The following is a 52,184-nucleotide window of genomic DNA, read 5'->3' as shown; positions in this document are numbered from 1 at the left end:
GGTGGAAATCGGAACAGGCGACCCGTCGTCCAGTTCCAGACCAGCCTGCTGTCTCGACACCCCACTGCGTCAGTCCCTCCCCCAAAGTCTTACACGTTGGTTGGAGAAGGTGGGCCGAACTTGTAGAAAATCCAGAGCACGTCGTTGAGCTGGCCATGCGTGTCGCCGACAAGCTGCAAAACCAAGAATTGCACACCAGTTAGGAGACACACAGAAGGACCCGCGGGATCCAGAGGCTTTTCAGAAGGGTCCGAAACGAAGCGGAAACAGTCCCGGGAGGAACGGGAGACCCGAGCGTCCGAGACGCGAGGAGAAAGTTTTCGACCGTGCACAGGCAGACAGCTGGAGTTGAAAATCTTTCGTCAGCCAGGAGACGCCGCACGCAAATCGGAAGAAAAACGGAGACGCTTCGTCTCTCTCTCTCTCTCTCTCTCTCGAGAGAGAGAGAGAGCCAGGGCGGCCACCCCGCTGCGTCTCGGCTGCACAGGCGAGGAGCCTCACCACAAGTCGAGAGCCGCTCTTTTTGGGAATTTCCACTTCGACGACAGCGCCCTTCATCGTTTCCCGGTAGTGGTCGGCAACGGCCATGATCAACTCGAGGGCGTACTTTCGAGGCAGCGGGACCTAGAAGCACACACGAGACAAGAGCGAAGGCGGTGACACCCGCACGAAAACGCGCGATAAAAAGTTGGCAGTCGCTTTGGCTGTCAAAACACCGGCAAGATGCACCAGGAAACGACAAGTCTCCCAGTCAAAAGTCTCGCGACTCTCCCTCGCGATCCGTGTGCGCTGCTGGCCACAGTGTACGCGTTTGCCTTTGCTCAAAACCCGGCACTCTCCTCTGTACCGTCAGCTGTCCAAAGGGCAAACAAAGGCAGATCAGGAGCGCGAGATACAGAAACGAGCACCAGCAAGGGGACAACTCGCACGTGACGAGCGGGGAAGGGCCAGAACGCCAAAGAACGCTTCCGTTTGAAGAGTTTCAGCCTGCCTTATCCGTTCTTTCCGGTCGTGGACACACAGCTCACATCTGGATTGTCTCTGTAGTGATCGATGAGGTCGAGACAGAACTCCCGGGTGATTGGCCATTTAACGCGCGGACCCGTGTAGTCATCGGGGATATTTTCCGCAGAAATCGACGAGGCATCTACGCTGTTCCGGCCGACGCTTCGCTGCACACGAAAGAAAGGAGACAGCGAGAAGCTAGAAAACCTTCCAGTTTTGAGTCGCAGCTCTTGTTCTCCGTCGCCTCAGCAAACACACGACGGGGCACGCTTGTGTTTGTCTGCATGAGACGGGAAAGTGGGGATGCCCTCAAAAACAGACGCAAACGTCTCCGAAGGCAGGGTACTTCCCGTGTGAAAAGATTCCGTTTTCACCACACAGTTCCCCTGGACACGATTCTTTCTGAAACGTGCAGTCAGTGCGAGGTCCCGCGACGTCTCGACCACGCACGTTACACACACCGGACATCCTCGGAGTGCGTGTACAGCCCAACGCCGCCTTCACACCGTGCGGCGCTGGCACCATTGAGGTAACGAGCGCCCGCAACGCGCCGGCTCGATACGATGCCGACTGTCTAAAGAGCTACATGTTTACCTAATGCGGCCAAGATGCTCGACCGAGCGACACACAAAGGCGCCCTGACACCTGAAGGAAGAATGCATGTGCGTAGCTGCCTACCCACCCCGTTCGACAATGCAGGTAAATATACAGGACCACACCTGCAAAATAAGGTATGCTCGTGCGGAGATGGGAAGAAAGCACAGCCGCCATTCCCCCAGACTTGGGCAAAAGAGGAGTTTTGGTCCTCTGGAACAGATTCTTTTCGCGCGCGGCGTCTTCTCACCCGCGTGGAAGACCGCCGTCGTCCTCGAGGTGGGGCAAAGCCTCTGCTCCCGTCCGCTCCGGGAACTGCAAGGTGAGACGAAGACACTCGCTCAGGGCCCGTTTCCTCGAAGGCATCGACCATGTTCTGTTCGTGGATTTGTTTTTTGATGGTGTTCAGAGTCGGCGTACCGACGTCTCTGTACACAGCACCGCAGCCGGACCACGTTCAAAGCATCTGTTTCCGCGTGGCCGGTCCGGGCCCGCTGCTAGGGAGCCCGCGGTCTGTCCCCACTGCCTCTTTTTACCTCGTGTGTTCCCGGTTCATTCAGATCTCTGTGTGTGTTTCCCGTTCCGCAGCAGCTGCTCTCGGCATGACACTACTCTTTCGAGATTGCATGCAACCGGAAATCTCGCATCTGCACGCGAAGCTGGTCGTAGCACAACCCGCTTGTTGAACGTTTCAGTCGGGCAAAAAAGACGGAATCTTGTTCCGGCGGAATGGAACGACTCTCCAGGCACAAAAGTTCTGCATTTCTGAGCTGCATGCGCGTGTTCAGCTTCTTCGCATGAGAAAAAGCCCCTGCGTGCTGCCTCTTTCCCGACACTAGGTGAATGTGGAGGCACGGGACACCAGAGAGCGTCGTTCCTTGTGGAAGGTGTCAGACGGAACAGCGTGTACGTACAGAACAACCCCCGGCCACAACGCGTAGGCGTATATTCGCTGTCAAACGCGTGGAGGGCACACGCACCTGTTGTTTACGAGAGCATCTTTTTCTTCAAAGGCATCTAGCTCGTTCCAAAAGTTGAAGGCAGCTGCATCCTGGAAGGCCTGACGAGCTCGGTAGCTGCGCCACGCCGCTTGGAGTTGAGTTGCTGAGCACTCCTTTACTGAACAGAAGGCAAACGCACGAAATCGCCGGATGGAAAACAGAAACTGCGCGAACCGCAACGACAGACACGCCGGTGGGACAGGCTTCTAGAAGAAACACCCCATAGTTCAATCTGGCCAGCTGAGTCCACACTCCAAACACGAAGCATCAGTTCTCAATCGTTCCCCAGCCTTTCACGCGTCTAAGTGTCTGCTTCCTTCTTGTTGCTGAGAACGACGTTGGACACGTTTACAAACGAAGGCTTTCGGAGTATGACCACGTTATGAAGGCTAGTGCTGCTACTACTACGGGGGCGTCACGAACGGGAGACCATGACAGAGAACGGTGCTCGAAACCATGACAATGCATTGTTTGAGGAGGTAACCATGGAATCTGGGGGAATCGAGAAGAATAGGTGGGAAGGGCGGGGGTGAAGGGCGTGAAAGTGGATCAAACTGGAGCTTACCATCGTAGGCTTGAGCGCGGTTCTCTTTTACGAACAAGCCCATGCCTGGTTTACAGTTAAAATATCGCTTGCCGTCCACAGAGCCATCGTTTTCTCCAAGTTTTCGACTCGAGAACTCAACACCGAAACCTGTTTGACTGGCATTGTGCTTCTTATTGAAGGGATTGGGCGGCAGCTGTCCAATATACCGGATATGGGCTTTGCGGCCATACACGGCCACAATATCTCCAATTGAGAACCCCATCGCGAAGCAACAATATTCCGTCGGGAAGCTTAGATGAAGAGGTGTGGAAAGGGCGGAAGACCTAAAGAGGGAGAAGGAAAAAGAGTGCTTTTTCAGAGTTTCACATGAGCAAAACCGCCGTGAAGTCGCCCAGCATGCGCCGGTGCATAACTGGACTCGATGGGTGGATCTGACAATGCGGAAAGCAAGTTTACCATGAAAGTCAACGAAACTAGGCCTTCAGCGGCACGGCAGAAAAAAAAAGAATTCAATGTGGGCTCAAAGCAACGCGAAGTCCCCCGCCACGGGAGCCCGTTTTTTTGTCACAGAAAACATGCTGCGACAGCATGGTGAATGCGGATCGAAACGGAGATTCCGCATACAGTATACTAAACAATTAGCAAACCTCCGTCACAGAAACTCAAACATTCCAGTTGTACCGGAGCGTGGGTCCGCACCGCGCAAGCTTCGGCGAAACGCACAGGAAATGAGAACGAAAAATCGGCAAGTCCAAGCAGCGCGTGGCAAAGAGATCTGCGGAACAGCTCCACTCGTAAATCAGGCTAGCTACCCTGCGAGTTCCAGTTCGTGAAGATGGACGGTACGACAAGTCCTCTAAGCAGCTGCCTCCCACATGCGGCAAAAGGGACGTTCCTGAGGCTTACTAGAGATGAGGGACAAGCCAAAAAAGAAATTTACAAACATCGGGTAGTTTTCTCCCTCGACGTGCCTGCGCTTCCGGCCGTATATAGGGGGGCTGTTACACCTCCACCGAGAGCCCCCCGCGCAGCCGCCTGCGAGTATGTTCCGCAAAGCCTCAACGCGGTATCTCATGCGAGATGGCAACGCCAACAATTTCTCTTTTTCAAACGCGCCGTTCCACTTTAATCCGGAAGAAACGGGTTTCCCTTCCGGCGTCTCTTCGGAGCAAAAAACAGTGAACATCCGCAACGGTGTCGAGGTTTTTTCCGCTGGGCTGTTGCAGTCGTGCGCCTGATTGCTCGGCCGTGCCAGGACCCGCGAACGGAAAGAGCAGCCCGTTGCGCTCCTGGGAAGACAAATAACGTTTCCTTCAAGTTGTTCAGGTGCTTGCCACTTCGTTTAAGGAAAGACGTTCCCTGCGCATCAAACGCTGTCGACTGTTTGCGGTCTGTACAATCAAATGAAGCACTTCCCTTTCGAATGCCAGTTTTGACCTGTTGACTGCAATCGCACGAACCTTGAAGCAGTCCGCTGGGGTATAGCTGTGTTGCTCGTGGGGGGTGGGGGGTTTTACAGCAGTTTCTTTCATTCCTTCATGGACAAACGTAGTCTGTCAGCCACAGTTGAAATACGAAAGTGCGCGCGCTGGCAGAGCATTCCTTTATCCCTCAAACATGACGCACGCCACACACCACTCTCCATCGGACTGAGCCTGGGAAGCTTTAAGGTCAGCGTGCGAACGGCTTTAGTAGTTTGACGGGTAACTATCCGTGAGTCAATAGTCTCCCAGAAAATAACTACGCTAGTAAGGGAACGTGCAGATCCAGGGCATGGGGATTCGCCCGCGAACGGGCAGCAGCGGCAACTTGCTGGGGGCTCTCGTCCGCGTAGACTCTGAGCTGCCTTGGAATAGCACACGGGAGTTTCTATCCCATCAACAGCCGCGCGGTGTCCGTGTACAGTTAGTGGATTTGGTTCCTCGCGCGGGGTATGACACGCGCGGAAAGTTCCGCAAGAGGTTGGACGAGTGTGTTTTCAAGTGCCGGGTAGATCGCTGTAGTTCTCCGGCATGCGTGAGACGAACACAGTTGCTACGAAAAGGTACAGGGGCTCTGCCCACAACAGCCGAGTTCTTGATCCGCCATGTGAAAAACACGGAATACAACAGAAAATACCTGTGTGTGATCTGCTCCACCAGAGTACATTCGCCACGCCTGTGCCGCAACATGAAGAGCAGGGAAGGCAAGTCAAACACAGTCCTTTGCATCATCTCTCCTTAAAAGAAACCACCGTAAGAGTCGGGAGCAATACGGTTTCCCTAGTCTATCTGTTCTACAGCTGGTTGGGACGGGCAAGACAGCCAGCGTTTTTAAAACTACACCTGCATGGGTGAGCAGAAAGGTCAAGTTCGTTAAACAATCTTTTCAATGAAAAGGAGAAACACTGACAAAGTGTCACGATAACTGCGGTGGGGAAAGACCCCCATGCTTCTTTACTCCCGCGATGCATCCGCGCGCTCCGCCGCAGCAGCGGAACCCGCGGTGTAATCCGCCGAATCTGTCGAGTCTATCGAACCCTTCCGCCTCCCCTGTTGCGTGAGGAGATCCTTCATCTGCAACTGGAAGTTCGGATCGCGAAACGTCGCATCCGCAAATCGCACGTAGCCTTCCTGGCCACCGGTAAAGCCACTGGATCTCCGTCGCTGCTCACGTAAATCGATTTCTGGCTTCATCAGCAGTTTCGACGCCAACGAGTCGTCGACCGCACCTAACGCGCCTGGCGGCGAGCCGGCTGTTAGAGCATGCGAGGGAGCAGCGAGTCCCGCAAGGACGGGTTCTGGAAAGACAACATGCCATCAGCAGAAGCTCTGTGAGGTGTTAAGCTTTCAAAGTCCCTGCCTCGGCCATTTCCCTCGCGGCCGACACCAGCTCTACCCACTCTTTCGCGGCGTCCGCCAATGCTACCGCCCCTGGCACACCGAATGGCAGTGGCACACTGCGTCCATACACGTGTTGAGAAAAATGGATCTAAAACAAAGAGAATGGGCGCGGCCCATGTTAAAGTCAAAACGTGTGTGTCAATACAACGGAGGACATATCAAGAATGCGACAGCAGATACAGTCCACCTGCAATCGCGCACTCCTCGCTCCGCCCAAAGGGTTTTTGACTGCGTTCACCGCGACCTGCCACCTGGGCAGCAGTATACAGCCTCCATGATCGGGAAACGCATAGAACCATTAGAGACCATTAGAGCACGGAGAATGGTTAAGGGAAGAAGAGAGTATGCTGACCAGTGGGGGCGCACTCATACTGGGTGTATAAGGTATCATGTCAGCGACGGGATTCTGCTGGCGTCGCCGCTACTTTTGAGGACAAGGAACGTGCGAGTGCCGAAGTGCATACACACCCGAAACTTGAAGGGATTTTCCAGTGTCAAAACGCGTGGGAGTCACGACCCACAATCTTGCTAATCCACACTGACCGTAACCCCACACGACACGAAAGCATTTTCCGCAACTCGCTACTCCCGGGCTTCGAGAAGGACTCTATCACTGAAGTTGTCTGAAAGACAGAAGGCCAAAGGCCACGCTCACTGGAACGGCTCATCCGATGGCTTTGGTAGCAAGAACAGATTCGCTAGCGAGGATCGGAAAAAACTCAGAAAGCCAACGCTACTTGGAATATACACAGCTCGAACCGGCACGGGTCACCCTCCATATGCTCCAGTCGCAACTCCTGTCACGGAACGCTTTACACTGTTCTAGCACAACGCCTTTAAATGCGCTTGCGTCCCCGTCTCCACCTAGCGTCACAAGGCAGCTTCGCTTCTTACCGTCTTCATCTTCGTGTGCCGGTTTCTCCCGAAGACGATCGACGAGGTCAGAAAAGCGCTTGATTTTCTCGGCTGGCTTTGGCGCCGCGCCAGAGGCCATTCGAGCAGCGTCGAGCCACCGTCGCTGCGCGCGAACGTGCGATTGTGAGGCAAGCTGTCTCGCTCTCCGTTTGATCTCTTCTTGTCGGTAATCTTCTGTGCCCGGCACCAATCCCCCTGATAAAATCGCCCATATAACAGCAGAAACAAGAGAGATGGCACACCGAGTCAGAAGTCGCCGAGAGCCTCAGAAAACTTCGATGACCTGAAGACACTCCACAGAGCTATTCTCTCACAAAGGAAAAAGAATGGTAGTTTGATTGGCATGGCAATGCGCCACGCAGCCATTGTATTGCCATAGTGGAACAGCGATGCCGTCTAACAAATACTTCACCATGCGTGCAGATGCGCAGATGCGTCCCACGACTTCCACGATGGCCTCGACTACCATATCTGCATATCGGGGCGTAATTGCCTCGCGATGGTAAAGTGTCACGTACACGTATCCGCTTGATCGGACACAGCAAGAGGCAGGCATTATCTGTTTTGGCGAGAGAGAAGGCCAGCGCAAGTTGCCTCTCATCTGAAGAGAAGGCATTGCTCCCTTTATAAATGTCCGCTCTCTGCCTCAAAAAAGCAGCACCAGGTGCCTCGCATCACCCACGAGAACCCTTCGAAAGCGTCAGTCGTTGATACCTGCTTCTTCGATCAGGGACTTGCGTTGTGCAGCCACCGCTTTCAAGCATCCTGCGAGACCACCTTTGTCTTTGAAGGTCAGCATTCTCGTGCTGCGTCGAACGATAGGGTCATGCACGATCTCCGGTATTTCCTCGTCTTCGCTGTCTCTGTCATCGTCCGCATTTGACGCATCTACTCCGTCGCGACCGCTTGCCGGGTTCACACCAGCCCCAGTTTTTCGCCGTGCCATGAAGAAGTCGTGATGGCTAGTGCTTCCCGCGACTGCAATGTTCGTTAGTGCTCTATCCAGAGAAGTGGTACTAGCAAGTCGCGCGAGCATGTCCCGGACGCGATCCGAAGCATCGCTCCGGGCCAGAGAATAGGTTCGTTGTGTGTCATTCTCCGCTTCCTTCTCAGCAGACACTAGAGACGCAACGGTCGCAGCTGATTCATCTTTGTCACCGCTGTTACTTTCGACAACATTCTGCCCGTCTCCTTCGGCGTCTGCGCGCTTTGCGCCCCCTTCATGCTCTGCAACTCTAGAGGAACAAGACTCACTCCTCACCGAGGTGCACGCGGCCTTGAGCTTGTCCGTGGCTTGGGACGATGGTGAGTTGCCTTTGGCTATCTTCTCCGTTGGTGTGTGTGTGACGCCCTCTTCGCCCTGGCCTCTGTCAGACGAACTGGAGTTGTCGGCACTTTCGGTCGGTGCCTCCCCACTATGGCTGATGCTTTCAGTTTGTGTGTCCTCGGTAGGACTGGAAGTCTGCACTGCGCCGCCCGAGGATGTGGCTTCTCCCTCAGCATTTTCCGGCGTCTCCTCCCACGGCGACCAGCCCTGCTTGGCAGTATCGAAGTACCACCACTTATCAGCAGACGAATCATAGTAGTATTGAACGTTTTCCTCCATCTTCCCTTTAAAGTTTCAAGAGAGCCATGGAAAGTCAAAGAAACGCGAGGTTAGTTGTTCCTCTGATTCACGTTCGCACTGGGTTCAGCATGGTGCACCAGGAATGCGACACAGTTGAATGATGAGTTGTATTGGTAGTTTGGACCTTGAAAAGAGACGCTCTCGTGCACGCTCGGAATGTGTCTGATTGGCGGTACTGTTCCCCAAGTTGGGCAAAATTCCTTCGACGATAAACGGCGTGATCGTTCTTGCCACAAAAGTGGCTTGTAAAAGCGTTTCCGCTGCTGGCTTACTGGGCCCGATTTCGGGCGGGAGGGTCAGCGGTTGGCTTGGACTGTACTATGCTAACAGTGAACACGGAGGGGCGTCTTGTATGGGCATTTGCTAGAGCTACAGCCTTATCCACGTAGGCAAAATGAAAATTCGAATAAAACTTTTTCCTGTGCGACACGCATGCCATGGACCTCCACTACCAGGCCTCCAGGCGTCCCAGGACCAGCGCATCACACTGTCCGTGAGCAATTAAAGAAGTATCATGAAGGGAAGGGTAATAAATGTATCCTTAAAAGAAAGATATCTCTGGATGAATTATGGAGGTACATCAGTGAACGTGCCACCTAAGCTTGCGAACCGCAGGGTGCAGTTCTCTCTGGCCCACTTGCCAAATCAGTCGAACCGCACTGGGGAAGAGATGGCGTTGGATACGAGTATCTTCGCAAAACATCTCACGGATTCCACACCAACCATTGAACTGGCTATCGGGTTAGGCAGAATACCTTATAATAAACGGCAAAACGTCTCTCAGGGCATAAAATATCCACAGCACACGCATTCGACCGCAGCATGGAACGCAAAACGGGCCGGAGTTTGGTGGTGGCTAGACACGCTGCATGTGGAGTTTCTCTCTTCATTTGGACTGAAAAGGAACTACAACGCCAACGAAGACAAGATTTTACAGAACTATCGGCATTGTTTAGGACTCCGGTGATATAGATCTCATGGAACCACTCTTTTTTTTCGTCGCGTGCAAGCAACGGCGCAGGCACGCGTGTAGTGCGAGCGCCGCGGGGGGTAGCGCAAAAGCTGGCACTTTTAGCTGAGCGTATTACAGTGGAAAACTCCAAATCCGATACATGGACAGAATGCATTATTCAGTAAGTGTTTCGCACCACCAAATCGATTGGCGTGACACCAGGAAGGTAGACTGTTGCTTTCTCCTCTTGCAAATGACGAACTCAGAGAAGGCAAAGTGCTTTGACCTCAGGTTCTTCAACAGTACAAAGCGCTACGTGGATTGCCTCTCGTGATGTATGGGTGTCTTCTTACCGAATCCTCATTCACTGGATAGTGTTAAGCTCTCCCTCCTAGGTTAACACTTGAAGATGACACAGTTCCCTAGCTCTTCTTTTCCAGGACACACACTGGGACAACAGGTCGTTTGTCCTTGTAGCTGGCCGGATGGTGTGTAGCTGAATGAATCTTCAGGTGTCGTGCAGAACATCCAGCAGATCAAGTAGGCGAATGCACAAAGAAACGCGACTGCACACCAAATGTTCTTTCGCCCCTTTACTTTAAGCACCGCTGGCATGGGATGTGGGGAGATTAGTGGGATGCAGCTACGGCAGCTCATTTGGCAGTGTGTCACTTTTTGGCTTCTTTCGCATGTCACGCTACTCCAGTTTAAACACTTGCCAATTAGTGTGGTCCACGTGTTTGTTATCACTGCTGCAAACAAATTGGTGAACCTTCAGATTTTTTCACGTGGGAATTCATTCCATCCACGTCGCCCGGCTCCCCGGCAGTCACCGTTGGATACATGCCGGTAACAGCTGGTTGTACTTCTCACCACTGTGTCCTTTGCTTTCAACTAGGAAGAATGCTAAGGTGGAGACGCATCCTGCTGCATCATTTTCTTCTGTATCTTGGCAGCCTCTTCTACCTTAGAACCTTGCTGTGCTCTACCCAGTACCCCTTCGACGACTTAGAATACTACCCAACGGTAAAGCCGTTTGAGGCGGGGAAGTTTCAAAACTTTATTCCCTATGTTTCTTCACCCTTAGTTGGCAGCTCGCAGAAGAGTAACCAGCTGGATTTCGCAAAAACTCCCCCATATTCTGGAACATTTTCATCCGCGAACCATGAAGTTGTCGGAGTGCTACAGGCCAGGTGGAACAGAACGGAGATTAGCGCCAACCTCACTACGAAGACATCTTCTGTCAAACCAGACGGAGGTGTTACCGTCCAGTATTGGTTACCAGGCAATCCTTTTGGATCCTCACCGTCGCAAGATGTTCGGGACAAGGAATCGGAAACACGATTCGTATCATCCGACACTGGGGAAGCAACAACTGTCGGTTCTCGACTCCGACAAAACGGAAGGTCTGTTTCCTCTTCAGAAGATCGATCAAACGTTATCCATGGTGCGCCAAGCTCTTCTACAACAGCGAGTGCATGGGGGAAAATCAAGGCGCAGTTCCTGCCGGATCAATACGACATGCCCGTTGACCAAGGCAACGATCCGCTGGTCCATCTCAGGAAAAATGGGACAGCGACTCGGGAGGCACACCGGGGCAGTTACTTCCCACTTGCGGAACATATCTCAAAGACGAACGACTTAGTCAGACTCTACGGGCCAGACTCCCCCGGTTAGCCTCCTCCATTGCATGTTACGAAAGAGACAGGATCACCATTGTGGAGTAGGCTGTTGATGCAGACTCGACATTCTTCACGATGCTAAAATCCGATATCAGCGTCGCTATTAATGCCATGGTATGATCGGCACCGTAGTGCTGAGTTCCATCCCTCTCGCCTTCCTTCTGACCATGCTTTACTCTTCCCCGTTCGTCACTATGACGATCCGACGATGGCAAGCGAGTCCTGAGCAATATGCTTCTGCAGCATTGACGGTTCCTAGCGGACGCAGCACTTCTCTTTCGTTTACTCCCAGTATCAAATAATCCGTGTGTGACTAGCTTCGTTTTTCGTTCACTTCAAGGGGGAACAACAATGAAAGTCGTCTCCAGGAACCCAAGTGTCAGGCTACGAAGCTTGTGGTAGTAGGCATGTTTCTATGTGTACGTTTTTGGTGTACGTTTTCGCTGCAACGGTTTGATCTCTAGGAGAGAAATGGCGCTTCGTTGGAGACTCGTTCATTCGGAAAAAAGAACGGAATGAGACACGTTCCAGGTGGTATTTCCAACGCGTAGGGCAAGAGCAAAAAGATCTCAATTGTTTGCCGTATAGCCTTAGCACATCGACATTTACACAGATCAACACTGCACCATGAGGCTTACAGAATTAATGTTATGTAAGATATTTTGTTCAGCTGATCTAAACTCGTTACGTCGTCGTTCAAGTAAATTTAGTGGCATGAATGCGACGTTGTTCCGATTCCACAGAGCTGCAGGAAACGGCGCAGTCCGTTCTCCAGGTCCTCCGCCAGACAGGAAATGACACAGATATTTATAACGCAGTGTCAACACTTCCACCCGACATCATCATCAAACTGGTCATGAACAGTACTGACGCATACAGCCTTGTTCGCTGTCGGAAAGGTTACCAAGCTGTATCTACGTCTCTCTGCGCCTCTCCACTGGGGGAAGAAGTCCCAATTCAGGGATCCTGTGTCGGTGCGGGATCCTACGACACGGACATGGGACGCTGCTTTACCGTCTCGGAGGTAGGCTGTTCAAAATGGTCCTGCTTCAGCCTGTAGCAACTTCATGTATGGTCCTTCTGTCCCGTGAGTCATGGTCATATCCCTGTCACCCCACAGAAATTACTGGCGTACATGCGACTGCATGAATATATGCATAAATCAGAATACCCTCCCGCAGGAAAGGAAACAGCCAACCGGTGGCCAACAAAAACAGAGCAACGCGGTGCGCCGAGAAGAGCGTCAGGTTCTTAACTCGGGACGTATGCTGAATGCGTTCTGCTAACAACAAACGGTGTTCTGTGGTCATGCACGTTGAACATGTTGTATCACAGTGTTGTACTGACCCTCTATACGTATACTTGAGACTTCCTCGCTTGACCGAAGAGGTGCGGGAGAACAGGGAGTCATTCACCATGGATCCGTGCATTGTTTTGGTTCCATGTCTTCCTTCTTTGCTGGGGCACTGGTGCTCCCTCCTTTGTTTCAAAAAGAGCGTCGAGTTTCCTGTTATATTTCAGTCCCCTCAAACCGTCTGTTTCACTTCAGATTGAACCGATCTCGACCTGCCCCATTGGCTACCGGATAGCACGTACTCCGCTCGATTACCGTTATGGGCCGTGTAGACCAATCGAGCGTCTCCCTGCTCTTCCCAGTTGTGACCCTCCTTATGTGTTAGATCCGCCTATGGCCAAGTGCTTGTATAACAGCACCCATCCGGGCTATATCGGCTGTCCTCCGGGTGCCAAGACTCTCAATGAAACGACGTGCGCCGTCTCCACTCAAGTTGTTAGAATTCCTCAGTGTCCACCAGGATACAAGAGCACCCTCCTTGTAAGGACCGAACCATAGAGGTCAGACTAGTAGGCAAACGTTCGGTGTCGTTGTGTACGCGCTTTTAACTTTAGTTTTTGCTCAGCACTTGCTTGGAAAATTCCCGAACTGTACAGAAGGATTCATCTACGAGCCGACCAGGTGTATGGATGCCGGTCCCAGTATACAATTTCCAATCATGTATGCACGTGTGCGTGGCGCAGCCCGATATTTTCGGAGCAGGTGTTCCTGAGGTGTTCTGCTGTCCTTGGGTGGTATTTGCGCTTTGAGAACTACAGAAAGATGGGAGTGGGGAGTGCAGCAAGACACTCAAGTTTCGCGGCGAATACCTTGCTACGCCACGGTGCAAAGGGGGCGCGAAGGAGTTGGTCAACTACGACCTCTATGACGAAGAAAACCATCCTCTTGTGACCTGCATCGCCGTAAGGAATACGGCTGAGAAGCAACCACCGTCGTCGATTTGCTCAGATAAAACCCTGCAGGGAACCGCCGAAGGAGGGGAAAGCATTGTTTGCGTTTACTGGTGTTGTAGCCGCATAGACGCATAGCAAGCTTGTTGGGAAGAATGGTTCGCTGACGCGCAATTCCTTATGCCTCCGGTATCGTGTTTTCGCAATTGGATGGCATGAATCTGAACGGATGCCTTTACGATTCTGGAGCATGAGATGAAGTATTGCTTATCTTATAGACCTATATTGTATGTGCAGCCATGTGTATCTTCTCCAACTTGATGTTCTCGTATCCCAGGCGAAACTTCGGTTCCTGTTCACTCGGCAAGCAGAGACAAAGTGTGAAGCTGCTGTGTGGCAAGGAAAGAAGTCATTTGTGTACGCGAAAATCGGGTCAGAAGTGCGTTCTACAGACGATCTCCCCAGTCTGCTTTTGGGATGTGTGTCTGCAGACTGAAGTCATCAAAACATTCGCTGCTTGTCCTCCAGAAACTATTCCATACGAAGACTACCTCGAGGCGGGAAATGATCCACCTGTGATATTCGACAGCTCACTCGGACATCCCGCGCGAACATGTGTAAGGACGGAAGAGGGTATCATACGTCCCTCTTGTCACGATATGCTGGGACAAGTTCCATTCATTCTACTCGGAAGAGGAGAAACTGAGCCGTTTGATTACTCGTTAATGATGCCGAACTCTCTTGTGGAAGAAGTCATTCGGCCAGACTGGACGAAATTATCCAGGCGGATAGGTGAGAGTGTGGCAGTTGTGGCACCTGTCTGAGGAAAAGCAGAAAAATGCACGCAGACACGCAAAATTTTCTCGCGAGGAAATTTCTGTCGTCCACGATGGTATTCGATACAGAAAATGGATCATTTAAAAGATTTGCGCGTTTCTCAGTCCGAAAAGCGTCGATGTCCTCGAGACTATATTCCAGATACCACAAAACGACGACCCACATCTCAATTCGGCTTCGTGGACAAGCCAAGAGCCACTCGATTCGAGTACCCCCAAAAAACTTCCTACACGTATGAGTGGAAAAATGCCACGATTCTTGTCGTGGAAACATAGCGGGTTTACAGGCAACCTCAAACTGGCAGTGCGTACGCAGTAGAAAATCAGCAGCGGAAACCGTGGTGGATCATGTTACAAAAGGAGCAAAATGGAGACAAGAGTGGAGCTTTTGAGATGCGAGCTGCACAGATGCAGAGCAGCCACCATTCTTTTAGGACCTGCCACACGTATGGATGTCTTCAGGGGGAAATGGCAACGTGTACTACGAGAGAGAGAACCTCGAGATATCCATCCACTGTCTCTCCTTTCATTATGCACAGCCAGTTTTGCGCTGCCCCGAGGGGACAGTCCAAAATGGCCTGAAGCTTGAAGAATGCAAACGAAAAGCTTTCGTTGATTTCGTCCTGATGTGCCCCCCGGTAAGAGCCGTTGCTTTTCCGTCCGACAACTACATGTACGTGTTCGCATAAATGTGCCACGGGAGCTGTTTCATGCACACGAGGGCATATTGTCAACGTACACCATTAGGTATATAGAGACTCATTTCCACGGGCGCATAAATATGTCTATTTGTACTTCCTAAAGCATATATATATATATATATATATGTAGGTACGCGTGCATGTAAACAAAATATGTGTCTTCACAATTGTTTGGATAGATAGATCAATTTAGGCACAGTGCACGTTTGCGCCTATAGAGCGCTCGTGGCGACCAGCTGCTGGCGAAATGTTTGCCCAGACAAAAACCTTTCGGCGTTGGCGCGCCGAAGTCTCGAGCAGAGTTTCCAGATGGCCGTTTGCCTCGGAAAAAAGAGAAGATGGCTGTTTCCGGGCAGGCTACCATAGTATGTTCACGACATTGGTTTGACTCTATAAACGTGCTTCAGGGATACACTCTTAATGAAGCTGGTCTCGTCTTCGGTCCATACAATGCACCCAAACCCAAGTGCATTGGCAAGCTGCGTGCTGCCACCCAATACTACTGTCCGGAGGTATGTGTTGGAACAAACTCCACGAGATGCGGCAAGGAAGTAGCAAACAGTCTTACAACGTGATGGGCAGGTCCGCATAGTTTGATACGTAGACATCTACAAAGAGTCTGACGCGCAGTGACGGGTAGACACGTCAATGAAAAGCGGGTAGAAAAACATAGATGTGACTGGATAGATAGACAGAAAACAGAGATTGATGGTCTGAAGGTCGCAGATACAGAATGGTGAGATACCTAAAGAGTTTTTATAGCGATGTAGGTACATACTTATTCTTCGGATATGAAGATGCTGCAGCGAATGTGTTTTCTCATTCCTCTCTTCTTTTCAGATACATGAAAAGACGAATTTAAGAAAGAAAGGGCCAAAAATCATGTACATCAAAGACGTCCAGAATTTGCGATGTGTCAAGGCTCTGGTTACTAAGCCGGCATGGGTTCCGCCGCGAGAGACAATCGAAGCAATTTTTCCGGGTTAGTTCGCAAGACCAGGACAGCTCAGACTCTTCCCCGCTTGTTTAGAGAATGAGGAGCGAACTTACTATTATAACTACAACTCTGTCAATTGGATCTGTGCTGGAAACCCTTAAGGAGGGCAACAGCCCTTTCTCCCCCAGCCGATGACTGTGATTGTGACAGAACCAGCCTCCCCGGTGAAAAGGCTTTGTACGCGAACTGACATCGCATTCAGACGTGCAAACAAAACTGACTGTATAAGTAGAAGCTTGCTTGTGGTCTGCTATTTTCAGGTCTCGTACAGATGGAGGAGAAGTCAAACTCTCCACACTTGGGAGCCGCCCGGTTGTACGCACGGCCGGAGGTGGAAGATTCTACCACTGCATCGGCAGGGGAGCTGCGGCAATGATCTATCTCTGGGAAAAGGGCTGTGCTTGAAAACGGTATCCCTTTTCGCTCTTTCAACTTTCTGTAGACTTCGTGCCTCTGCTAAGAAAAGTCTTGAAAAATTCAACGCGCTGTATTTTTGACTACAGTCTCGCCGGCGGCTTCGAGCACTGGGTGTATGTGTCTGTCCATTGTACAGCAAACCAGTGCGGCACCGGTGTACTGGCTCTCACCACAATGACTCATCTGTACCCATGGCTCAGAACTGCCAAGCCACCCACATGCTTTTCTGTATCTAATAATCCACTGCCTATCCGTGTATGCCTATCCCTCCGCATATTTCGAACAATGGATGCAGTCGCCGGAGTGCACGTGTCTACCGTCCTGCCCGTAGCATATCTGCGTAGTCTGAGAGCCTGCGTAGCACGCGCCTATATCACCAATGGCTTCGCACCGTGACAGCTTTCGTCAACTATAGAATTTGATATCATTTGTACAGCCTGACACACCTGGCTCCACAGGCTTGAACAGTGATGTCGTTTGATGGAGGGATGAGACGCCCGTGACTCATCTCGGCAGTCTCTAAATGGCCGTGCAAATGAATATACACGAAGAATAAAGACATACAGTTGTTGCTTGCGGCGGGAAGGCAGGTGCTAACGGAGTTCAAACAACAAGCTGCCATGTAGTACTTGGACGGCGGGTTCCCCGGTGCCACTTCGCCACCGGCACCAGTTGCATTTTTGCGGAGCTAACGAAGAATCGTTGCTATCAGGCGTATTCATTGCTCCGCTTCATCTGTACGACTTGATTGTGGTGCTAGAAATGGCGGGCAGCAGCGTTTTTTTCCCGAGAACAGGTTTCTCATTTTTGACACCTTACGCCGTACCTAGTCTGTGCCAGTCTCCCTCAGTGTCTTTCCGTATGTGTCCCCCGACACATCCATTCCTGCAACAGACGCATGGGAAACTACATGGCAATAATCTTGCGGAGATGGGTACAGATTAAGAATCCCTTTAAGTGGTACGGCGTTGGGTACCCCTCCTTGAAGACCACTTGTAGGTTGATTCGCAGCACCAGAAGGTTCCTATTCAGCTCGAGTTGCACGACTCTTTTCACGGCATAGCTAATTCCTGAACCATTTCTATTCTCTGGGAAACAAATGATTTCCTCATAACCTCTCACTGTCACGGAGTTTTAATTTCAGTGCCCCAAATTTAAAGCCGTACGGTGGGTAGTATCCGTAGAATCAGGCAACTCCGCGAACTGAAGCATCGCGGTGGTGCCGGTGCGTTTGATGTTGCGTCAGCACCTTCCTGAAGAGAGTTCGTGTCAAATGAAGATTGACTATGTTTATGAAATGCACTCTCGTAGCTCGTGAAGTTAAAAATGGAAGCATGTTGGAATGGCAATAGGAGACACCGGAGCTTCAATGCGTTTCGAACTGCCCCCCTCACTGACCCTCACTGTCGATCCTGGCAGCGTTACAACGGGAAACAGCGAGGAGGTTGAACGGGGGCAAAGCAAGGTGAAGGGTTTTGTCTCCCGGCGACATGCATCTGGAGAAGCCTCAGGTGTTCTTTTTATAGGGCGTCGTTTCGATGGTCGGGGGGCGGCGGGTCTTCTTCACTACGCCATCTTCCCTCCTTTCCGTTTTCTTCGTGCTTGCCTGCAGAGTTTCACGACTTGTTTTCCCCCCCCCCACACGTTTTGCTCCAAGGGGGAGTCCGAGGTGTCGTCTGTGTTGTTTGTTTTGTGTTTTCATTTTTTTCCTGCATCGTTGACTGTTTTTCACGTTTTTTGTTTTTTTCTGTGCAATCAAAAGTGTCAAAATGAGTGACGCCGAGGATGTCACCTTCGAAACCGCGGACGCCGGTGCGTCCCACACGTATCCCATGCAGGCGGGAGCGATCAAGAAGAACGGTTTCGTCATGCTGAAGGGTAACCCATGCAAAGTTGTTGATTATTCTACTTCCAAAACCGGAAAGCACGGCCACGCCAAGGCTCACATTGTCGGTTTGGATATCTTCACCGGCAAGAAATACGAAGATGTTTGCCCGACCTCTCATAACATGGAAGTGCCCAATGTGAAGAGATCAGAATTTCAGTTGATTGACTTGTCCGATGATGGTTTCTGCACCTTGCTTCTGGAAAATGGCGAAACAAAGGACGATCTGATGCTTCCTAAGGACTCTGAAGGAAACTTGGACGATGTTGCCCAGCAAGTCAAGAACCTCTTCACGGACGGCAAGTCGGTTCTTGTTACTGTTCTGCAAGCATGCGGAAAGGAGAAAATCATTGCTTCGAAGGAACTGTAAACGCCTTCATTTTTTTTCGTCACCTAAATCTGTTAATCGTTGTCTGGCAAAGAAGGAAACACCCAGGGAATGGGTCAAAAGAGCAACTTGTTCGGAACCGGTTGTTACATTTCCGATATCGTCTCCCTCGGCACACTTCCGGTATCGTCTCCCTAAGCGCAAGAATGCTACAGACTGCGATGCTGGGGCGTACAGACATTTTATGTGTGTGCGTCTTGTAGAAAATGTTGGTCTCTTGACGCTCGCCCCCGTGACGGAAAAAGTAGTTTCTGCTCAAGTGGTCCGCGACTGTCGGGGTGTGGACTCGAACTTCAAGACTGTCCGGGTTTTCCCGCCCGCCTGGTATAAACGCTCTTCCTTGTACCATCTGGAAACTGGAAGTTTGTGTGGAAAACCCGTCACACCCGGATGGCGGGTGTTCTCCGTGGAGACCAAGTGTCGATCTCCGGCTGGAGTGGACCCAATCAATCATCACGAGTGCTTCGCCATGCTGCCAGCATGTTTCGCCCACAGCCCTAGCAGTTTCTTTCCATCACATGATCGCTTGTGGATGCGAGAATTCAGGCCCACTATTTTCAATGTTAACATATTCCATTTCTGCAGAGAGAGTACATCCCACGTGCCCTGCCGTATAAGCAAGTTACACACACCGACTTGATCGTTGATCCGTTGCCTACTGTCCCAGCAGTGTACGGCGTTCAGTGTCGCAAACCAGTATCAGCACACGGTCCACTGGTTGGAAATCGGCAACGAAACATTTGAGCACAGTGAATTCCAGCTGAAGGCTTGCCTGCATCTATCTGTACCTGTATCACTTGGTGGACTCTGGAGTCCAAGCCGAGGTGCTCAGAGGGGAGCTCTGCACCTGCCTAAAGTGCGTCCGTCATACTGGCAAGTAAGGGTAAGCCTCTACGGGGGTACAAACGGCGACTGGGCAGGCTCTACCTCTCGGGTGTTCCCTTTTCTCTGTCCGAATCTTTTTTTGACTCGTAGAACTGGGCTGCGATTGAGTTAACATGCGGGCCAATTCGAATTTGGAATCGGAAAGTGTCCCTAAAGAAGGACGCATATAGGTCTGCTTTTTTCGCCCCAGCTACTCTAATGTCGAGTTCTGGCTGGCGTCACGCACGCCACGCGCAACCACAGTTTGCGAACTTGCGATTTTGACAATCTTCGTGTATTGCGTGTGTGTACACGCACAGAAGGCATGATCATAGCAGGACTTCAAGCGTCTTATTGGGATAAACCTATCAGGGGCAGCTACGCAGCAAGGTGGGCAGCCCCTGTAGACACTGCGGCACAATGGGGCTCCATTAAGCTCGCGCTTTGTGCGAAAAGAACAAGGCAATTTCTGTCATGTTCATCCGGGGGAGCACGGAGGCATGAGTATGGACGGGGAAAGCGAAAGAAAAGATCGGAAGTGTTAAGCCTTGGAAGAGAGATCGAGGAGGGTCACAGAGCAAAAGATGATGATGCCTCCAGCCCCGCCGAACCTCGCACCTGCTAGTCAGTCACCGCATTGTGGGTTTGTGCATCCTGCACTTTGTACGCACTCCTTTTATGGCCTACGCCGAACATTAGTTTACCCCCTAAGTTATCAAGAGCTTACCGACATGACTTGTTTAACCCCAGGTCAGAGCCCATTGCGGTCTTCCTTTTATTTAAGTCTAACACACACGATGTTACAGAGCAATGGCCAGAACACTAGGAGCACAGTTTTTGTTGCATTTAGTGTGCAATATTCACACTCTTCCCCGAGAAATTACCGCTAAGAACTGTTTTTATGATGAACCTCAGTGCAAGTTAAACTTTCTTGAATGGCAACAAATACAGATTCGGCATACGAACAGTGTGCAAAGCAGCAGCCGGAGATTCGTGCCGGCTGGGGAGGACCACTTTCTTGCAGGCACATTTTATTACTTGCCCAAAGGGTGCAAGGAAGAGCAGGGGCCTGGGGTGATTCCCTGGCCTCGGTAGATTCATCTCATCGTCGGAACTCAGAACTGTACGCTGATGAGAGAGCTGAGAGTGTAATTCCTTTTATCAGTTTCGACGGTTTATCCTATGGTCTGCATCTCACAAGCGCTACAGCTTGCACTTCATTGCGGCAATCGTACAGACACAAGAGCCCCCGCGATGCTGGCGAGGCTCGCATGTTGGGTGAAAATGCATCAATGTGGAAACTGGCCTCATGGCAGTTATTATGCGCAAGCGTGAGCGAGGGCAGTGCGGGCGGTGTCCGGTCATACTATTGCTCGTTCATTAACGACAGAGAGGCATTGCGTCCCGACGCATACTTTTTTCGGCTCGACACTCGTTCCGTACTCCAGCAGTGCCACATTTGCTTTTTGCGTGCCAGAACCCATGATCTACTTTTCAGAGTGTGCAGCTTGGTCACAACGAAGAGACCTGCGACTACGCATCCTCTTGCACCCTCATTCTAGCGCCGAAGCCACGTCGTGCTTGCAGAAGTGGATGACTGACGTGGTGATGATTGCCCCAATCAGGACCAGTAGAGCAAAATGACACCGCGTGGCTGTTGGTTTCGTCTGAGACCTTTCGTTCCAGATGGTCATTCGCTGAGTCGGAGAGGAACACTATTCCGTCTCCCTGTATCTTCACATTGACCTCATCTTCTTGCTGTATAACGTGAATGGAAAAGTATGGTTGTCGGTGAATTCTGACTGCTGCTCGTCCCAGGTTCCTCTTTGTGTCAAAAATCATCGTCACCCGGTCTCCTGGTACATAGAGTCGCAGAAGCTCCAGTCGACAAGAATACACTTCGGAAGAAGATCATGCCGATCGAGCCAAACTGGAGAATCTGGAAACGAGAGAGACGATAGTGAGGAGCCGCTTGTGCTGACATCTTCAACATAACAAGAAAGCAGAAATCCCGAAGGCGGTACTGCCCTGAAGAGTTGCCGAGGATCTGTGGTCGTCGCCGACTGTGCAGATACATGCATCCTGCGCAGGCTTTGCTAGTAAACATATCCGTGATACCTCCTGTTAATTCTGGTTTTGGTCCGCCTGTATATCCCGAGGCTGTGTGTGTCTGTGTCTGTCGTCGTCCGGTTCATGGCGACTCACACACTCGTGACGAAGCGTTGTGTGTTGCATTTGCATTTCAGATAACTGGGCCTTTCAGGCGGTGTGATGTGTAGTCGTCGACGGATGCTACTTTAGCATGGCGTTTACAATGCAGCAATACCCGTTTTCGACGTTCCTGCCATGACCGTTGGGTTCGCGTTTTGCATGCATGCATGCCAGTCTCTCAGGGCTACAGAAACGCGAAGTCACGGACATCGTCCACTTCACATCTCCCGTCAAGCATGTGATAGAGAAATTCCACTCTTTTTTTCTCTAGATATTGTGCGACGTGTGTAACGAAGCGGGTCTGTAATCCGTGTTCGTCCTTTCGCGTTTGAAGGATAAGAGTTTCCCTACCAAAATCCTCTACGAAGCATCGACCAGTCGGGCATGTGCTCGCAAACTCGTGGACAGTGAAGGGAACTTGCGAACTCATTCCAGCGATGAGAAGTGACTCCTGGCTGATTTCCTTTTATTTGCTGTGTCCGGGTACCTTTTGCTGGAAAGCATCTTTTTTGACTAGGGGACGACCTCTTTCTCCGGAGGTCTTCGGCGCGCGTCCTCGCTAGAACGCAGTCTCTGTCGGGGTGTGATCGACGCCGTTTCCGTTGTTCCTCATGCTTTCGTCTTGACCTTTTACACCCGATTCTTTTGCGTACCCACGTGCTTCGCCGAAGAGCGGCGTCATCAGAGATGTGTCAGTTGGCGTCGTTCCTGCTTTGTTCTGAATTCATCTCTCGAGCCAGCATTTCGTCTAACTGGTCCAAAACTGCCTCTACGATCCCACGAGGCCCAGCCTCCGCTGCGGGGGCTGCCGCGCCTGCAGGAACCCTTTTTTTTCTGGACGCTTGCGATTCTCAGAAGGGCACACGAAGGCACCGCCGGCCGACATGGGGACGCGGAGCGTGCCCAAACGTCTCAAGGTACTACGGGGCGGTTTTGCAGGGGAAGCTGGGTACACATTCTGCGACCAAGACCCCAGTCTTCAATGTTGAAGGGCTCTCGAGGGCAGGAAAGCCGAGAAGCGCTTTTTTTTTCGACATCTATTCGGACTCCGGTCTTTACCTCAGAGAACTCCAGACATCAAACCTCCTTGGGTGGCAATTGGAAACGTGCAGCTGGTGCAGCTACTTCCTGGAACCCGGCGTATGTCCAGGGCACGGCCGGTTCAGCAATTCCAAGAAGCTTTCAGCGTCCGTCGAAGAAAACGGCACTGGAGAGAGGCCGGTAACCCGGGTCCATTCTTTCTTGGCGGCACATGATCCTCTCTGTGACGCAGTGCATGGACAGAGAGTGATGAAGGAACATCTTCCCGAAGGAATTGAACGGGCGGCGAGACGACCAAAAAAGGAAGGTACTGCACGCTGTACACTGCTACATGTGTGGAGCAGGGAGAGGACGGCGGCCAGTCTCCGACCCCAAGGGGCCGAAGTGTGCCGTCTTCAACACAATAGGGGTTCTTCACACACGTTTGATCGGTTCAGCGGTCGCCAAAGAGCTACTCAGTACTCGCGTTCTTCCACCGCACCTAACTGTTTATATGGACGGTTACATTTGGTACCTCGACACAACGCCCGATCCGTCCTGCGTTCTGTGAGGCTGCCAAAACGTTTGTGTCCAGCAGCTGCTTTTACCAACGACGGCACAACCGAATGTTTCTCCCCGTTTTTTTCGCAGGTGCTTCGACCCCGCTTTCTTCTCAGTTCTGTGCCCGTGTGGCGGCTTCCTCAGCGGGCGCCCCTTCTCACGTAAGTGCCCACCGACGCGTGGTGGCGTCAAGGCCGGAAGTGGACTCTTCGCGGTTGTCTCCTGCCGCAACAGGTTCCAAAGACTTGCCGAGGAATTCCCGGCTTCACGTGAACGAGGTAGATGCGCCGTCTCGCTGCATGCTGGGAACGGTCGTGGGCAGACGCGCCGAAAGAACCAAGGCACGAAGGGAACAGCAAATCCATCTTCTGCAGCTGGAGGCTGTTCTGCGCATGCGGACCGGACCCTTTCCTGCTTTTATTCAGCCTGTTCCTCTCGCTGACGTCTGTCGGATGCTCTCCGATATATGGAGCGAAGCAGAAGACTAGAGAGGCAAACACACTGAGTGCACAGAAACCATCCCAGAGACGAGTTTTGTTTCTCGCGGTTTCAGACTCACCGTTCTGACGAGCAGCCGCGTGTGGCGGCCGCTCTAGACACTTTACCAGAAAAACTGTTTCAAAACCCATCAGACAACAACTGAAGCCAGACTCCCTCTTACACATTATCAAATGGGATTCCTCGGTTTATACAAACTACCTGTTTCAAATCTCAACGGTTTCGTAGGCGTGCTTCCCGCGCTGAAGCGTGGATATGCAAGTGCTGTTCACTGAGGTAATACCTATTGCGTCGTTGCCGCTGCCAGACCGTGGGCTGATGTGAAATAGTTTTTCCGTTGTGTGAAGGGGGTGGGTACATGCGCGAGTGCCGCCTGGACCTTTTCCAAAAAAAGTGGGGAAGTCGTAGGCTCACGTTCGGGCCCAGGGTGGTGATGCACGCTCCAGAAGTGTTTTTCCGTGGGATTTGCCCGCGCGTGCTCGACATAGAGCAATTTCCGCTCCTTTCTGAACATCCTTCGACCGCTGGTGCAGTGTAGATACACCGCAAACACTGCACGAAATGGCCACGCACACGCCACGGTTGAGTCAGGAGGCAAAAAGGATGGCTGGTCTGGTGACTCTGTGCTTGCTGACAAGCTGCAGACAGTGTCAGAATAGGTGTGATGTCATGGAGTCCTTTTCCAGAGCTGAGGACTTTGAAGTCTTGCGAGCAATTGAAAAGACAATGTCCCAACACAAAAACTGGACAGATGCCAGGCACCGGACATGTGGTTTGCATGTCCAACAAAGTGTACGCACGTGGCAGTTCAAATGCTTCGCACTGTGACGGTAGCTTAATTGGTCGCCTACGCTTTTGAAAGCCGCCCCTCCCGTGCGCAGCCCCGGGAAGAGCTCCCGCTTCTAGATCGGGGTAGATCACGATCTTACCGAAATGCAAAGCGAACCGAGTCGCACACGAGAGGGCCTCAGTCCGCCAGGACTCGAAGACTCAATTGAACGGGGTCCATACAGAAGAGAGAAGAGCCCGAGTCCCATCCGTTCTACAGTTCCCCGGTTTGCCACGTGCGAGTAGGCTGCTGGAGAGGCGCGTTCCCTCCCACGAAACGCGTTAAACTTTGCGTGACTTTTTGGCGAAAAAAGAGGCTCTCCGTTGAACGTTACAGTTCCGTCCCTCGAGTTACCTCATGCAGCAAACAGCCGGTTGCACTTGAAACACTGGTGTCGAGTTTTGTAATTATCGGCCCCGCAGCTCCAGCACTGCCAGAAAAGGTGGGGGTGAGTCTTGCTGGTCCTTTTCTCAAAGCGTCTCGGTCGTTCGGTCCCTTTCACTTCAACCAGAGACCCATGGAGCAGCGACGCTGCCGCTCCGGCTGCGACTGCAGCTTCCAGGGGTCGTCTGTCTTCCTCGCGCCGGGAGTCGGAGAGAGGAAAGGACTCCTCTTCACCAACAAACGCGTAGCCACCTACATCTAAACCGAATGCTTTGTGGTAGGTTTTGAGTTCGTACGAGGACGCTGCGAGTGCCGAACTGTCTTCTATTCCTGGCCGGTCAGGTTTGCCAAGACTCTTGTCTCCCGAGAAGCCGTCACGGACTCCAACGTGCGCCTTCCTTCTATTCTCAGAGCTGCCGTGAGCAAGGCGTTCGGAAGGAATCAGTTGCTCGGGAGCCCCTCTCTCTTCGCGGGTAGCTGGTGAACGATTCTTCAGAGTCGCCGCCGCCACCTTAGCGACGACGGAAGAACTGCGTAGAGTTCGCGTGTGGTCCGCCTCCGCTGCTTCTGAACTCGCGGCGTCTACAGTCGGCCGGCTGTATGTGAAACTGACGACCTCGTTTTCGCAGGAGGACCGCCGGCGTGTTCGACGTCGACTTCGGTCGTCCAAGGCGTACGCACAGTTTGCGCGCGCATCTCGACCGTACGACCGGGGAGATGGGGGAAAGACGCGAGGCGGCGGTGAAATCTCGCGTTGAGTAGTCGACGCAGATGAATCGGGCTTCCTCCCTCGTATCTTTTTCCGAACAGGCGAGCGAGACAGAGAAGCGGAAGAGTCCGAAGACGAAGACGGTCTTCGGTGGCGCCGTTTGTCCTTATGTTTCTCCTGGTGACGGTGTTTCTTTCTGTCTCCGTGAGCTTTCTTCTTTGACTTCATTTCCGTGAAAAATCGCTCTGTTCAGTCCGTCTGATGCGGGGCCTCATGCTGTTGACAACTGGAGAGGGAGACACGGAGAAAGACACAGTCCTGCCGGTGCCCTATGAATGGCCAATACACCCCGGAAGGAAGACGCTTTCTCAACACCCCTGGTGTCGCGAGTGTGCGACCGACACTCGCCTGGTACCGAACGGAAAGGAAACAAGTCTTCGTGTCTTCAAAAAACACGCATTGGTGACAGGCCTCGGAGCAGCGGAGAAAGCCCGAACGGTGAAACTGCAAATATCTGCCCGTAGTGAACGGACAGTTCCCAGGAAGCGGGAGAAACACGCGCTCATCTGGAACACGAGAAGAGCGTGCGAAAACGGTCGGCACACGAGCGCTGTTGATGTCAGTGTGGACGGAAAGCTGCTGGCTACGGCGGACTCGCGGGCTTCAAACTTGAATTCGCAGCCAGGCGTCGCCGAAGGCGGTCCGCAAGTGAAGCGTTTTGGCCGCTCTCAGGCAGTGTCTGTCGCCTCCATCCTGCGACTGGCCTCACGCGAGGAAGTCTCGTGTTTTGTGCGAGATTTTCGCGCGAACAGGGACATAAACAAGCTGACCTTTTTGCCCCGTCTCCCGCCGATAGGTACAGGCAGTCTTGTCAGACACGCAGGTATTTGCAAAGGTACACACAAAGACGGGCTGTGAAAGTTAGGTATGCCGATACGTGAAGACCTGCGACCGTTTAAACGTTGGCAGTGCAGACGCTCGCTCGAGAAGTCGCAAACCGCAGAGACTTGCCGCGTTCGGTGCTCTGTAAGGCGTGCGTGTTTCACAGAACACCGCCGGACAAGAGCCGCCGCTCTTTCGCCCATGGAAACGTTCCTCTTTGAGAGCCCAAGCTGAGCAAAGCTTCTCGCTTTCTGGAAGCGGCTGCCAGGGAGAAACCCGAAGGTTGTGTCTCAAAAGCGAGACGGGAAAAGACTCTCGGTCCGCTCTCTGTCTTCCTGGCGTTCCAGTGTAGCCGTGCGCCGCACGTGTGCACGCCTTCCAGAACAAGGTCGATGTGTTAAAACCCCCCCCTGAAGAGAAGGGAAGAAAGAAGAGTACGACCTTGCTTCTGTCTTCTGAAAAAGCATATTCTATCTGGAAGACTGTCCTTTCGCCCGTACTGAGAGAGTCGCGGTTGTGAACGCGAGACGCCAGGAAGGTCTTTTTACTGAGAGTTCAGCCGTGTCTCTACGCTGAAAAAGACAGGCATCGCGTGGAAAGGCAAAGAAAGCGCAGGGTGCCGTCCCGTTGCGCGATTTGTGTTCTGTTTCAAGAAAGGCGGAGCAGTAGCGCGCCAAGAGGCCGAGTTGTCCGCAGGCGCGTCATTGCTGGGCCGATGCAAACGCCTGATTGAGAGCGCTCTGCCCCTGAAGACACCCACGAAAAACAGCGCGCTTTCTCTGCGCAACATCGCGATATAGAGAAAGCACACGCGGGGCCGTGGGGCGGAAAAAGCCGGCGCGTGCGACAGAGAGTTGCATGTGCAGCACGTAGGGCGGTTCAAGGCCACGCCTGACAGTGGGGACGTGCGAGGCGGTGGACCGAGTTCGCCTTCTCGGACGAGACCCGCGGGTTTTTCTTGTTTTTCCCGTGCTTTCGCAGGGGTACGTCTGGGCGTCGGCGCGACCAAGTCGCGAGCTTCATTTTCAAAAGTGAGAGTTTCCGTAGTAAACCTGCGCGTCCTGCGCGTCGTAGTGTGTCTCTCATTCCAGTCAAACACCTTGACCGCCCCCGTCCTCAAACCTTCGCGGTTTGTCCACCTTCGGCACGGTCCGTTTTTTCTCTCAAGCGCACAGGCTTTTCGCCTTCTCTAGCTTTTGGCCTCGAGACCCTCCCGAATCCGGGCAAAATGGCGTCGTTGGCCTCGGGAGCGTCGCTCGCGTATCGAGCCAGCTATTGCTCGGGCGCAAAAACCCGGTCCATCTCGAACTCTCTTTTGGGACGTGCGACGTTTGCAAACAAGCAAATGACAAGTGTCGCTGCGCCTACAGCCTCTCTCCGTCCCTCTGGCTTCTTCTCTGATCTGCTGACTCAAGGCGGAAAAGCCGTCTCGTCCTCCCCCTTCCGAAATCTGAACGGCGGACTCTACCGGAATGCATGCTCCGCCCTGAACTCTGAACGCGCGGGCGTTCTCTCTTCCTTCTCCCGTTACCTCAGGTAGGAACAGAGGGGATTCTCTCCACTTCCAAAAGGCAAAAAGTCTCAGAAAAAATGCGGAAACAGCGAGTCGCGTCTTTCTGCGGGGCGGCCCCACAGAGCGAACACCGTCGCTCGCCGGTGGTTGCGGCCACAGTGAAGAGAAAAACGCTCTCCTTTCCGCATCTCGAGAACGACACTCCTCGAGCTTGTCTCTGCCCTCTAATGTGAGGCAAAAGTGCCGGCCTCCCCAGTGGCTACCCGAGGGTCTGCATGTTTTCGCCACGAAACGGGTGCACATCTTTTTCTCTGTTGTTTTAGCTGTCCCTCTCCTTTTTCCTACTTCCCGTACGTGTGAAGACAAGCGAATGTGCACTGGTCTCATGCACACATCTCTCCAAATGTCTGGCGCCTCCGCATCTGAGCACGTCAAAAACAACGGGTTGTGACTCCGTTTATGAGATGCAAACAACCGAGCCTTTATGACAGCTCACAGTCACCACGTTCCCCGCTCACGCAGCGTGCCGAAATGCCCTCTCGCGGTTCTCTCCTGGTGTGAAGAGCGAGTGTCCGTGGAACTTTCGCTTCTACATTTTCGGTGGAACGTTCACTTTTACCTTTTTTTCTGGCTGCGCGAATGCCTAGACTGCGTCATCTTCTCGCGCTGTCTCTCAGCGCATGTGAAAGATCCGTTTCTTCCCCTTGGTGGATGCCACTCTGACTCTGAAAGTGCTCGTTTTCTGAGGGGTGTCTCTCTCAAGATTTCTGTGGTGCGAATCGGTTGGCGCGTCCTCTGTCGCGAGCTGGTCTTCTCGGCTGTTGTCTTCTCCAGTCGGTTCCATTCCCGCGGAACGAAGCGTGTGACGACGTTGATCTACTGCTTCGGGCGGGTTCCCTCTGCACATACACTTTGTGTCCTCGGTTTTGCGCTGTGTTCAGCACGTCGGCGCCTCGCATGAACAAGGCGCGCGGAGACGTCGTCGGCATCGATCTGGGAACGACGAATTCGTGCGTGGCGGTCATGGAAGGTTCGCAGCCCAAGGTGATTGAGAACTCAGAGGGGATGCGGACGACGCCGTCGATTGTGGCGTTCACGTCTGACGGCCAGAGACTCGTGGGCATCGTGGCGAAGCGCCAGGCCGTGACGAATCCCGAGAACACGGTGTTTGCGACCAAGCGTTTGATTGGCCGCCGCTACGACGAAGAAGCGATCAAGAAGGAGAAACAGATTCTCCCGTACAAGATCGTCCGCGCGAGCAACGGGGACGCCTGGGTGGAGGCGCAAGGCAAGTCTTACTCGCCGAGTCAAATCAGTGCCTTCATTCTCACCAAGATGAAGGAGACCGCCGAGGCGTACATTGGCCGACCGGTCAAACAGGCCGTCATCACTGTCCCCGCGTACTTCAACGACTCGCAGAGACAGGCGACGAAGGACGCGGGAAAAATCGGTGAGTTGCGAGAGCGAAGCCCCCGCACGTTTGACACGCGGGAAGAACAGGCGAGACGCCTGTGTGCCAAGCGGCCAGTCGCCTTCGCGCGGCCGCCCGCCAGATAAAACCACACAGGGGCAAGTTGCCTGGTGCATGCGGTTCTCTGTAGAGGCGCTTTCTTGGAAGCTTTTCTTTGCCTTGTTCTGGACTGCGGGGTTTCGTTTTCGGTCCCAACTGCGCGTGTTCAGCTGGCCTGGAAGTCCTTCGCATCATCAACGAGCCGACGGCCGCGGCGCTCGCGTTCGGCATGGACAAGGACGACGGAAAGACCATCGCCGTGTACGATCTGGGCGGCGGCACCTTCGATATTTCGATCTTGGAGATTCTCGGCGGAGTGTTTGAGGTGAAGGCGACGAACGGGAACACGTCTCTTGGCGGCGAAGACTTTGACCAGAAGATCTTGCAGCACTTGATCGACGAGTTCAAAAAGGCGCAGGGCATCGACCTGACGAAAGACAAACTCGCGCTCCAGCGCCTGCGCGAAGCGGCGGAAACAGCCAAGATCGAGCTGTCCAGCAAAGTGCAGACCGAAGTGAATCTGCCGTTCATCACTGCGGACCAGTCCGGCCCGAAGCACCTGCAAGTGAAGCTGACGCGCGCCAAACTGGAAGAGCTCGTGGGCGGACTCCTGCAGCAGTCTGTGGAGCCGTGCGAGAAGTGCATCAAGGACGCGGGCGTGTCGAAGAGCGACTTGTCCGACGTCATTCTCGTCGGCGGCATGACTCGCATGCCCAAGGTCACTGAACTGGTGAAACAAATCTTCGGCAAGGAACCGAGCAAGGGTGTGAACCCCGACGAAGCCGTGGCCATGGGCGCGGCCATCCAGGCGGGCGTCCTCAAGGGCGAGATCAAGGACTTGCTCCTCCTCGACGTCTGTCCCCTCTCGCTGGGTATTGAGACGCTCGGCGGCGTCTTCACGCGCCTCATCAACCGAAACACCACCATCCCCACCAAAAAGAGCCAAGTGTTCTCCACCGCTGCGGACAACCAAACTCAGGTAAGCTGTCTCCGCGGGCGCCCCTGTACACAGACACACCCTCTCCCCGCAGACCCAGGAAGGTCGGCCGCATGTGACCATGCGCGACGGTCGACACAAAGCCGATGATGGCAGTTCGCTCTTCGCGCCTCTTTCTTGGCTGTGGCGTTCGCGCCTTTCCTAGCTGGCGGCTACTTCTCCTCGCGCCTCCCGAGATGGACAGGTTCTTGCCTCGTGCTTTTCCCTGTTTTCTTGTTGCACGCCGAGGAAAGCGAAGTTCCGTTGTCGGGTCAACGCGACGCGCAGCAGTGCCGCGTTCCCGCCTTTCCCCCGGGAATTTCGTCGCGATGTTGGCTCCTGCTCCCGCGTGTGGCTTGTGTCTCGCCCCCCCCCCCCCCCCCCCGCCAGGTCGGGATCAAGGTCTACCAGGGAGAGCGCGAGATGGCTGCGGCCAACAAGATGCTCGGCCAGTTCGACCTCGTCGGCATTCCCCCGGCCCCCAGAGGCGTTCCGCAGATCGAGGTCACCTTCGACGTGGACGCAAACGGCATCATGAACATCAGCGCCGTGGACAAGAGCACTGGGAAGCGACAGGAGATCACCATCCAGTCCAGCGGCGGCCTGTCCGACGCTCAGATCGAGCAAATGGTGAAGGACGCCGAGATGTACAAGGAGCAAGACGAGAAGAAGAAGGACGCCGTGCAAGCGAAGAACGAGGCAGAGACTCTCATCTACTCTGTTGAAAAACAAATGACCGACCTCAAGGTACACAGGGGACTGCAGACGCGTCTCATCTTTGTGGGGTGTCTGTGTGCGGGGCGGAGGAGGCGTCGCGTCTTTCGTCGTGGCACCAAGAGAAGGGCTTTAAAATGCGGGGTCTGGGACAGAGTGTTCCACTCACCAGTCAGGTTGCCGCTCGTGACTGGTCTTTTCCCCATTTTCATCTTTGCCTGTTTCTACACACGCCCTCCAAAGGCTTTCTCCCCGAGGAATAGGGATTCGAGATGCTTCGACAGACACTGGGCAACTGGTCGGGGGGGGGGGTTGTCGCCAAGGCTCAGCGCGTAGCAACTTTCTGTGGATCTCTCTGGGGAGACCACGCTCCACTTTGATAGAGAGACGCCGTTTGCGAGGAAGACAAACTCGCAGACTCTTTACACCGGTAGTCGCTCTTTTCCGTGGAGTTCCCATTTCTCGTGGCGTGCGCCCTGGTGCTTTCTCAGGATAAGATGACTGATGCAGACCGCACGGACTTGCAGGAGAAAATCACACACCTACGCTCCACGCTTGGTCAGGAGGATCCCGATCCGATCCGCGAGGCTCTTAAAACCCTGCAAGAAGCGTCGTGGAAGATTTCTCAGCAGGCGTACAACCAGGTAAAAGGCCTCGTCACGCAGACGCACCCCTGTCAACTGCCTGGGAAGAAACGACGTCTCCTGGGCGTTCCGATGCAACATGTGTGAGGTTTCGCGTTTCTACAACCTACACAGAGCGCGGCGGTCACCGCGTTTTTATTGGGCCAGGCGGCATTGTTTCCCTGGCCGTCATTCCTGTACCTGGCCCGTTATGCGCAATGGCGTTTTGTCGCGGTTTTTGTGTTCTCGAAAAGGGTACTATCCCTGTTTCGAGTCGTTGGTGGCGCCAGCAAGAACGGCGTCGCAGAGCCGAATGTGCGCGAACGTCTCCGTGTCGGTTGTGCATGCAGGCCGGATCGACGGACTCGAGCAGCACCAGCGGTAGTGAGAGCGGGAGCGAGAGCGGCGACAAGAAGAGCTCGTAAAGACTTTTCTGTTTTCTGACACTTTGTTTCTGGGCCGACACTTTTCGTTTCTCCTTTGGTCCTGGAAAAGACCGGCAGGTGCACTAAGGACGACCGCGTGTGGACGTAGCTGCGGCTAACTGAAACGGCGTTAGAAACACGCCAGTCTGCACACCGCAGTGCAGTCGGGCGAGGCGACGTGTGTCTCTTGCTCGCGCGCGTCACGAAGACGAGTCGAGATTTTGGCGCCTTTTCTTCGCCGTTTTCACTGTCGACTTGTTTGTCACGGCCCGGTCAATCTCCGGTTCTCTTTTTGGGTGCATCGAAACGCAGTGGGTTTCCTTCCAGTTCCTGCCGACGGTCCGCCCGGTGAGCGAGAAAAAGCTCGCACCGTAATCGCCGTCTTTTGGTGCTTGCTGGCGTACCCTCTCTATGAGGGTGTTTCGTGTGGCGTTGTGCTGCATGCGCTGCTTCCCCGACCGTCGCTTTTGTCGGGAGCGGTTCCAACCCGGCAGTCCAGTCTCGGCTTTCGCGCTCGCGTAGTGCTGGGCGAAGTGCCGCATGCCGATCTCTTCCCGTGTGCGGCAGGTATGTCAGGAGAGCTCTGCGATCTCGTGGCGGGATCTAAGCGCAGCCGACTGCGTCAGCTGTCCCTGTCTCGTGCCACGATACGCGTGCGATGCGTTCGCTAACTCAGCATCTTGTCCCTCTCTTTCGTCTGGCTCTTTCTTCTGTAAAGGCTAACGCTAGAAGAGTTTCGAGGGAGCTTTCCGAGTTTCCGGGGAGAGAAGATCCGGGGGAGGCGGCCAGGCGCGGCCCAGAGAAAGACGTTGCGGTCCCCTCCACAAGAGGAAGGGTTCAAACGGAAGAACGAAAGTGTTTTCGCGAGCGAGACCAGAGCGAGAGAAAACGTTCATCCACGGACAGACGGACTGGGAACCAGTGACTGAGCGACCCTGTGGGTTGGTTTGGACCGGATCTACCTCCAGACGCAGCTGCAAATAACGCCTCCAAAAATCACACCTTCAGGGTTGGTGTGGCATGCATACCGAGTCGACGGACGCACACGCGCTTGCTCGTTCCTAGAGCAAATGTGTGTTCTCTTTTTGTTCGTGTGTCAGGTAGTGATTCGTATTTTTCTCTTTCCTCCGGAGCGGTGCATGCACATTGGACGCTAAAGGCTGTTAATTTCGCCATACTCCGAACCTTCTTTGTTTTCCGTGTAGCGCTTTTTCGTTCTTTTTTTGCCTTTCCTACCAGAAACTCAACTGCTTTTTCTCGATTTTTTTCGCAAGTTCGGTTCGACAATGCAGAAAGCGCGTCGCTGCAGATAGCTTTCTGATATACCGTCGGCGCCTCTCAACCTACCACTCATCGCTCGAGATACAGCAAATAACACGCCCTGTGGCGGTCGCGGGGTTTGTCCTTGACATCCACCTGCGATCCTCAGCTGTTGCGAGATGATGCAGGCCGGGTACTTTATGCCCCTGGCCACAGGCACCGGGGCGTTGCTGGAATGCACACTGCACACAGTCCCGCGTGTTCACGAAATGCCGTAGTCGGCCAGCCGAACTATGCGTGCCGATCTTTCAGTATCACAGACAGTGTACGCTTCTGGAGGATTCGCTTTCTGTGTTAGCGTCACCACCTGTCACTCGATGCGACGTGCGAGCACTTTCACAGACAGCCGTCAAACTGTCGAACTCGTAGCGGTATCGTGCCTCATGAATGCGTTCTGCCATCGCTTTCACTGCAGATACCAAAGTGTGGTTCGGTGTGAAATGAAGACGTAGAACTGGCGGGAGCAATGCAGCTGCTAAGAAGCTTCTCCCCGAGGTCTTCCGGTCGGGGGAAGAAGGCAGTTGTGGTCTCGCGGAAAGAAGAGATGAGAATACGTCATTTCCCTCCGAGCTTCGCAGTGTCTACTGAGGGTTAGTGGCTACTATATAACACCCCCTCCAACCAGGAATGTTACCTTCTGTTGTTTCATCGGCAAACAGAAGAGTTTCAATTACACCCCATGGAGCGCGCGCGTAAAAATGTGCCGACGGACAATCTGAGTGTGGAAGAAACATGGATTCGTGTTGCACAACTGAACCGCCGTCAGCCGGCTCTCAACCTCCTCCACAGCCAGCGGGGTAATGGTCTTTCATGGACTCCATTTCTTCAGCGCTGCTGTGACTCCTAAAGTGCTGAAGAATACCACGAAGGGATGCCATGCGTGAAACACACACACATGACGGCGTGGTTCTCACACCGCGTTGGTCTCGTCACCACACCTTTCTTCATTGAGTCGTTGTTTCCTATCTGGAGCACAGAAACGGTTTCGACGCAAACTGGAAACTGTCGGCAGGCCAAGCACCGGACCCGTGAAATGATGAGGGTTCTGTGTCAGACGCAGTTCCTGCTCAATACCACAGATGACACCGGCAAGTATCCATGTGCATCTCTCGGTCGTCCATGGTGTATATAGTACGGTATGCCAGATCCGCGGTGCTCAGTCAACGCCTTCTGCGCCTCATAACACGTCGACGGGCGATCGCTTGGGATCCGTTGCAGACTTTCCAACAGGAGCAGACTGTCACTCTCCGATTCTCTTCATCGATCGCCTCGTGGAAGCGAGAGGCAAGCGGCGCGCCGGATCGCTCGCTTGTCCCGCTGAATCTGGAACTGCGCGAAGGCGTCCGTGCGAGGGTGCCGAAAAAACAGGCGTTCGCTGACTCTCCAGATTGGTAAGTGTGACATAAATCGCGTCGTCAGTGCATGAGCGCGTCTGCTATCTTCTGCTACGCCGCGGGCTACGTTTCGCGAAGCTGCGTGCGACAAGAGGCCGTAGCATACTCCGCGTCCGTGTATTCCCGGGAAGGCACAGATTTGGCGCCGCCGAAAAGTTGCGATTTTGCGAGGATCCAGGCTGAAAAAAAACGCAAGACTGCTTCAAGCTCTGCACTCCTTCTCGAGTCACTAAGTTTCCTTCACTTTGTTTGTCGCTTTCAGCCTCCGAAAACGCAACGTGGACTTCGCCGCTCCTTTTCCCGCCTCGGCAGCGCGTCCACGGGGTGTTCGCAAACCCTGGGACGCCGCTGTTTTCACAGCACTGTTTTAGTCATTTCAGCAGAGGGTTGGAGGGCGTGGGTGAGAAGGAACCCGGAACGGAACACCTATCAGGGATTTCTTTCGGCTCTGCCGCGTCGCGCTTTGGCCGTCTCAACGTCTCTTTCTCGGGGGAAACCACTAGGAGGGGAGATATGTTGCCCGTCCTCTCCCGAACGCACTCACGGGCCAGCTTTCCCAGACAACTGCGCAAACGTGTCGGTTCCTGTTCCCCTTCTTCTCGTCTTGCTTCTCAATGCCACACACGGCATGCGTCGTGTTTGACCACAGCGCTGCCACCTGTAGTGTGTTCCGTTCTTTGTTGAATCGGACAGCGTATTGCTCTGCGCCGGAGAGAGGTGGGTCTTTCCACGACGGCGGATCGTCCTCGCTTCAGCCGTTCGGGTACGACACCCGGAACCTACTAATTCGTTCGTGTCGCTTCTGACGGGGCTAAACGGTTTCCCGGAAACAACGACATTCTCGAAAATAGGGTGAAGAGCCTCGCGCGACCTGGCCTTCTTCACGCGCCGCTTGCCGGTGTCTTTCCGCTGGACTGGCGGGGCAACTCCCAGTGCTTTTTTCGCCGGAGAGAGTGCCGCACATGTGGAATTATTTTTCTTGTCTTGGTTTGCCTCGCCGATTTGAATCGCCATGACAATATCGACTCGACTTTTTCCCCGCCGAATGCCCGTCCAATCCGCAGATCGCGTTTTTCCCAGTATCCGAGGGCCTTGCCGGAGTCCCCCTCTGTAGCCAACTTCCGTTTTGTTTTTGCGCGCGCCGTTGCGGCTGAAGATCGCCCTTGGGTCTGTCCCCATCCTCGAGCCCGATACTAGGGCCATGGGGCGGCTTTCGGGGTACGTTGTAGATCCAAAAACGCTCAGCCCCACCGCCAGCAGGTTCCCCGGCTGCCTGGCATGGCCTTCCCTTGGCGCTTCTTCCGCGGTTCCCCGATTTTTCGCGCCGATTTTAAATTGTTTGGCGCAGCTCAGCCAGGCTGAGTTGATACAGTCTAAATTTCTGCCGTGTGTGCCCCGGCAACCCCCTCCTCTCTTTTCGCCGCATTTCCCGGCGACGATGGAGGGTAACCCCTGCAGCGTTGTGTCGCACACCGCGACGAAGCATAGAAATCGAGGGAGCGTGCGGCCGGTCTGTTCCTTCGTTTCCTATTTGTCCTTGTTTGTCCTGGCCGCATCGCTCACCTTGTGCTCCGAATGGGGCAATTCTGTGTACACTGTTTCGCCTGCTTGCGCCTTGGTGCACTTTGCGGCCGCAGCATCGCAGGGCGAAAACCCTGAAGCAGGTGAGAACCGCGGCGCAAAGAACTGTTGGGCGACATGAGTTTGTACAGAGGACTTGCTGTATATTGCCCCGCAGCGTCTTGGCAAAACCGCGTGTTCTTCATAGCGACGCCACATCTAGAACAGGTTTTGCGTCGACCGCTCCCGTTCCTTTCCGCGCGTGGGCGAGCTTGCGTGAAAACAAACTCGCCGAAACACCACTGGTGCTTCGTCCGCCTTTTCTGGTCCTGGATTGACGGGGCGGGGTTCGTCTCTCGACTTTGTTTTGGGCTGTGGATGACGCTCAGAGGTGGAAAAGTGCCCGTTCCTGCGCCTCCTTCCTGATGACGTGTTGACCGTTCCGGGGATTCACTCGCAAGTGAACGTTCTCTCTTCCCCACTAAATAGAGTGCTGCGTCTCGCTGTCGCCATGTGTGTCTGTGCCACGCCTCCGTTGCTGTCAGGCGCGGCATCCTCTTCGACTGCAGGGAAGGCCGCAGAGAGTTCCTTGGACCGTTCTTCCACGTCTTCTGGAGAGAATGGCGCTGGCGACGGCTCTTCCAAGTCTCCGTCGCCGGACCCGCCGGATGGAGGCAACGAGGCAGGCCGATCCGCATCTGCCTCCCGAGCTGCGGCGCCGGCTTCAGCCTTCTCGCGCGTCTCCACGGAGAAATTCCTGGCCGACCGCTGGTTAGGCAGCGAGAACCCTTTGCACCGTCGCATGTGCGAGTCGATGAACGCCGACCCTAAACTCGCGAAACAGTTCATCCTCCTCGCGCTCTTGCTGGTTCAGTTCTCGGAAGACGAGGCGACCCCCGAAGGTCGAAGGTGGGACATGAAAGAAAGTGTCAAGTTCGGCCAGGCGACCGAGCTTCTCCACCGCCTCCTGGTTGACGCCCACGCAGAACCCTCGCGGCGCTCCGGCTTCTTCTGGCAAAACGCAGAGCCTTGTGAAATCAACACGATCGCTGGAAAGCAAGTAAGTGAGCGGCGGTCGGGAGCACGAGGCGACCAACCCATGCCGGATCCGACGTGCGCTCCGCGGAGGATCCTGGACCGTGTTTTTCCCTGAACGCGCGACGCGTGAAACCACTCAAAGGGAATGCAACCTGCACACTCACCCAGCCGCGCGCGTGCGTCTCTCGCCTTCCAGGCAGTTGTTCGTGGATCCCCTTCTCTCTGCTGCTTTGCCGAGCCGTCCGAGGCGTGGCGTCTGTGTGCATTCGTGTCAACTTTGCCCCATGTGCTCTCCTCTATGCGCGTCGCGGTGCGGATGCTGGTGAGGGGACTGGAGACCGACGGCTTCGTGCGTGTGTGTCTCTGACCCCGCTGTGCAGGTAACACTGGTAGCGGTGCGTCTCTTCGAAGCCATCCAAGCTTCTCGCGGGTCTCCTCCGGCGACCAGCGGGGACGAGTCGCCGGGCGACGTGTCCGCGGAGCGCCCCCAGGCTTCGGAGTCTGAGGCTGCCAAGGCGGGAGACGCAAACGGTCCGCCCGCATCCGTAGCTCAGTACTGGGCAAGGTGGTACAAGGAGGCTAAGCAGTCGACTTCTGAGGACGACAAGAAGACCGCGAAGACCGCGAGCGGCGGGAACGGAACCCAGAGATCCGCCCGGACAGCGCCCGGTGGAAAATCTGCTCAGTCCGCGACGCGTGACGCGACACCCAGCGGCGACCAGAAAGAAGCCGGTGTCCAGCGAGACAGCGAGGGGAGCCGAGCTGCAGATGCGAGTGCCGAGGACTTCCCCATGGGAGACGGCACGTTCGCGTATCACGCCTTCATTGTGCGGTTGATGGAGGAAGAGCAGGTGGAGTCCAAGATGTGGTCAACGCAGGACATTTTGAAGTTCTCACGGAGAACGCGCATCTCCCTGCGGCCAGGGGAAACGCTCCCCGAGCTCATCAATCACGCCACGTCGATCTGGTCTTCCTACCTCATTGTCCGCCGACTCCAGACTGGTGAGGGGAAAAAACACGAAGCCGCAAACACCGCACCTGCAACGCAGCTCTGATCCACGAACCAGAGAGCGGTCTCCTTTTGCGCAGCCCACTGTCTGCTTTTCCGTCCACCCCCCGCACACCCACACGCACTCTCTCTCCGCCCGTGAACAGGTTTTCTTCCCGCCGGTTTTGCTGGCGCACGTGGTCCTTCCCGTCTTCTCTGTTCTTTCTCCTTTTTCGCGTGGCTCTTCGCAAGTCCCCCCTCGTGGGTCTCTTTGCTCGTGGTGCGATTCTTCTCTTCCGGTGGCTTGCATGTCTCTTTCCGCCAGGCGACGCCATGGAGACGATGCTCGCGGACTGGGTCGTGGGGCCGGTTGTGGCGTCGACGACGGGTGCGTTTCAGGACGCCGTCTCGCTGGTGTCGGACGCGGTGCGCGAACCGATCATGGACGAGCCTGTGTGTGGCCACATTTTCCTGCTGCTCGACGGGTTCCGGTCTTCGCCCTTGGCGTCAGTCTTCATCGAGGGGTCGACCACGGCGACGCAGCTGGAGCAGTTTCGCCAGTACCTCTTGAGTGTCCTCGTTAGCGAGTTGGAGAAGGCAGTGCAGCAGCTGGCGGAGGATCTGCGGCTGTTGCGGAAAGATCCGTTCCGCAGGCCGCGCAAGGCCCCGCGAACCCGGCGCGTCGCCGCCAGCACGTCCACGGACGACGGCGCGGAGGGCGCGGAGGGCGCGGACGCGCTGGCGGCCGAGGCCGTGCCGCGCGTGACGCGGAAGCAGTTGCCCATCACGCGTCTCGCGGGGTACGTCGTGAAGCTCGGCTCGGGGATTTTCCAGTCTGGCGTGCTTGGCGAGGGCAACTCGTACGAGGCGAACCAGCGGCTGTTGCAGGCGATGACGAGCGACAGCATGCTCGTCGAGATCCAGTTTTTCAACGAGGGGAACCGGTCGCTGCACAACGCCGCCAACCCGCTGGTCTCGCTGCCCGAGCAGCCGATCTTGGAGCGCGGCGCGCACTTGGGCGAGGCGCGGAATCTGCGGAACGGCGTCGAAGACGAGCGCGACGAAGCCGCAAACATCTTGCGCAACCCCGACAGCCTGTTGTCGGCGCCGGACTGGACCGGCGGAGACCCGGACGCAGTTGTCCCCGTCGTGACGGCCATGAAGGCCTTGAAGCGCCACATCAACGGCGCCAAGGGGGCCCTCCCGATCTGGTTCTTCCGCCGATCCTTTGTGATCTACAGCACCATCGAGGGCGGCGACGTGACCGACACGCTGGGCAGCCACCTCGGCCTGCCGTTCACGACGGACTACGACATCCACTTCTTCGTCTACGTGCCGATCTCGAGCTATTCCTCGAACGTGGGCGAGAAACTGCGCAAGTCTTTCCTCCTCATGGCCCAGGCGCCGGCCGCCGGCGCCAACTGGGGCCTCAGCGGAGTCGACCCCGTCGTCGACGACTGCCGCATCAAGGAACTGGGAACCGCCAAGCTGACGGACGACGGCCAGGCGCTCAAGCTCAAGACGTTCGGCATCGGACTCGACGACAATCAACGGACCAACGTGCAGAAGGTAGGCGCAGAGAAAAAACACGCCTAAAAAAACTAGGGGGGGGGGGGGAGGTTAGGGTGGAGGGCGTAGGGTATAGGGTGGAGGAGGTCGTGGGGAAGGCGTGGCGGCGCTGTCGAGGTGAAGGGGGCGTGGTGCGTGCAGGTTCTGTGCAAAACCCCCGCGGAAAGGGGCGGGCGCGCGGGCCAGAAGGGAAAACCCTCCGCGAGAGAATTCGCCTTCTTCTCGCGCCGGGGGGCTGGGGCTGCCGCGTTTCGTCGTCGCTTCGTGTCACTGGTGCACTCACGGAACGCAGCGGACGTGGTTCGTTTCTTTCCAGTTCATTCAGAGGGACATGGTTCTCATTCACTACAAGATCAAGGGGCTGGCCAGCATGCGCTCCTCGCTGACGCCTGGCGAGGAGTGGCGGATCATGCGAGCCGAGAAAATGTTTGCTCGCATTCTGAAGCAGTGCAGAAACCTCCTCGAGGTTCCCTACGCAGTCGTCGTGAAGAAGCAGAACCATGTGGTAAGAGAAACCCCGCCAAGCAGGAGCCACGGCAACTTTGTTTTCTTCTCGCGGGCCGCGCACGCCGCGCTCTCACGACCCATGTGTCGCATTGTGCCTTCGCCAAAAGCGCAGACCGCCACTCACCGAGCTTCGGGCGACAGACGCAGAAGGCCCGAATAGGCTAGATGTATATCGCCACGCCCCGAACGTCTGTGTTTTCTGTGCGAGAGGATCTCTCTCTGTTCGCTGACCGCGAGATGGCAGTCCATCGGATGACCTGGAGGGGGAGCGCCGTCAAGTTTGGTGTTTTCCCGCGTGTGAGCGTGCAAGCAAAGAGCCGAGACGCCGCATCGCGGGCCGCGGGCCGGCCGGGTGTAAGTCGGGGGATCTCGCTCTTGGTCCCGACCTCCTTTGGAGAAGAGTCCTGCGCCGTCTCGTCGTGTGGGGCACTCCGGGCGAAGGGGCGGTGCGTCTTCTCTCTGGGCGTGCTCGATGCTCGACGTCTTGTTCTCGCTTGTGCTTGCCTCTGCGTGCAGGAAACGCGTCAAGCGAAGAAGAGCGCCGAAGTCGAAGGTGGATTGCCGCCGTGGGTCTTGGCTATCGCCGTGGTCTGTACGGCGGTGCCGTTGATCGTCTTCATGTGCTGTCTGCAGTTCCACAAGCGTCTGCCACTGCCTTGGTGGCTGACGTGCATCTGTTCCTCCAGTCCCCCCTGGGAGGCGTCGCGCGACGCAGAAGAACAAGACATGCAGAGCGTGGTCCACAGCCAGTGTTTGACGCAGGCCGACCTGTGCATGCTCTACGACGTCCCGTCGGTCTCGGAGGCCGGATCGCTCGCCGGGAGCTCCGCGAGCCGGCCCAAAGGCTCCAGCGCAGTCGGCTCTCCGCAGCGGCGGTCGCCCCGAAACGGCCACGGGTCCAGGATGACGAGTCGCAGCGGCGCCCTGTCGCCGGTCAGCGGAGGCGGCAAGTCTGCGTGGATGAGCGGCGCGTCGCTCGCGGCAGGCCCCGTGCCGAGCGGAACGACTCTCCGGAACGGGCCTCGAGGCGGGTGGCTCGACTCGACTGGACGCTGGGTTACGTCACAGGTGTGCGCTGAGCCGGGGGCTGCGTCCCGGCTCAGCACAGGCGGCGGTCGCGACGGCCAGGTGGGACTCGGAGGGCCTTTCGGGAGCGCCGAAGCGGGCTACCAGGCACAGCGCGACGGCGCCTCGCAGACCGGGCGCATGCGCGAGAGTGTGAGGAGTGAGAAGAGTCCGAACGCGACGGCATGCGTCGCCGAAGAGGGGAGCTCGAGCCTTTCGGCCGTGCCGACCGGCCTCGGACGGCCGTGCCTCACTGAACGCGCAGCGCCCGGCAAGCCCCGGTCTCCTCGGTCGCCTTCTGGGGGCGCGGGTAGCGAAGAGTGAAGCGGCCGAGTCTCCTTCGAAGCCGACCCCGCTGCAGAAGGGCGCGAAGCCTCAGAGGGTTTCTTCCGAGAGAGGCCGGAGGCCGCCGCGCAGGCGTTGGGCCCAGCCAGGCTGTCGCTTCGGCCGAGCCGCCTCCGGGCGATTTGTCCGTCCCGTTGTCTCCAAGGCGGAGACAGGATTCTTTTTATAAGCTTTTCAGGGGAGTATAGACGAGTTCGGCTCCGGGTTCAGATCTTGAATGTCCTTGTTTATACCGGATCGAAGGTGTCTGCACGGCAACGGAGAAACGCGAAACAGGAGAGACCCGCCTGGCGAGAGAGAAAACCAGATCGGGGACGGGAAAAGACAGGGAGAGCAACTGGAGGGAACGAGTCGCCTGGGACGTGTGCGTGCGACGACTCCCAGGGGACCGCGAGAACGGAGAAGCGAGATGTGCTTGTTCGGTTGCGCCGCAATGTACAGCGCAGAAGGAAGAGCCGCGGTCATGCGAGGGTTTTCGCGCTACTGGCGCCTGTGCGTTGCAGAATCGAGATCCGCAATGAAAGCCTCGCAGGAGGCCGGCTCAGAGCTGAAATGACGTGACCCTCGAAAGTTACGCTGTTGCCACGGGCTGTTGTCAGAGTGTCAGAGTGGGGATGCGCACGCTGTGCCTAAAGTGTATGCCAGTGAATTTACGTGACTGCCGATAGTTTTGTGGGAAAACCCGAGTGCAGCCCCACGAATGTTCTTTGTGCCAAAGAAGCCAAGACCGACGCTCAGAGATGTCAGCAGGTGTGGTGTGCAACCTGTGAGTTGTGGAGAAAACGAAGAAGCTGTGAAGACCGGCAGGGGAGATAGTCCGGTCCCTTGTCTGCCGCTTTCAGCATGGCGGCAAACGGAGACACGTGCGAACAATCGGGCTGAGAGTCGGCGTTTTGCCGCAAGAGCTGTGAGAGTTCCGAGGCATCGGGGAAGAGTCGTGCGAGTGGAAAAGCTGCATGTGCGTAGCTGTTTTGTCTCTTCCTCGTGCTGGCTTCGAAACCTGTGGATATTGAAGGCCCCGCAGCACTTTACGAACGTCTCGAAATTATTTTGTACAGCGGTGCGTTGTTCAGGCGAAGACTTGACTTTTGATCTCCGCAAATCTCTTTGTCTTGAAACAGCCACTGCCTCCCACGGCGTCTGGGAGCTCCTTCGGTGCCCGCCAACCTCTGTGGCGGGTGTAAGGTGACATCCTGCAGGTTGCGCTCTGATGCCGATCTGTGCAACCGTACGGGGGATTCTGGCGGTCTCTGGAACGTTTTTGTGGTGAGCACTATGGCGCATGTGGTCTTCGTTCAATCTCCTACCGCTTTGTTTCCACTGACGCGAGGGCCCGGATGAAACGATGCCGCAAGCGTCGCGAAAGCACTGCCGCAACCGCTTCATTCCCATCTAGATCCAAGCAACTGAGATTTAACGTCAGTGAAGAGCCAGAAACACACTCTCGCAGTCACCTACCGGTTTCTAGAACAGAGATATGAGGGATTCCAGTTCGAGCGAAACTACACCCATATAGTCTAGATCGCTCTAGCGGCAACGGTGTACTGTGTTAGCGTGGTTCATCAGTTTCTCATGGAGCAAGCAACGAAGCCCCCATTTAAAAGGGCGAAAGTGTGACTGACGACACAGATTTGTATACCCCTAGCCCGCTTGAGCTGGAATTCCGTGCACCCAGTCACGCCTGAAATCGCACGATTCCAGCAGCGTCAACGCAGAGAGACACTTTATCTAGAACGAGGTCTACGCTCTTGCTGCTGCGACTTCTCAGTTGTTTGCATTGGCCAAGCGAAGCCTCTCGTTCGCTGTCTCGGTATCTCAGACTGTGAGTGACTTGGCGTGGGCCGTGCAGATCGCGTGCCGGCTAGGAAGGACACACCACGCTGCCCAAAGCAAGACTGTTTGCTCCTATTTCCGTTTTATCCTCCAAGGGAGAAGGCATGCCGAGTTCCCCCATGCCCATAAATCCACAGCCACAGTGGCGGACCGTTCTCCTGCGGTACGCGCTCATACAGTTGGTGTTTGAGTCATCATTCATCTGGAGCTTCGCCGGCTAAGATCGGGAACGGAACAGAAGCACTCCGGGCTTTTCGATTCAAGTACACTGAGGCTCTTGCTCTTTTCCACATCGGGAGAGACTGACAGTTGCGATAGACAGATGTGGCTCTGTGCAGGAAGAGAAAAACGTGGAGCGGTGATGATTTTTTACTTAAAAGTAAAATTTTTGCTAGAAAAATGATATTGTATAATTATAAATATGCCTCGGTTAAACTATAGAAGAGTCGAGTATTATCCATACATACCAGGAGTAAAAAGCGTTCATCCAGTTACTAAACAGGTGCCAGGCCAACAAGAATCCGATCCGTGTATTCCGTACAGACTAACATCAGGAAGGAGACTACCAAAGTGAATATCATGATATTCGTACAGCTTGTATACAAATGTTGGTTTTTCAAATATGCGCTGGACACCCACCCATGGCGGGGAAACGACCCTGGTGAAAGCTACCTCAGGTTGAGCAGTCCGGCGTGTTTTGCGGTGAGTCAGGCGGAAACTGGAAGTTCGCTCTCCAAAGAACAAGGCGCAGTAAACAACTGTTGTCCCCGCGATGCGTTTACTAACGGCAGGACGACTCGATGACAGTTGCTTGACGCGACGCCGACTCGGGATGAGCGGGAAAAAACACGCAGGTTAGACATGCAGCGCCTCCCGAAAAACCGCGCGTTTCTGAACCTGCATGTGCCAGGTTTCGGTACGTTCAAGGATGGACGGCGTCTCGTGGAAAAACGTGTAGCTTGTCGTTTTCTCGGAAGTAGACGGGACAAGGAGATTTTTCGTTGAGCAGAGAAAGAGCAACTTGTTTCTCGCTGGCTGCTGGAGAAACGCGTTTCCCAGTTGGCGGCGTTTCTTCCAGCTTTTATCCGATTTCCACGCCCCATAGATACTGTACGACGGGGATATTCGGCGTCAAGGGTCTCACAAACCTTCACCGTTTTGAAAGCGGAGAAGCTGCGCGTGTCTGTTCTTGTTTCGTTGCGTTTTCTGTCTGTGTTCGCGGTTCTTCTCGAAACTGGTGGATCATCGTTTTGGGTGATTTTGCCACCCCTGAGCAAATATCCGTGCCCCTTGTGGTCAAGTGTCTGTACACGCGCGCGTGCCTCTTGACCGGATTCTTCTCTCGGCAAAACACCCCGAACTCGCTTTTCTGTTTGCGTTCCTTTCTTTCCTCTGGGGTTTTCGACTGGTTAAGCCGCCCGAGTCGTTTGCCTGTCGTGGGTCTGTGCACGTCCCAAGAGCGACAAGGCCGCAGGCGGTTCGTTTCGAGTCTATCGTGTGCCTAGAGCTATTTTTTTTTTTCGCGACGCGTCTCCTGTGCCGGAAAACTCACCAGTATGACTTCCACTTCGGTTCTCAACTCGCTGGCCGCAGCAGGCCTCGATAAGATGGATAAACTGGAGCCGTCGGACCAGACGGTGAAGAAAGAATATGAACAATTCAAGAAAGACCTGACTCGTCAGGCTGTGATTTCCCTCAAGGATCGAATCCCGAGAAAGATTCTCCACTTCAACAACCTCACGGTAAAGGAGGGGGGAAAAGCAGCTCGGTGGAGAGGGTCCCCAGTCACCTGACTGTGTCTGACCAGCTGTAGTTGATCAGTTTGCCTCCCTTCTTCGTTTTTCACGTTCACACCGCGGCTTCCGCCTCGACCTCCCGCTGTATTAATGGCTGCATCTCCATCGCATACATCTGACCACGGCAGTTCGTGTATCGCCGGCCCGAGTCGGACTGCGTCAACCTCTCTCTTCCCGAACACGTGTATCATCTGAGTCTCTTTTCTCGCGTTTTTCCCGGCTCTCTTATGCCCAAACTCTCACCACAGAGGCCCGGGTGCACTTGTTTCGGAGGCGTTTGCTTTGCGGAGATGTGCTTGTACAGTTTAAAACAACGCGTCTGCCTGACTCCCTCTCTTGCTGCTCCGTTCTTGCCTCGATACAGTCTCCGCTACAGAGTGAGGACGCATATCCGAATCTCGTGCCCTTTGTCAGGCGTTCTGGCGTTACGCGAGTGTGTATGGACACTCCGTGTGCGGCACCTGGTAATCCGTCGCTTTCGGTCTCTGTGCCTTTTCTGTTGTGCGACTTTTCTCTCCAGAATGTGAACGCAGATCCCGGCTCGTTGTTTCCAGCAGCCGATGCTGAGCAAACATCCAAGCAGGACTCGGCGGCGGGTGAGAATACAGACACGAGTGTAACGACATCGGGCAGCCTTCCCCCGGGAAAACGGATAAAGGTGAGTCGCCGTTCACGCTTCCACGGGTGTCCCTGTTAGCGCCTTGCCGAGAAGCAGGCGTCTCTCTGCCTGTCGTACACTCGTACGACGCTCCCCCCAATTGCCTCGACTGGACAAGCAGTGACGAAACCCCATGCCCGCGGTTTAGGCTTGGTCCGGATTGTCTCTCTGGGGGGAGAAAGGCAGCAGATTAGTTTTTTAGCAAGCGAGTGTCGCATCTTTCCGCAGCGTGAGAGAAGACCTGACACACGTGTGGCTGCTGAACCTCAGTTGTTCCCCGGGTTCTCTCTCCTCCCGCGCTACACTGCCTACAGCTGGATGATGGCCGCATGTGCTATACCCACGTCATGCCCCGACACGGGCTGATTTGCGAACAGCTGGAGCAGCTAAAGAGAGATGCTGCGGAGCTCGTCGAGACTGTAAGGCGGGGCGCGGCTTCTGAACAGAAAAGAGAGGCAAAAAAGAAATCCGATCCAAGGGGGGGATTCGTTTTGTGTCTGGGGAACACGGGGCGATACAGCCTTCCTTTTAAGAAAAACTTAGGCCTTTGCACCATTCTCTCGCGTTTTGAATCGAAGGGGGGGCGTACACGTGCGATTCTTGAGCCTGCTCACGAGGGCCTGCGAGGCTGCCTGTGTATCCCTGTAGCCGCGTTCACACGGCGAACCGCAATCTGTTTATATCCACACCTGTCTGGACACTGTAGACAGTCTCCGCGCTTCCTGCCAGGAGGAAATCATGTTCGAAGCTGAAAAGACACCGCAGTGAAGCGACTGGGGTAGCTGAGGGTGATTTTTTCGTCTACGAGCATACCGAGTCCTCCTTTCAGGGATTTCGAGTTTGTCTCAGCTTTTTCTCAGCACTTCTTGGACTTGGGACACTACAGCGTGTCTTGGCAAATGCGCCCATACGCATTTATAGGTATGAATACGTTCATGGGTTGAATTCTTGTTGGTGACCGTGGATATGAACGCAGCCTTTCGGCAACGTTTCCTTTTGTTTCTCTGTGTCTGTACACCAGCTCGGGCAAGTGAAGCTGTGGATTCAACTGAATGTTCCCCGCATCGAGGACGGCAACAACTTTGGAGTCGGGATCCAAGAAGAGGCCATCCAAGAGCTCGCGAGAGTCGAGGACTGGGCCTTTAATCTCTACGACGCCATTTTCAAGTATTACATGGCGAGGTACGGTCGAACTCCAAACGAAGAAGGTTCCTTGCATGTCTAGGAAGCGCGTGCACAAAATGCATGAGAACGCAACATTCGAGCACTTAAAAACGGAGGCAGTCTCTTAGGCGACGTCGACGTTAAAGCGAGAGAAGGCCTTTAGTTTTGATCAAACAAGACATGCACATGCTCCAGAAAAACTTTGCACGCACATATCTGCGTATATTGTACTTGAGGGTTCCGGATGATGTTTTCTTCCGGAGTCGTTTCTCCGAAATGTATGGATGTGGGTGTACATACACATCGACTGCAGTATATTTGCCTGTGTGTTGTTTAGAAGGATGTGTACCTGTGCAACGCCACACGCCCATGTAGGCGTGGCCGCGCCTACTGAGGTTACTACCCAGGGGTTTGCGGATGTGAGGAAAAGCGCATGCGTGTGGGTGCGTGGGGGGACAGTTCCAAGGCAGCAACGGGAATCTGTCAATACTGCGGTTTTTACTCACAGTGCACGTGTTTTTTCTCTCTTCTCACAGAGCGAAGTTGTCGACGAAGGTTCTGAAGTACCCCAACGTCGGAGATTACTGGGAAGTGAGTTTCTGAAAGAGTCACGCAGGTGTTTCCGGTGTTCCACGAAGGCGCCCCAGTGCCTAGCTAACGAGTCAAGCGTTCACTGTATTATGCCTTTCTTCATCCATATATATATATATATATATATATCTGACGAAGGAGCAGAAGATGCGTAGGGTTGGCGTGCAGATCCAGGCGAGAGGTGGCAGCTGGGGAAGAAGACGGTGTTTCCAGATGGGTCTCGGAGTTGTGAATGCTCCCGCGAGACGGTCGTCTCCGGTGGAGAGGCAGCCAAGCGTTCTGCTTCACCGTGTGCAAGAGAAGCAGTTAAACTTCACACCGGCACTGCTTGGAGGCGAACAGCTGATCAGTGTATTCCTTTCCGTCGTTGAAGGGACAGCGACTGATTACAGCTGCGCATGCGATGCCTCTTCCTTCGGTTTCCAGGCAATTCGAGAGCTGGATGAGAAGGAACTGCTTCACATTAAATTCACGAAAGTCGATATGCGGAACAACTACTCTATGCTATACGATCTCCTCTGCAAGGTGAGAAACTCAATCCTCATTCCTGTAGGGCTGATGTATCAGTATGTGCTGTATGTGTGCTCGTGAAAGTGTTGCTGGAAATAGATATGTTACCGATGCGTCTGTGGAGATGGGCAGATGCCTTTGTGCGTCCTGGCAGGATAGTGCAGTGGGAGGCGGCTTGTCTAGCATCACGGAGACGGTTTGGTTACTTGTGTGCTGGTGGTATTTCTGCGTTGCTTGGTGTGCAGAACTGGGAGAAAGTTGTAAAGCCGAAGAATGAAGACACGCGCAGTCGAATGACATTCTGAGCGTCTTTGGAACAGAGCGTCTGGTGGGCGGCAAGTGTCGCTGCATCCGTGTCGTGTTGGTGGTACTCGAAGTCGGTCTGCGCTGTTCTTTCGTCTCCGTGGGGGGATTCATAATTTGGCATTCCGCAAAACGTAGTCTCTTTCGCGATGGTGTAACCGCTGGCCGCTCTCGCTATATCAGTAAGCGGAAATGCGCATGGCGTGCGCGTAAATTGAAAGGTTCACACAAGAGAAGGCAGTTTCAGCAATGCCAGAGGCAAACCGCTTGACCGTTCGATGTATCTCCACTCGGTCGCGGCACTTTTTTTTCGAAATCGGGTTGCCGTCTGGTTTTTCATGCCGAGGTGCATGCGGGCAATGTCTGCCTTCGCACAGTGGAACAACACTCTTGACTCAGACTTTGCAGATCCGTAAAAGGCCCGGGTTGGCGTGTCCTCGAATGTGCAAGTGAGGGAGTAAAACGCATCAAGTCAGTGAGACGTTTCGACAAAAGGACTTCCCTGGAGAAGAGAGCCGGCATTCGTTTTCTGTAGAACCGACTGTCTTCGCATTCTGAACGCGGAGCGCTCAGTTCGACGATCCCCGCGCAGCCGCGAATTTTCTCGTTTGTGCTAGCTGTGTTGGAAGTACCATTCGCCGGAGTTACTTTTGCAACCACCAAAGAGCCGGTGGCGACGCCCTCGGGCCTTTGGTGTGAAAGCACAACTGCCGACTCACACATTTTCAGAGAAAGCGTTGCACCTGCAAAAATAGGCGCATATATATATATATATATATATGTATATTTCTCTATAGGCCTAGAGATTCATGGGCGAGAGCATGGCTCCGCCAATTGCTACAGAGGCATTCTCCACTGTTTTAGTATTGTCTGAGTCATGAGACATCTGGAGGAGCGTAGACGCGGCCAATTTTCCTGTGCCATCCTAACAAGTTACTCTAAGATGAGGACGCGAGACTGCCACGCAAGCTGAGGTGAAAGTGGTGCTGAAAGGCCCGTCACCCTCTTTGGGATGAAAGCGCCACGAGTCGTCGATGTCAGGCGCAAAGCCGGCGAAGAACAGTCGCACACGGCACTGAACAGCCAGGGTTTTAGGATGGTCAAGGACGAACAGAAAAAAGCGGGAAATACGAGTGTGTCGCTGCCCCCAGGTTTCTCATGAAGCCCGAGGAAGTCGAGGGGGTGCACGCTGCAAAAAAGAGCGTTTCACTAGAGTCTGTCAAAAATCGTTCCTTTCACTGAGCGGAAACTCCAGATGATGTCCACTGGAGTTCAATCTTTTGCGCGGCTTGTGGACCATCATCGGGGGCCTCGTCGACCGGCAAAACACGCTGGGAGTAACTTCCTTGTAAGCGTGTGCCGTTCGCGAACGCCCACGTTCCGTCGCCACACGGTTTGTTCATTTCGAACTTGCCCTCGTATGTCGTTCCATTCTGCCATCGCCACGAGCCCTCTAGAAGCTGTCCCGCTTTCCACTGGCCCACAAACTGAAGGAATGCAAACCGCTCTCGTAACAAGGACGATGAGAAACAAAACATGACAGACTAGTGGAGGCTTGCACGCGCAGACAGAGCTGCTGCTTTGCAGTCGAGACAACCTTCGCGAAGAGCACAGAGATACTATTGCCACAGCATGCTAAGGCATCCAACTTCATGAACTTAAACTTGCAATCTCTGCGAGGCACAAAATAAACATTCAGATACGTGTCTTTCGATACGCATTGATTGTCACTTGATCAACCAAAGGGTACAATGCAAACCCATTATGCCCAGAACAATTCAGCCTCCGGCATACAACTTATCAAACTGACCTACACAGTTTCTACAGAAAGGGCAAAGGGGGAGAAAGAAAGGGGGCTTAGAAAGTATGTGTGGCGTTCGTTCTCGATGCCGCAGAGAATCATGCGCAACTCCGCGCGGAAATCATTTCTTTTGTAGAGACCTAATCCGGGAGCATGGTAGTGGAAATCCTGGCGCCAAGTGTTTCCCTTGGACTTACTTTGTACTTTGTCGTGTTGAAGATGTAGGTTCCATGACCGTCGTGCTTGCCGTCCCTCCACTGGCCGTAGTAAATATCTCCGTTCGCATAGAGTCGAGTGCCTTCTCCCGATCTGCGCCCGTTCTCGTAGTTGCCTGTCGGAAAAAAGAAAGAGCGAGCTCCAGTCTCGTGCGAAAATGTCCGAAGGACATTTGTGCCGAATTGTTGGAAAAACCTATATATGTACAAGAGTTCTAAGTGAGCTCTCCTCTCGACACTTGCAACGTCATATCCCACCTTATGTGATGGTATCTCTTTCCTATGTGACTGGCTGTCTCACTCTGACTATTCATCGCTACCTTTTTTCCTGCTTCTTTCAGCGATAGCCACCTAGCTGGACATGCCCACATCTCTGCATCATTTGAGCACCCTCAACGAAATGCGTCTTTGGAAAGTTATTGCAATCTGCCGGTGAGCGCCCTGCAGCGCTGACAATCGTCTCGAAGAGATATCTCAACAAGAGCCTCCGACCAACTCGGTGGTGATCCCAGAGCTGAGTCGTGCGCTCGAACACTACTGTAGCTTTCGTGTCGAGCCGACAAAACCGATCCCTCCCGAGTCTGACACTGTACACCAAAAATACAGGTAAAAGGCGAATTCCCACCGTGGTAGAAGCCTCCAGCAGCGTAGTCTGTTCTTCCGAGTCCCGTTCTCTGATTGTTTTTGTATTCGCCTTGGAACTTGTCCCCGTTTCTGTACGTATAAACACCTCGTCCTTCTTTTCGCCCGTCTACATAGTCGCCGTCAAACGTGTCTCCATTGGCATAATGGACGCTGGCAGGACCCGTGTACGTGCCAGCAGAAGGCAGCGTGCTGCCGTCAGGCAGAGAGAAAGAATACGGACCTGCGAAGCCCTCGTCGCTATCACCGTCTGCCATGGGGATGACAATTTTACACGGAAGTGCTAGTTACCGCGAAAGAGAGAACTCCGACTCTCGCAGCTTGGTCACGTGCAAACTGCGGCCGCCTACCCCGTTTTCCCATTCCGCACTGAATTTAGGTCTCAACGTCTACGGAGAAAGTCGTGGGGCCGCCCAAAAATTAAGCATGCTGCCCTCTCCAGTGCTCCTCACGGCGGGGCCGCCTTCACGGGAAAATTCTCTCGATCCTCCCG

The 52,184-nt window shown here is 54.3% G+C and overlaps 10 protein-coding genes across 10 annotated transcripts in view; 6 read left to right on the top strand and 4 right to left on the bottom strand.

Annotated features, from left to right (window-relative positions):
- Window positions 1-3,409, bottom strand: part of NCLIV_066900 (putative serine/threonine protein phosphatase 5) — a gene marked incomplete at both ends in the record, with an annotated part of 9,328 nt that extends 5,919 nt beyond the window's left edge. The window contains 6 exons of the mRNA XM_003886241.1: window positions 94-173; window positions 502-624; window positions 1,029-1,172; window positions 1,850-2,027; window positions 2,580-2,718; window positions 3,166-3,409. Of these exons, the coding sequence (XP_003886290.1) occupies window positions 94-173; window positions 502-624; window positions 1,029-1,172; window positions 1,850-2,027; window positions 2,580-2,718; window positions 3,166-3,409 (908 nt within the window). The remainder of the gene's footprint in view (window positions 1-93; window positions 174-501; window positions 625-1,028; window positions 1,173-1,849; window positions 2,028-2,579; window positions 2,719-3,165) is intronic.
- A 2,173-nt stretch (window positions 3,410-5,582) lies between these two features.
- NCLIV_066890 (conserved hypothetical protein) lies at window positions 5,583-8,550 on the bottom strand (the record flags this gene model as incomplete). The annotated part of the gene is made up of 3 exons (XM_003886240.1): window positions 5,583-5,926; window positions 6,924-7,139; window positions 7,659-8,550. The coding sequence occupies 3 exons, from the start codon at window positions 8,548-8,550 to the stop codon at window positions 5,583-5,585; spliced, it is 1,452 nt and encodes a 483-aa protein (XP_003886289.1).
- Window positions 8,551-10,366: 1,816 nt separating this feature from the next.
- On the top strand, window positions 10,367-15,561 carry NCLIV_066880 (conserved hypothetical protein; the record flags this gene model as incomplete). The annotated part of the gene is made up of 7 exons (XM_003886239.1): window positions 10,367-11,195; window positions 11,949-12,229; window positions 12,755-13,039; window positions 13,318-13,461; window positions 13,941-14,241; window positions 14,748-14,923; window positions 15,394-15,561. The coding sequence occupies 7 exons, from the start codon at window positions 10,367-10,369 to the stop codon at window positions 15,559-15,561; spliced, it is 2,184 nt and encodes a 727-aa protein (XP_003886288.1).
- Window positions 15,562-18,169: 2,608 nt separating this feature from the next.
- Window positions 18,170-18,655, top strand: NCLIV_066870 (hypothetical protein; the record flags this gene model as incomplete). The annotated part of the gene is made up of 1 exon (XM_003886238.1): window positions 18,170-18,655. One exon carries the CDS (start codon window positions 18,170-18,172, stop codon window positions 18,653-18,655), a length of 486 nt encoding a protein of 161 aa, XP_003886287.1.
- A 3,780-nt stretch (window positions 18,656-22,435) lies between these two features.
- Window positions 22,436-23,817, top strand: NCLIV_066860 (conserved hypothetical protein; the record flags this gene model as incomplete). The annotated part of the gene is made up of 2 exons (XM_003886237.1): window positions 22,436-23,012; window positions 23,420-23,817. The coding sequence occupies 2 exons, from the start codon at window positions 22,436-22,438 to the stop codon at window positions 23,815-23,817; spliced, it is 975 nt and encodes a 324-aa protein (XP_003886286.1).
- Window positions 23,818-25,011: 1,194 nt separating this feature from the next.
- On the bottom strand, window positions 25,012-25,977 carry NCLIV_066850 (conserved hypothetical protein; the record flags this gene model as incomplete). The annotated part of the gene is made up of 1 exon (XM_003886236.1): window positions 25,012-25,977. One exon carries the CDS (start codon window positions 25,975-25,977, stop codon window positions 25,012-25,014), a length of 966 nt encoding a protein of 321 aa, XP_003886285.1.
- Window positions 25,978-27,859: 1,882 nt separating this feature from the next.
- Window positions 27,860-32,392, top strand: NCLIV_066840 (hypothetical protein; the record flags this gene model as incomplete). Its single annotated transcript, XM_003886235.1, has 6 exons — window positions 27,860-28,167; window positions 29,086-29,594; window positions 29,825-30,633; window positions 31,021-31,377; window positions 31,836-31,988; window positions 32,318-32,392. 6 exons carry the CDS (start codon window positions 27,860-27,862, stop codon window positions 32,390-32,392), a joined length of 2,211 nt encoding a protein of 736 aa, XP_003886284.1.
- A 4,152-nt stretch (window positions 32,393-36,544) lies between these two features.
- Window positions 36,545-42,157, top strand: NCLIV_066830 (conserved hypothetical protein; the record flags this gene model as incomplete). The annotated part of the gene is made up of 6 exons (XM_003886234.1): window positions 36,545-36,767; window positions 37,212-37,726; window positions 38,085-38,706; window positions 39,018-40,261; window positions 40,578-40,766; window positions 41,285-42,157. The coding sequence occupies 6 exons, from the start codon at window positions 36,545-36,547 to the stop codon at window positions 42,155-42,157; spliced, it is 3,666 nt and encodes a 1,221-aa protein (XP_003886283.1).
- Window positions 42,158-45,567: 3,410 nt separating this feature from the next.
- NCLIV_066820 (putative proteasome activator subunit) lies at window positions 45,568-49,035 on the top strand (the record flags this gene model as incomplete). Its single annotated transcript, XM_003886233.1, has 7 exons — window positions 45,568-45,753; window positions 46,328-46,465; window positions 46,780-46,884; window positions 47,487-47,647; window positions 48,166-48,220; window positions 48,647-48,745; window positions 48,976-49,035. The coding sequence occupies 7 exons, from the start codon at window positions 45,568-45,570 to the stop codon at window positions 49,033-49,035; spliced, it is 804 nt and encodes a 267-aa protein (XP_003886282.1).
- Window positions 49,036-50,268: 1,233 nt separating this feature from the next.
- On the bottom strand, window positions 50,269-51,948 carry NCLIV_066810 (putative MORN repeat protein; the record flags this gene model as incomplete). Its single annotated transcript, XM_003886232.1, has 3 exons — window positions 50,269-50,520; window positions 51,032-51,165; window positions 51,675-51,948. 3 exons carry the CDS (start codon window positions 51,946-51,948, stop codon window positions 50,269-50,271), a joined length of 660 nt encoding a protein of 219 aa, XP_003886281.1.
- Between the last annotated feature and the right edge of the window lie 236 nt (window positions 51,949-52,184).

Source organism: Neospora caninum, chromosome XII, assembly GCF_000208865.1.
Source record: "Neospora caninum Liverpool complete genome, chromosome XII".
Classification (NCBI taxonomy): Eukaryota; Apicomplexa; class Conoidasida; order Eucoccidiorida; family Sarcocystidae; genus Neospora; species Neospora caninum.
The sequence above is the reverse complement of the archived record's forward strand: the minus strand, read 5'-3'. Positions and strand labels throughout refer to the sequence as shown.